A 69,637-nucleotide genomic window follows, 5' to 3' on the forward strand; every position below is an offset into this window, starting at 1 on the left:
CCGCGGTCAAATGCTCACAATTTATCTCTGTCAGACGTTGTCTAAAACACTTCTGCGAACAAGCCTTTCTGACTGACCTGACCCTTGTAGCTTGGGAGAGCATTAACCTCATTCTGACAGTGGAGGATGTCTGGATTAGCCTAGAAATCTAGACGCACCCTAGCGGCAGCAAATGTAATTTGCAGCCAGTGTCAGTCTAGCAACTCCGTTGGCTTGCAAGCTGGAAAAACCAAATTCTGGTCAGGCCAATCACATCGTGTATAGAGTTGGGGGGCAGGCTTAACATAATGACAGCAGAGTGAATTCCCTGCTACTTGAAAACAAAGCAGATGGCTGCTGCTGCTGCTGCTGGTGAACAGTGGTCTTTGGAATCGGCTTTGGCCGTGACTCTGGAAGACTTGGAGTTAAGCACTGAAGTCATTCTTAAAAAAGGAAGTTTTTTTTTGTTCGGAGTTTTGCCGACCGGATACGGCAAAAGTTTAATCTATCAATTAGCGTTGCTCTGGTTGGTTGTAGCGCTATCCTATTGCGTGCAGAGGGAATTTGAAAGACAACCATTGATCCCGCCCCTCGGATTGAGCTCACCCTGCCAATGGTGAGTTCCCAGACCCAATATCTTGATGTGGGTCTGGCTTGTCAGGCTATACCTGGATGTCATTCAAAACTGATTTCCTCTCTGTCCTAAATAAGCATGCACCATTTAAAAAGTTTAGAACCAAGAGTAGATACATTCCCTGGTTCACACCAGAGCTGACCGCCCTCAACCAACATAAAAACATCTTGTGGCGAACAGCATTAGACTCGAGCAACCCCCATAACATGCAAGTCTTTTAGAAGCCAGGAACTGGTACACTCAGGCACTTCGTGAAGCTAAGGCTCGCTACTTCAAACTGAAATTTGGAATCAGAATCAGAATCAGAATCAGAAAAAGCTTTATTGCCAAGTACGTTTACACACACAAGGAATTTGTCCTGGTGCTGTAGGTGCATGTCACATTAAAGCAACACGCACAGACACACCGAGTCGCCATATATGCGGCGCCAAAACAACTCTCTCTTAACTCTCGCAGGGAGAATACAGCATCACATGAGGAGAGGAGAGGGAAAAAAAAAAGCAACTCACAGACTATCCTCATAAAGATAAGAACAGTGTGGGAACAGGAAAAAAACACCTCAGCACATAGGCACACAAACAGTACATTTGCACTGCTGAACATAACATAACATAACATAACATAACATAACATAAATGTACAGTTGCACATTTGGCTGCGAAGGCGTTGGACTGGGGAGAGGGTAGGTTGGGGGAGTTTGGCCTGCTGAGAAACGCACAGCCCGGCAGTCCCACTAGTGACCCAGTCCGCAGAATGTTATAGCGAAAACACAGCACGTTGCCATGGTGACACCCTTGAACAGTCCAGAACCGATACGACAATCAGCAGGCAGTGGGGAAGACGGGGGAGGAACCAAGAGCATCTCGCTTGCAGAGCCCCCACAGGGTGACTGTTTGTTCCAAGATACGGCCTTGGCAAGGCCGTTCAGGATAAGGGAGCCGAAAGATTAAATTTGTTTTGTCTACGCGAATGGCTGCTCTAATTTAAACATTCATTCTATTGTCCAACTACACACTGTTCAACTGGTCAATTTTTCTTTCCAAATCCATGACCTTCCTCATGATGGTATCCAAGCCGCGGGTCATTACCATGTTGGTTTCCATCACGCGATTAATAGTTCCAGTTTGCAAACTGATCGCTTTTCCGACAGCTTCAGTCAGGCCAGGCAGCTTCCTTGGGCTTTGGACAGCTACCAAAGTCTTTCCAATTCTTCGATAAACCAGAGCGAAGCATCCTCCAATCAGCAACATTCCAGTTATCAGGGTTCCAAATAGGTAGATATCCTCAACGTCCTCCACGGAAAGAGCAGAGAGACACACGACACGCCATTTCTCCCAGCCGTCCATCGTATACCCCGCAGCAAACGTCCCGTCAGGACATTCTGGCTCACCCGAACCAGTGCTCCTCCTCGAGAATACAGTGTCAATTGCGTTGAGAGACCAGTTAATCAATTCCATGATTTTTAGGTATTTGTAGAGCCTTGCAGGGAGAGTCTCTAAAAAGTTAACAGCAGACAACACAAGACAAGATAGCAAGCAGGGTAGGCCTGGGAGGGAGAGGGAGAAAAAGCGACCGCCTTCGCTGAGAGCTGCAGCACCAACTTTAAAAAGTTCTTGGACACTGTAAAAACGATGGAGTACAAGAACACCTCCTCCCAGCTGCCCACGGCTCTGAAATTAGGTAATACTATCACTACCGATAAGTCCATGATATTGGAGAATTTCTCAAGCATTTCGCTGAAGCTGGTCATGCTTTCCATCTGGCGGCCGGCCCCCCAGCAAATTACCCCCGCAGCTACACGTCTGCACACCCCACCACGCTTCTCCTTCACCCCAATCCTGACAGCTGATTTGTTGAGGGAGCTGCAAAACATGGACCCATACAAATCAGCTGGGCTAAACAACCTGGACCCCAACTTCCTAAAATTATCTGCAAATATTATTGCTTCCCCCATTACCAACCTGTTTAACCTATCTCTCGCATCTTCAGAAATTCCCGGAGATTGGAAATCTGCAGCAGTCATCTCTCTCTTCAAAGCGGGAGACACCCTCTACCCAAACTGCTATAGACCCATATCCATCTTACCCTGCCTTTCGAAAGTCTTTGACAGCTTGGTCAATAAACAGATTACCAACCATCTCGAATCCCACCGTGTCCTTTCCGCTATGCAATCTGGCTTCCGTGCCAGTCATGGCTGTACCACAGCCACCCTCAAGGTCATAAACGACATCACAGCCGCCATTGACAAAAAGCATTACTGTGCATCTGTCTACATTGATCTGTCCAAGGCCTTTGACTCTGTTAACAATCATATTCTTATTGACAGACTCAACAACCTTGGGTTCTCTCATAACTGCCTCGCGTGGTTCAATAACTATTTTTCTGATAGGGTCCAGTGCGTTAAATCTGAGGGTCTGTTGTCTGGACCTATGGATGTCACTATGGGGGTGCCACAAGGTTCGATTCTCAGGCCGACTCTATTCTCCCTTTACATCAATGATGTGGCTCTTGCTGTTGGGAACTCTCAAGTCCACCTATACGCAGACGACACTATCCTGTATACATCCAGCCCCTCATTGGATACTGTGCTATCAGACCTCCAGGAGAGCTTCAATACCATTCAGTACTCCTTCTGAAACCTCCAATTACTACTAAACTCTGGCAAAACCAAGGTCATGCTTTTCAATTGATCGCTGCCCACCCCTGCCTATCCAATTAGCATTACCACGCTTGATGGGTTGGAATTAGAAAACTTGGCGGTGTACAAATACTTAGGTGTCTGGTTAGACAGTTCCCTCTCCTTCCAGCAACACATAACTCACCTTCAATCTAAAGTTAAGTCTAGGATCGGTTTCCTATTCCACAACAGGCTCAGTGGACATTTTTAAATCCAGATTTAAAACATTTCTTTATTCAAATCATTATGGACATGTTTTAAATCCATAACCTCTGAACCCTTGTTTTATTGTTTATTTTATTATGCACTTTGTTTTATTTCATGTTTTAACTATTTTAACCTGTGGTGTTCCAATTATATTCCTTTTTGTGTTTTTAATTGTGCCTTTCATATGGGCTAAATTGTAAATTTTTGTTGTTCTGAGACTATGGTCCATGGTGATAATTGACTATAAATAACAACAAATTGAATTGAATTGAATAACTGATCTACACCACTAACTAGACCACAATTTGCTGTATATTGACTCTTCACTACATTTCAGCATTTATATAGACTGTCTATTCATGTATATTGTGTTATTACCATATCACTTTTGCATATCCATCGACCTAATTACACCTCACTTTGCACCAGCTTTGTAATGCCTAATTAATCTGTATTTTACTGTATGTAGCCTATTGTATTCTGTATTCCTTCTTGTATTGAATGTAAACTGTATGTTGTCTTGCATGCTTATGCTTTTTTTGGCCAGGTCGCTGTTGCAAATGAGAACTTTTTCTCAACGGCCTACCTGGTTAACCTTGTCCTCAGGTCAAATTTGACCCGTTCTCAAAACTTTTATATCAGAAATATGAGTTTCTTTTTAACCAAATGACTCAAAAAATGAAGTACAATTGCAAGTACTCAAACTAAAAGACCTTGAGAACATTTGGCGACCTTTGGAATATTATCTTACACGATAAGCAGCTTTGGGTTATTGCGGGTAGGGATTTTTTGTTTGTTTTTTTAAAATCAATTTTTTTTAATTTATCCTTATTTCCATTCCTTATTTTTGTTTGTATACTGTAAAAAAGAAGCACTGCAACAACAATTTTGTAACTTGATTTTTGAAATTAAGCTTCATAATAAAAATATTTGAAATGACAATTGCAAGTACTCGATCAGTACTTTCATTGAATTTTGGGTATTCAATTTTATAGCATTTGAAAAAAATTGAAATGGTTTCAAAACCTGACTAAACTTTGACAGCCACACATCTGTGATTCTCCACCAATATACATACGTTCCTCTATTAGTCAAAATCAGTCATCATTTCAAAATCAGGTATAATCTTCTATAAATTAGATTTATTGACCATGAATTCCAAAAATCAAACTATTGGTAATATATATATATATATATATATATATATATATATATATATATATATATATATATATATATATATATATATATATATATATATATATATATAATTGGTAATGAGTTGGCGTTACTGAAAAATAGCATCGAAAACGTGACAAAAAAGTGACAAAAACATTGAAAAAAGTGATGAAAAAGAGTGACAAAAACGTCAGGAAATGTGTCAGAAATATTTTAAAAAACAGTCACAAAAAGTGTTAATTTTTACCCAGAAGGACAACAAGTTCACGGTCGACCAGAAGACAACACAAGGGTTAAATAAAATAAATTTCTGAAAAAAAACATTAAGCTATCTTGCTCTAAAGGAAAAAGATAAACAGTAGAAAATCAATGATGGTTTACATGTTTGTCTAAGCATACAGTTGAATGATGCACAATGATGGCCATTGTGCATTTATGATGTTTTCTAATGTAATGCTTTTGTTTTCTTTTTGTTGTGTTTTTCTTATTTGGGAAATTTAAGTCTATTGTAAATCGTATTCTGAGCCTGCTGAATCAGTATACTTAACATATAAGCAAACATATTGAACATACACAGACAACTAGTCAGGTGAAAGTGTTGAGTAATATGTGGGCAAAGTATCTGTCTGGGGTTTTTGGGAGTTTCAACAGCAGGGATTTTTACAGCCTGGTCGGACAGAATTCCGTGAAATGATCACGAATTGTAGCATTAAGGCATTTAGAGTGACTACGGTAGCGAGCAGTATGTAAGGCCGAAATTCCGCATAAGGAGGTTGGTTGGGGGGGGGGGATGGGTCAAACACAGGACTTTCACCCAGGAGACTGGGGATCGTGTCCCGCATGTCAAGTTTCCTGAAGTGGCTTTCTTCTTTTCCGTCCCGTTCTTCTCGCATGTCACAGAACTGTAAGCCCACCCACGACCTTTTCCTTAACTTAAGGGGCCGTGTTCATTTCACGAAAATTCTTCCGTGGGCCCATCACGGAAGGTTTTGCGATTCCGTGAAACTGCCACAGATTTTGAGTTAAGGGGCCGTGTTCATTTCACGGAATTCTGTGAGATCAGGTTGGATTTTTAGCAAGTCCGAACAGAAGAAACTGTATCCATTGGCGAACACGAATTGGGCAGGTATGAAGTAAAGGCATACGAGTCAATAAACTGTTGTGTTGAGTTCTTCCAACAACACTTACGACTAAAGGCCCTGACACACCAACCAGACGGCCGACCCTCGGCAGAAAAGGCAGTTGGACTGATCAGTCTTCCTGAGTTGGTCAAAAAAGTGAGTTTATTTGTCCATTGTTTATTTCTAAAGAAACACGACAATATATAAAAGGCTCCATTACCTTGTATCTCACAAGACGTTTACACTGCCCTTGATTTGGGCTTTCTTTGACCTCACTTAATCCCAGCACCATTGAACTCTGAACTTTCAAAACCTGTGGACATTCTTTTCATTTTTTGGACTGGACTATACAGATCATACGCAGAGTTTGTGGGGGGGTCAGGGGGAGCACTGCCCCCCTGCTGGCTAAAGCGGGTAATTGCATTGTTTAAAAAATGAGTGGAATAATTACTTCTGGCATGACCAGATATTTTCTAAATATTTTAAATAACACAAAACAACTAATAAAACTGCATAAAAGTTGCGATATTTCAGAATAAAATTCGTAATATTTCAAGAAAAAAGTTGTAATATTTCAGAATAAAAGTTGTGATATTTCAGAATAAAAGTCGTACTATTTCAGAATAAAAGCTGTAATATTTCAAGAAAGAAGATAATATTTAAGAGAATATTTTCGCAGTTTTTGGCACTTTTTTTGCTGCATTTCCCATTCATTCAGCTCAGCCAAAACCGGCTCCGCTGCTGCACCTCAGAGTTATAATGTAATTTAATGTAATATAAAGCCTGAATACATGTTATATAAATATAAAGATTATACAGAACGATTTATCTGATATATAATGATAATGATTGAATGTTTTCTCAACGCAGAGCGAGCTGAGACAGATCAGAGGAAGCAGCTTTATGTTCAGACCTCTCGGGGGGGACAGGATGTTAAACTGTGTCATCACGGATTACTTAAAGGTCAGTCACACGGCGACAGGAAGTGACATCACTCAGCTCACACTGAACAAAGTCAAACATCTTTCTGTTCAAACTATTATTTTTTTAACCTGTCCTGCCCTGCAGCCTGGTGTACAGTATGAGGAGTACTGAATACCTTGTTGTGCCAAACAGGTTTTACTTTAACAAGAAAGTTTTAACTCTCCTTTGCCTGTTTTATTATATATTTAGTTATGTTATGATTTGTCACCGGCGGAACAGGGGGACAGAAATGGGCAGTGGTGTAGTCTACATGATACACAGGTATACGCAGTATATACCCACTAAGAAAGCTCCAGGATTTCCATATACCCACTTAAAAATGCATAGTGACAAGCAATAACATACTTTCCATTATATGTTTAATATATTTTGAATTGCCATCTGTGTTTTCCTTCGCATAGGCTAAATAAAGGTATTTCTACTGTAAATTGTTGCATTAAAGTGTATCTGAATGAAGGAAATTAAGTCTTTGATGCTCAAAATTTCCCTGGGGGAGGACACCCAGACGCCCCACTTCAATATGTCCATTCTGGTCCATATATTTATATAGTACTGTACTGTATATTTATTGCTATATGTTTGTAAATATTGTCATTTTCAATGTACTATGGACCTTCTATTTGTGTCCTGAATGAAGTTATTATTATTATTATTATTATTATTATTATTATTATTATTATTATTATTATTATAGTACAGTATTCCCGCTAAAATACATTATACTACACCACTGGAAATGGGTGGGGAGCACAAACACCACACACACACACACACACACACACACACACACACACACACACACACACACACTTAGGGTCTCCTAAGCCCCTACCCCCACAAGGGAGAATGAATGCGTGTGCATGAGCAGTGATTGACATGCAGTTAGACACCCCCCCCCTGGCCCTGATTGGTGCATCTGAACAGTTAGACACGCCTCCCTGGCCCTGATTGGTGCATCTGAACAGGGAGCTGTGGATTTTTGCAAATCTCACTCCAGGCTGTAGGTGGAGCCAGAGGAGCCGGATTATTTTTTTTATAAATGACCTGCTTCATGTAGTTCTGCTGGAACATAGGGTCAGTTTCAGCAAATATGCCAGAAAGTTAGTTTTATAAGTCTTACCTACTGCACGTTTAAGACCATTACATTTATAATCAATACAGTGCAACATTGTAAGCCATCATATTCCATAGCAGGGAATGTTTTACATAATAAGAATGATGCAAATTAAAAAACAATTTAAAATTAACATTTTCTTTTCTTGAGTTTCACTACAGCTCACACCCAAAGATTTGGTACTGTTGAACCATATCCTCTATGCCCAAACAGGTGATTCTGTGTTCCTGGGTTTGACACTCAGCTTCTGTGGGCCAGTACTCGATCCAGGTTCTCTCTCCAAGCACATACTGATACCTGAGGAAAGCACAGTGAAACATACACATCTGTAACACTGTTACACAACATTAACCCTTATGTCCTTGGGTCATATTTGACCCATTTTCACAAAGTTTCCACATCAGAAATTTGGGTTTCTTTCAACAAAATTGTCAAAAAAATAACGTGGATGGTTCCATACAATGCTTTTCACAAAGAAAGCAAATGATCACTTCACTACTTTCATTGAATTTTGGGTGATTTATTCAATTTTATAGCATTTGAAAAAAAAAAAACGATAAAGGAACGTTGAAAAAAGTCACAAAAATGTCGAAAAAAACAAACAAAACCGCAGGCAAAAAGTGCAGAAAAAATCGACAAAAACTTTGGCAAAAACGTCGGGGAAAGTAAGAAAACGGTTGCAAAAAGTGAAAAAAGACGAGAAACGAGAAAAGCTACAAAAGTGTTGCAAAAGATAACCAAAATCTTTTTTATTTTGACCCAGAAAAACAAAAACTTGCGATCGACAGGAAGACAACACGAGGGTTAAAAGCCTCTTCACCTCTTCCCACAATCACTATCAACAGTGACAACACACACTTGAGTACAAGAAAGGCTTTGATTTACTAATAGAAAATGTTGAAATGCAAACTCCACACACATTCACACAAAGAACAAACTTACGATCGATGGTCATCTCTGTGAATATCTTTGGACGCACCCATGATAAGGTAGGTTTTGCCCATCTCCAGAACTACAGACTCCCTGCAGTAGTGATAACGGAGGAATGTGCGCTGTTCATTCAGAGGACCCACATCAAGAGTTCCTGTAATTCAAGTATAGGAGAACAGAGAAAAGGTAAGGATTAAAAATAGCTAACGGTTCAGTACAAAACATTTGTGTTGTATTCTCATATTCCCAGTGAAATCATGCTTAAAGAAATAGTTGGACATTTGGGGAAATACTTATTTGCCTTCTTGCCGAGAGAGAGATACCTCTAATGAAACCTTATGACTGCGTAGCTTACATGCAACTTAGGTTAGTACAAAGACTGAAAACAGGGGAAAACGGCTAGCCTGGCTCTGCACAAAGAACTAAATCCACCTACCAAAACGGATCTGTCCCATGTGTTGTTTGAATGATATAGAAAATGAGTTCCATTTTGTTTTCTATTGTCCTTTTTATTGTGAACAGCGTGATTTTTTGTTTCGTAGGATAAAGGCAGAGATTGACTTGGTAAATATGGATGATGCTCAACGACTGAGATGGCTGTTCACATATGAAACATATAAATTAGCCAATTACCTAGATAAAGCTTGGGAGAAGAGGAAAAAAGCTCTTTATCGAGATGAATTGTAGATGAGAATTTGTTGTTTGTGTGTGGTGTGTGTGTGTATATGTATATATATGTATGTATATACATGTATGTATGAGTGTGTATATGTATATATTTGTATTCATGTATTCCTCCGAATGATTTGTATATGCGACAGGAAGATGTTTGTTAAATAAGTAATTTTGTGGTGTCTTGTAATCCCATGTGGGATGGGCCAAAATGTTTGGCATGACACAGAAATAAAATATAACTAACTAACTATAAGTTAGCTGGCTGCTAGAGGTAGCTTCATTCTCATCTAACTCTCTGCAAGAAAGCATTTAAGTGCATTTTGAACAATCATTTTCCTGTCTGATTGGAAACACCATTGAGGGCGTTTTCACACCTGAAAGTCTGAACCAAGGTTCATGTTTTATATATATATATATGTATATATATATATATATTATTCCTTAAAATAATATATGTTATGTTATGTTATTCCTTAAAGGAGCTTCCCACAAGGAGAGCCTGCCAGAGCTTCTTGTATTTGGTCCGAAAGTCTGAACCATCCAAAAAATGCTTTCACACTATAAACGAACAAGAGCATGGTTCAGTTTGGTCCAGACCGAGACCACCTCTTTTGATCTGACCAAAATTAGGTCTTTTGATCCGGACCGTGGTCTGAGGCACCTTTCTCACCTGCAATTTCGGTTTGGACCAAACTGAAAAGTCCGAAAGTCCGGACCTAATGAGGTAGGTGTGAAAATGCCCTGAGATTCAATGTGCCCAAACCATTTCAGAAACAAATTGTTATGTCACTATCACCTTTAAGGGACCTTGGAAAAACATCAGTGTCTTGTACATTTCAGGCAGTTCAAAGATAAATACCTTCTTTGAAGACTTCCAGTACCTTCCCTTTGTAAATGTCAGTGGACAAATCTTCTTTAAAACTTTCCAGTTTCACTTTGTACGCTGAGGACAGACAAGTTGTTAGCAGATTGTAAGCTCACTTACTCACACTAACATACAAACATTTGTTATGATAAAAGTGCTTCATGAATACAATCCATTCACACTCTCTTACCAAAATCTATTATGCTGTTCTGTGTACTCTCACAGATCTTATCTTTTCGCTGATCATTGGTGATTTTCTCCTTGTTCTGCATACTGCAGTTCTCTGGAAATACACAATAGGCACAACGTAAATACACAACTGACCAAAAAAGCACATGTGGATTAGAGTGCCAATCGGGCCGCATTTTTCTGTCCGACCCTGACCCGAGTGTGACAGACATTAAGATATTTATAATGGACAGAGCATGTGTGACGTCACCCATTGGTTTGTAGAGATCTGCTATGAGTCGTCGAGTTTACCGTTATGGGCGCAGACATCCTGGTTGCAGATGTGATGATTTTAGACGAGAGGGAGGAGGAGGAGCCCTTACACTCGACATTACGTTACACACTTTCACTGACAATCACATCATAGCCACGCCCTAAAACACCCCCTGCTTTATCGCCGATTTTAAAATCAACAAGATCATAATTCAAAAAATGAACATCATTCTGTGTTGTAGAAATAAACTCATTATGAAAAATGTTTACTGAGGTAATAAATCAAGTGAGAAGTGGATCACTTTCTCATAAACTTCTACAGAAACCGAACTCCTTTTGCAACCGCATGTGTCCCCCCCTGCTGGAATTCAGATAGAATGCAGCTTTAAGGCACTTCTTCGCCGAACTGGATGCATTGTCCATTAATATTTACAGTCAATGGCTAGAATATCCCTTTGGGGGAGGGGGGGCCCATATCATATTGGGGGGTCTGGGTGTTCTCCCCCAGGGAAGTTTTGAGCATCAACGACTTCATTTCCTGTATTCGGATACACTTTTATGCACCAATTTACGGTGAAAATACCTTTATTGAGCCTATGTGAAGAAGAAAAACACAGATGACAATTCAAAATATATCAAAAATATAATGGAAAGTATGTTGTTGCGTGTCATTGGGCATTTTTAAGTTGGTATATGGAAATCCTGGCGATTTCTTAGTGGGTATACTGCATATCACTGCGTATCATGTAGACTACACCACTGGTACAGCCTCTAAAGCCGATAATCGGCCGTCAGACAGTCTGGCGAGGTCGGTAACTCGAGTCTGTTCGGTGTGTTCCGTGCCGTCGTCCGTCCGAGGGGCCGTCAGCCTTCATTTTGGCCGATTTGACATGTATAATCGGCGGGGCGGGCACTGCCAGCAGTCAGACTCAATGACCCATCTGATTGGTGGAGAGCTAACCCGGAAATGGGGAGCGGGATGAGTGTGACTAGAGTCTCTCAAAATCTGATGAAAATCTTTTAAATTGACCTTTGTTGATCTGAAATGAAAACAGATTCAGCAACTGCACGGCCTATTTCTCTCTTAAAATGTTTTCAGAAACACGTTTCGGTGAACTATTTTAGTCCAATATGAGATCATATTCTGAACGAGCCGCCATGACAGTCTGGCTTTGAATTTCCAGAGAAACCAGACCCACGTGACACGTTCGTCCAATCAGCTGCCGGTTTTCATGTTTGGGCGACAATACAGATTAGCGCCATCTGCTGCTATGGAGACGTATTACGTCTCGTCTCTTCGGTGTGTTCTGAGGAACTTTTTGGACCAACTCGGGCTTTACTGCCGACAGTCGGCCGTCTGGTCGGTGTGTCTGGGCCTTTAGAGCCACTAGCATGGCTGTAGACTCTTTATCTTGTTTAATCTTCTCCGGGCCTTAAGTCCCCCAACTTTATTGAGGTACAATAATAAATTAATGCAGTTTACAGACAATGCAGAATAATAAGCCCCACATGATGGATCAATGCTTTATCTCTATGAAGCACCATGTTAGTGTTGGGTTTAGGTGTTTGTTCAATATAACAAATTTATGTTTACAGACAACGGATTAGGTCAGTTTGACATCATCCTGGTTACCTTCTGCACATTTGCATGTTTCACTTGTACAGAGACGCAGTAGCTCTCCAGCTGTCCTCTCTGGATGGTAGAATTTGACACAATGTCTTTCTGCAAATGGGAAAGATAAATTTCAGAAAATACTCTGACATCTATTGGCAGCAATGCACATGGAGGCATCATATGTGTTCAAAGTGTCTCTGAGACTCACGGTTATAGTATTCATAGATAGACACAGCAGCTGGTTGTAAGACTCCCACTTTAAGCTTCTGATAGATCCTAAAAGTGATCTCCTCTGGTCGTGTGTGAGAAACCTGTGGACCAATGAGAGATAGAGAGATGAAAGGAAGAACAAGGCAGAGAGAAATAGTCCAGAGGAAGGAAACAGTGAAGGCTAACCTTATCCAGGTAGATGATGAGTGAGCCTCTTTCTGACAGGACTTTGTTCAACTCATATTTTGGAAATATGCGAGCTCGTCCTTTAGATAACTACACACACACACACACATACACAGACACACACACACACACACACAAACACACACACACACACACACACACACACACACACACACACACACACACACACACACACACACACACACACACACACAGACAGACACACACACACAACACACACACATAGAGACATGCACACAGACACATAGCCACACAGCCACACACACACAAAACACACACACACACAGATAACTTTCTAAACTTTCTAAAACGTTCCTCCCAACCACAAACACTGACTGAACTGTATGTAGATGTCGATACATGACGTGTATTATATACACTACCTGTCAAAAGTTTTAGAACACCCCAATTTTTCCAGGTTTTTATTGAAATTCATGCAGTTCAATGTCTTATTGTACTCTGAAATGAAAGAATAGAACAAATGAACAATTTAAGTTAAAAAAGAAATCATGGAATCAATTTATAAACCAAAATGTATTCTTAATTTTTGACTCATCAAAGTAGCCCCCTTTGGCAGATATAACAGCTGAACACACTCGTGGCATTCTTTCTACAATGGAAATCAAATATTCTTCAGAAAGTTCTTCCCAACTCTGTTGTAGAAGTTCCCATAAATGTGTGACACTTGTAGGTGGCTTTGCTTTCACTTTTCTGTCCAGTTCATCCCAAACCAGCTCAATGGGGTTTAAAGGAACACGCCGACTTATTGGGAATTTAGCTTATTCACCGTAACCCCCAGAGTTAGACAAGTCCATACATACCCTTCTCATCTCCGTGCGTGTTGTAACGCTGTCTGACGGTTCCAGCGGCATCAGGCCAGCACAGAACATGCAGGTGAATGGTTCCAGTAATCCTACTGCTCCCAATAAGTGACAAAATAACGCCAACATGTTTCTATTTACATGTTGTGATTTGTAGAGTCACAGCGTGTACAAAAAACAACGTAACATGAGACACAGCCATCTTCTAACCGTAAACAAACCGGGAACTATATTCTCAGGCGGAAGAATATAGTACTTGGGCGGAATGATCTGCTTTGCAGCAAACCTGTCTGAGAATATAGTTCCCAGTTTGTTTACGGTTAGAAGATGGCTGTGTCTCATGTTACGTTGTTTTTTGTACACGCTGTGACTCTACAAATCACAACATGTAAATAGGAACATGTTGGCGTTATTTTGTCACTTTTGTCACAATTCGGAGCAGTAGGATTAGTGGAACCAGTCACCTGCATGTTCTGTGCTAGGCTAAGCTACCGGTGGAGCTGTCAGACAGCGTTACAGCACGCACGGAGATGAGAAGGGTATGTATGGACTTATCTAACTCTGGGGGATACGGTGAATAAGCTAAAGTCCCAATAAGTCGGCGTGTTCCTTTAAGTCTGGTGACTGTGCTGGCCACTCCATGTTTTTAAGCTTACCATCTTGTTCTTTTTTCCTAAGGTAGTTCTGGCATAGCTTGGACTTATGTTTTGGGTCATTATCTTGATGTAGGATGAACCCCTGACCAACTAGGCGCATACCAGAGGGTACTGCATGGCGCTGCAAAATGCTGTGGTAGCCGTTTTGGTTCAGGGTGCCTTTCACTCTGTACAAATCACCGACCGTGGATCCAGCAAAACAGCCCCAGACCATCATGCTTCCTCTTCCATGTTTGACAGTTGATGTCACACACTGAGGAACCATCCTTTTGCCTACTCGACGGTGTACAAAAATCCTGCGTGATGAACCGAAGAGTTCAATTTTGATTGAATTGACGATGTTTCTTGGCCCAGGCAAGCCTCTTTTTCTTATTCTGACGTCTTAGCAATGGCTTTCTTTCTGCAACTCGACCTATCAAACCTGTAGCTCGAAGTCTTCTCTTTACAGTTGAAACTGAGACTTGCTTATTATGACCAATATTAAGCTGTGCTTAAAGCTGTTGTCCTGTGAGCCACCTATCACGCAAGCTGTTGACTCTCAGAAACTTGTCTTCTGATTCTGTTGTGGCTTTGGGTCTGCCAGACCTCTTCCTGTCAGTTTCCCCCAGTTTCTAAGTACCTTTTGATGGTGAAGAATACTGTACTCACTGACACCTTGATTTTCTTTGCAATTTCTCTGTAGGAAAGACCAAGATTCTTAAGTGTTATGATGGTCTGTCTCTCTTCCTTTTGTTAATTGCCTTTTTCCCGCCATTTTTATAGCAACACACTACGTTCTGCAGTACAATACTGTTCAAATAATGCTCACGAGGGTATGGTACCACAGTGTGTTCCAACAATACTTTTATACAAACAGAGGGGGTTGTAAGTAATCCAGACCAGTTGGAACTCCTGTGAGAATTGGTAGCACCAACTTTCAAAGCTTGATCAACCTCCATTGCTGCAGAACAGCTTTACATTGTTTACCCATTTCTTGTTCCCTGAAAAAGGCCTTTTTGTAAAATACTGAAATGTACATTATTTTTCAGTTTTGGGTAACCTTCCTTTTTTTTAACCTCAGGCAGCTCACCACTTACCTTTGTACCATTTTAAGCTATTCATTGGACTTGAACTGCTAAAATTTCAATAAAAAAAAAAAAAAATTGGGGTGTTCTAAAACTTTTGACCGGTAGTGTATGTATTGTATATATAATGTATTTGTGTGTTCTTACTAAGTCCAGGTCAGCTGTGTTAACAGTGAAGCCAGTTAGTAAGCCAATATCCAGGATTGACATGGATGCATCCCTCTCTTTGTCCTTGTAACTGTACACAGCATGGATGGAATAATTAAATAACAGCATAAAAAAGATGGAGATAAAAAAAGATAAAATCCTTTAAGAATTCAAAATCATGAGAACAACATTTGTTCAGTCATGACTTCTTGATTATACTTACGAAAACTCTATTTTCAGCTTGTATATTTTCTCGTCCTCATCCATTTTCTCTGCAGGAGCAAAATGATGTATATATTAGTGCTGTCAAACGATTAAAATATTTAATCGCGATTAATTGCATTAATGTCATAGTTAACTCGCAATTAAACACAATTAATCGCACATTTCTATCTATTCTAAATGTCCCTTGATTTCTTTTTGTCCCATTATTGTTCACCATCCACTCAAAATGTTACGTTAGCCTACTACTCTTTGGCCGGCTCCAAGCCCAAACCACTAATTAAGTATTTTGTTTATTCGTTTCTCATAAGGTAAGGTACCTTATGTTGTTTGTACCTAAACAACACATAACGATGAATAAAGAAAGAGACAGAAAGACCAAATTACCTGGCAGGAGCTGCACTGACAGGTTAAACTTCTGACAGTCACTTTCCTTTTCTTTAGGCAGAGCGTAATACAGAGACACCATCTGGCAGACAGATACAAGTGCATCTTTATATGTGATGAACTCATAGACATCTGTCTTAAAAATATAATCCAAACAAGATTAAACAAATATTTGGTCTTTTATGAGATTCAAAAAAGAGACACTATAATAATTAACTGAGGATAAAACTCAGAACAATAATAACTTGTACTTACTTTCACCGTTGCTTCTCCTGTACCCGTGGCAATTACCGTCACATTCTGGTTTATATCTTTGATCTGTGGGACACACACGCACACACACACACACACACACACACACACACACACACACACACACACACACACACACAGAGACTCACACACACACAAACGCACACACACACACACACACACACACACACACACAGACTCACACACACACAAACGCACACACACACACACACACACACACACACACACACACACACACACACAGAGACTCACACACACACAAACGCACACACACACACACACACACACAGAGACACACACACACACACACAAACGCACACACACACACACACACACACACACACACACACACACACACACAGACAAATACACACACACACACACACACACACACACACACAGTCAGGGATCAGCAGAAGAAACAGACAGAGAACATCAGGAATGATGATATTAATGAGCCACTATGTGTTTGTTTGTTTGTTTGTTTGTTTGTTTGTTTGTGTGTTTTCTGACTTTAGATGTTCTGGTGGCGTAGTGGTTGTCCCTGTTGAAGTTGAACTTGTCAGGCTGTGACCTGCCCGGCAACAAGATGTCCACATTCAGATCATACTCTGGTTCTTTAGCACTAGTCCAGTACTCCGCTATAGCCTGGTACACCATTATAGTAGCCTAGAGAGAGAGAACAAGTGAAGGATGGGAACAAGATTTAGAAGAAAAATAGGTTATGGGCTAACATAAGCTGCAGGAATAAAGATGGAGAGAGCGGTCTGTGTTACCTGAGTGGATCCATAGTCTCCGTAAACCATCTGCTGCGTGTTGAACCATCTCACAACAGGTCTGGCTTCTTCAAATGCCTTTATTAACAGAAGACAAGTCAATGGTTGAAATTCTCTGTTTGACACGATCAAACAGCAGAGACTTGAAACTTGCCTGATAAAAGCAGTCAATCACAAACTACATGTCCTTGATCTTTCCACATTTGTGTCATTATTGTGTGATTATGCAGAGCAGGATGCTCAAATCAGTCCCTTGTCTTTATAACTATGTCATAATATATATAACCTTTATTTTAGGAAACCACATTGAGATTAAAACCTCTTTTGCAAGTATAAGACCTGGCCATGTAACAAGGTCACATAGAAAGTATCCAACAACAATAAATCAGCAACAATAGGTACCACAATTAATAGTGGGAATGCTGATTCAGCAGCATTCCAACTATTCTGTTCAGCCATTTTTATTATTCCGTACGTTTTTTGGCTCTCCATAACTTCAGCATACATTCAGCTATTAAAATCATTCTACTTTTAAAATGTTCAGCTCCTTCAGGTAATGATGGGACTTCTTCAACTTTTTTTCTACTATTTATACTTTTTAAAATATTAAGCTTTTTAAAACTTTTTTTAACATTGAAGTCAATGAGAGCATGCTTCAAATCCTTAAAATCTTCTTCCGCTCCCAAAATTTTCAGCTTCTTCATACTTTCACCTACAGACGCTACACACACTTTAAAATGTTCACATAATATTCAGCTATCCGGCTATGGCTTTTCAGTTTGATATCTTTTACAGTTTTTGTGAAAAAGCTGTTTAAGTTTAGTGATCATTTCAGGATTTTTTTGTGTTTAAAATGGGTGTGTATTGCGCGAGCTAGAGTGGATGATGTCATAGCCAGAGCACAGAGCCTTAAAAAAATTATCTATAAATTGCTCTCACGCCCACAATATATATTTGTCATACACAATTTATGCATCAAAACGTAGGTATTTTTGTCCAGTCTCAGTTATGTGATACGCCTTTTACTTTTGGCTCGTTGAGCTTCCAAATGACAAGACTTCCATACCTTCCTCCATTCACTGCCCTGTTTAACATTCTTCACATTTCCGAGCGAAATGCAGAGCGAACCACTTTTTTAAATCGCTGATCATTTTTGTTGCAACATATGGTCATGCGATGGAAAGAACCTCAACACTCGTGCTGACGTTTACGGTAAGCGTATTGTGTCACTTCCGGTGTTCCCGTGTTACAGACGCTAGTTTGCTGCTCCAGCAAAAACTTACTCAACTCTGCTTTATTGTTTAAATTAGCGGCTATTTGCCTTGATTGCATTTGAATTACAATTGTTCTACTCAAGCACTTATACTTCGCTTCTCTTACAGCGACTGCCTCGCTGATCTCACAATTGTTAAAACGCTGTTAGCTACTTTAGCTTAGCAATTAGCAATGGCTAATTCCTCTCCCTCTCCTGCTCTCTCTTGCTCTGTGTGTCAAATGTTTAGCTATTCGTCTGCCTCCTTTAGTGATAACGATACATGTAATAAATGTAGTATATTCGCTGCTCTGGAGGCAAGGCTTAGTGAGTTTGAGGCACAGCTCCACACCATGGAATCAGAAATGTATGCTTCCGTAGCTAGCCAGCGCCACGTAGCTGGTGCGGGCCAACATACTGTAGCTTCTGTAGCTTATGCTAGCTGTCCCCCGGCAGGCCCCGAGCAGCAGGGCGAGTGGGTGACTGTTCGAGGGAAGCGTAGTGTTAGATCTAAACCAGGGAGTGCACATGACGACGGTCGCTCTAAACCGGAGCATCTTCGCCTCTCTAACAGTTTCTCCCTACTCAGTGATACACCCGCTGAGAAGCCAATTCTTGTTATTGGGAGCTCTATACTGCGATATGTGAAGCCGGCGGCCCCAGCGGCTGCGGTCATATGCGTCCCCGGGGCCAGAGCGGGCGATACAGAATCCCATCTAAAGCTGCTGGCTAAAAAGAACCGTAAATGCAGTAAGATCATACTTCACGTAGGTGGTAATGATACCCGATTATGTAAATCGGAGATCACTAAAATTAATGTTGACTCACTTTGTGCATATGCAAAGACAATGTCGGACTCAGTAGTTTTCTCTGGACCCCTGCCAAACCTGATCAGTGATGAAATGTACAGCCTCATGTCATCCTTCAACCGCTGTCTGTCGGAATGGTGCCCAGCTAATGATGTGGGCTATGTGAATAACTGGGGGGCGTTCTGGGGAAAGCCTGGTCTGATTAAGAGAGACGGAATTCATCCCACCAGGGACGGAGCCGCTCTCATATCAAAAAATCTGACCAAGTCTATTATCGGTCATAAACCATGACAACCCAAGTTTGATATTAGTAATCAGAGGCGCAGTACTACGCGCTCCTCTGTGCTTCCGTTGGAGCAGTCGCCCATTCATAGTTCCATAACCACAGTGTCTGTCCCCCGACTCAGATCGGTTAAATCAAAGGTAAACAAAAGATGCGCTATACTTAACAACCTAATTGGAATTAAAACAACCACTGCAACGATACAACAAAATAGGAAAATTAGATGTGGACTACTAAATATTAGATCTGTGTCTTCTAAAGCAGTATTGGTAAACGATTTGATATCAGATAATCAAATTGATTTATTTTGTCTTACTGAAACCTGGCTGGGCCATGAAGAATATGTTAGTCTAAATGAAGCCACTCCTCCCACTCATATTAATACTCAAATTCCTTGAGGCTCAGGCCGAGGAGGGGGAGTTGCAACCATATTTGACTCAAACCTGTTAATTAATCCTAAACCTAAATTAAATTATAACTCGTTTGAAAGTCTTGTTCTTAATCTTCAACATCCAAAATGGAAAACATTACAGCCAATTATATTTGTTGTTATTTACCGAGCTCCAGGTCTGTATTCTGAATTTTTATCTGAATTCTCAGAATTTTTATCATGTGTAGTCCTAAAATCAGACAAATTACTTATTGTAGGTGATTTTAATATCCATGTGGACATTGACAATGATAGCCTTAGTACTGCTTTCAACTCATTATTAGATTCAATCGGTTTCAGTCAGAGTGTGCATAAGGCCACTCACTGTTTTAACCACACCCTTGACCTTGTGCTGGCATATGGAATTGAAATTGAGGATTTAATAATATTTCCGCAGAATCCGGTATTATCAGACCATTCTTTAATTACTTTCGAATTCTTACTACCTGACTATACTAAATTAGATAAAAGCTTCTACACTAGATGCCTATCTGACAGTGCTATAGCTAAATTTAAGGAAGATATTCCAACAGCATTTAACTCAATGTCATGCCTTAATATAACAGAGGACCTTTATGTTAACCTTAGTCCCTCCCAAATTGATACATTTGTAGACGGTGCTACGGCCTGCCTACGGACTACTTTAGACTCTGTTGCTCCTATCAAAAAGAAGATGACAAAGCAAAGGAAACTAGCACCTTGGTATAACTCCCAAACTCGCAAATTAAAACAAATCTCGCGAAACCTTGAAAGTAAATGGCGTTCCACCAAACTGAAAGAATCTCGTTTGGATTGGCAAGACAGTCTCAAAACCTATAGGAAGGCCCTCAGAAATGCCAGATCAGTCTATTACTCAACACTAATAGAAGAAAATAAGAACAACCCAAGGTTTCTTTTCAGCACTGTAGCCAGGCTGACAGATAGTCACAGCTCTACTGAGCCATCTATTCCTATAGCTCTGAGTAGTGATGACTTTATGAGCTTCTTTAATGATAAAATTATAACAATTAGAGATAAAAATCCATCACCTTTTGCCCTCAACTTCTAACAGTTCACCTTTAAACGCAGGACTGCTAGAAAGAACGACTAGACCTGACATATACTTAGACTGCTTTTATCCTATAAACCTTCAACAATTAATGCTAAAGGTCTCTTCAGCTAAGCCATCTACCTGTCTCTTAGACCCCATCCCAACGAGGCTACTCAAAGAAGCGTTACCCGTGGTTAACACCACATTACTAGATATGATCAATATGTCTTTATTAACAGGTTATGTACCGCAGTCATTTAAAGTAGCTGTGATAAAACCTCTTCTGAAAAAACCCACCCTCGATCCTGAGGTCCAACTATAGACCTATATCTAACCTTCCCTTTCTCTCCAAGATCCTTGAGAAGGTAGTTGCTAATCAGTTATGTGATTTTCTACATAGCAATAGTTTATTTGAGGAATTTCAATCAGGATTTAGAAAGCATCATAGCACAGAGACGGCACTGGTGAAAATTACTAACGATCTTCTAACTGCTGCTGACAAAGGACTTGTCTCTGTACTTGTCTTATTAAATCTTAGTGCTGCATTTGACACTATTGACCATACCATCCTGTTACAGAGATTGGAACATTTAGTTGGCATTAAAGGAATCGCACTAAGCTGGTTTAAGTCCTATTTCTCTGATCGATCTCAATTTGTTAATGTTAATGATAAATCCTCCAAGTACGCCCAAAGTTAGCCATGGCGTTCAAGAAGGCTCAGTGCTTGGACCAATTCTATTCTCCTTATATATGCTTCCTCTAGGCAATATTATTAGGAAACACTCAATTAACTTTCACTGTTATGCGGATGACACCCAATTATACTTGTCCATCAAACCAGACGAAACCAGTCAGTTAGCTAAACTTCAAGCGTGCATAAAAAATCCTGGATGACCTACAATTTTCTGATGTTAAACTCTAACAAAACTGAAGTTATTGTGCTGGGCCCTAAACACCTCCGAACTTCATTATCTAAAGATATAGCTACCCTAGATGGTATTGCCCTGGCCTCCAGCACTACTGTCAGAAATCTAGGAGTTATTTTTGATCAGGATATATCCTTTAACGCCCATCTAAAACAAACATCAAGAACAGCCTTTTTTCATCTTCGTAACATTGCCAAAATTAGGAATATCCTGTCTCAAAACGATGCTGAAAAACTAGTCCATGCATTCGTTACTTCCAGGCTGGACTATTGTAATTCCCTACTGTCAGGTTGCTCAAATAAGTCCCTTAAGACTCTCCAGCTGATCCAGAATGCTGCAGCGCGTGTTCTGACAAGAACTAAGAGAAGAGATCATATTTCTCCTGTATTAGCTTCTCTGCATTGGCTTCCTGTAAAATCCAGGATTGAATTTAAAATCCTTCTCCTGACCTTCAAAGCTTTAAATGGTCAAGCACCATCTTATCTAGAAGAGCTCTTAGTACCTTATTGTCCCACTAGAGCACTGCGCTCCGGGAATGCAGAGTTACTTGTGGTACCTAGAGTCTCTAAAAGTAGAATAGGAGCCAGAGCCTTCAGCTATCAGGCTCCTCTCCTGTGGAACCAGCTCCCAATCTGAGTTTGGGGGGCAGAAACTTATCGCATTTAAGAATGAACTTAAAACTCTCCTCTTTGATAAAGCTTATAGTTAGGGAGTGAGGAGTTGCAGCGTCCGCCTAGCCCGGCCACCTGCTTCTCTTCATAGTCGTCAGATTAATAATATAACAAAAGTAGAGGGAGGCAGGCCAGTACAGCCCGATCCGGCAGGGGAGAGTTCTAGCCCGACAAGGCTCCTCTCCTTAAACTGCCTGTCTCTCTTAGTTACGCTGTTATAGTTCTAGACTGCCGGGGGACTTCCTTCCTTCCTTCCTTTGACACACTGAGCTGCTCTCTCCTCTCCCTTTCAATTTGTGTGCATCCCGTCCCAGAAATGCTTGTTACTAACCTAGCACTGGGGAGTTTACTCCCCGGAGTCCTTATGTTTTTTCCACCCAGCATATTTCCTTGGAGTATGTTGGCACCAAGATCTTGGTTGCAGCTGTCGCCGTGGTCCTGCTGCACTCCCTGCTAAGCTCTGCGGTGCCCTGCAATGTCATGCTGTGTCCTGCTGAACCCTGCTGCTTCCTGCTATGTCCATCCATGCTCTGCTGTTCCACGCTACATCCTGTAACGCCCTGCAGCGCCCTGATATGACATGAACTACTACGACTACCATTTGTAGTCACTGTTCCATTATTAATGTGACTATTATTGCCACTGTTCATCACATCCCCAACCGGCACCGTCAGACACCACCTACCAAGAGCCTGGGTCTGTCCGAGGTTTCTTCCTAATAGGGAGTTTTTCCTCGCCACTGTCGCACTGCTTGCTCTTGGGGGAATTATTAGAATTGTTGGGGCTTTGTAAATTATAGTGTGTGGTCTAGACCTACTCTATCTGTAAAGTTTCTCGAGATAACTCTTGTTATGATTTGATACTATAAATAAAATTGAATTGAATTGAATTGAAAATTGAATTGATATGCCCTATAACATTTTTAAGTTTATCCACATAAATGTTATACCGATACGTTCACAAAGGCCTTCTGGTGCTCAGGATGATGTCATTTGACTGATAGCAGTTATCCTTTTGGCAGTGTGAGCCTTTATTTGAGATCTTGCTGTCAGTTTCTCTGAATAGCTGCAGTGTGGCACAGGTGACACATACCTTTGACGTGGGAGACCCGGGTTCGAATCCCACTGTGATACATCAATCAATGTGTGCCTTAGCAAGACAGTTAATGACTAGTAGCAATTGGAAGTTGCTCTCTTTGTCTTTTTTCTTTTTCCTCTCCTCTCTTTCCTCTCTTTCTCTCCTTCTCGCTTTCCTCTCTTTCCTCTCCTTCCTCTCGTCTCTCTTTCCTGTCTTTCTCTCCTCTCTCTTCTCTCCTTCTCTCCTCTTTCCTTCTCTTCTCATCTTTCTTCTCTCTTTCTCTCCTCTCCTTCTCTCCTTCTATTTGTATATGTCTGATAATAATACAAAGCATTTCTTCTTTCAGCCTTTTCAGGTAATTCATTTCAACTTTCATCTTTGAAAACAGTATTACAGTTCAGCTTCAAGCTTTTCTAACAATGTAATTTAGCTCTTCACTTAGGTAATCAGTTTAGCTTCCAACTCTAACAATTTTCCAGATTTTTCAGCAGTGCAGTGCATTTGAGCTTTAAAATTTTTCATACAATTTGTTTCATATTTCTGCATTTGTGAGTCATTTTCAGTTAGAAAATATACTATGTTCCACATCTTTTGTCATTCAACTTTTAAAGCCAACAGTACAGTTTAACATAAGCTTTTCACTTTTTAATGAAATTCATACTTATTTAAACGATTTACACTTAATTTACACACAAAAATCTGTCTCTGAATAGCTACATTGTGCCACAGGTGACATATTAACAGCAGGTGTGGTAATTACAGATCAAAGAAAGGCTTTATTAGAGCTGAATGAGCATCTACCATGTATTGAGGGGTCATAACATAGTGGTAATGACACACACTTTTGACGTGTGAGACCCGGGTTCGAATCCCACTGTGATACATCAATCATTGTGTCCCTGAGCAAGACAGTTAACGACTAGTAGCAATTGGAAGTTGCTCTTTCTTTTTTCTCTTTTTCCTCTCCTCTCCTCTCTTTCTCGCCTCTCTTCTCTCCTTCTCTCTTCTCTCTTTTCTCCTCTGTCCTCTCCTTCTCTCTGTCCTCTCTTTCCTCTTGTTCAGCCCCATTCTTTTCACCTAATATATTTCACATCTCATCTCAGCTAGATTGATGCTTTTTCATTCTATGTAGTGTATATGTCTGATAATAATACAAAGCATTTCTTCTTTCAGCCTTTTCAGGTAATTCATTTCAACTTTCATCTTTGACAGTTTTACAGTTCAGCTTCAAGCTTTTCTAACAATGTATTTTAGCTCTTCACTAAGGTAATGCACTTTAGCTTCCAACTCTAACAATTTTCCTGATTTTTCAGCAGGGCAGTGCATTTGAGCTTTAAGATTTTTCATACAATTTGTTTCATATTTCTGCATTTGTGTCATTATCAGTTAGAAAATATACTCAGACCTCACAATGTTCTACGTCTTTTGTCATTATTCAACTTTTAAAGCCAACAGTTCAGTTTAGCATAAGCTTTTAACTTTTTAATGAAATTCATACTTATTAAACCAAAACTTTTTCAACTATTCTCACTACTTCAACTTCTTCTTACGGATTTAAGCTATTCAACCAGTTTAGCTTTAGCAATTCAGCTATTCAGCATTCCCACGCATTTTCTGCAGGAAATGCATTTTCTAGTTTTAAGTTTAAAATCATTTAAAGAGATAAGTGTCTCTAGTTTGAGCTTGACCTGCAGACCGTTTCAGGACCAAGGACCGTAGTCTGTACCAGCCTCTGTACTGATAAGAGGTACTTTGAATTGGAGCCGTCTATAAGTCAACTGAATACTAATTTGGCTGATTTGACACATATAATCGGCAGGGCGGGCACTGCCGGCATTCGGACTCCATGACCCATCTGATTGGTGGAGAGCTAACCAGGAAACGGTGAGCGGGATGAGCGTGACTAGAGTCTCTCAAAATCTGATGAAAATCTTTTAAACTGACCTTTGTTGATCTGAAATGAAGACAGATTTAGCAACTGCACGGCCTATTTCTCTCTTAAAATGTTTTCAGAAACACGTTTCGGTGAACTATTTTAGTACAATATGAGATCGTATTCTGAACGAGCCGCCATGACAGAATTTGAATTTCTAAAGAAACCAGACCCACGTGACGCGTTCGTCCAATCAGCTGCTGGTTTTCATTTTTGGGCGACAAAACTTGTTAGCGCCGCCTGCTGTTATGGAGACGTATTACGTCTCATCGCTTTGGTGTGTGGGGCCCTTAGGGGTCATTTAAGTGTTTTTGCTGTCTTCACTTGACTTGGCCTGATTCCACCAAGTAGTTCATCCAATCAAATCGAAGCATTGAGGGCAATGCTGCTGCCAGTTCTGCCGTTATTTACCATTTTCTTCTTCTTCTAGAAATAGCAAAGTCGGTAGCCTTTCCTCATTAGCTACTGCAGCTACTGAAAAAAGTGAGGTAGCATGGATGAGGACTCAGTTGTATGTTTTCTGTCAGAGTCCTGATTAGACATACTCAAGTGGGACATGCTCACCTTGGCCTTGACCAGAGCGAGAAGAGCGTAAGCTGTGGCCTCCAGTGTGTAAACGCTTCCCTTAGGTGTTGGCCAGTGGGACAACTCTGAGGAAGACATACACAAATATCTTTATATTTCTATGTCCATTGTGGCAGCGCTGCTGAATATCCATAAGTTAAAGCCCGAGCAAGAACAATCTTTGCTGAGTTGTGTTGGGGGCCATGATGTTGTGGCCCTCCTCCCCACGGGGTTCGGGAACAGTTTGATTTTCCAGGTCGCTCCGTTAGTGGTGAAGAAGTTGGCTAAGGCTAACGCTAGCTATGCTAAGGCTAACGCTAGCGATGCTAAGCTGACGTCACGACCAAACGTTAGCGATTGGTTATGGCAGATCCAGAGTGGCTCTGGGCAGATCCAATAGTTTTAAACTTCAACAGAGTACCCACCTTCAAGGAAGTTAACACTTGTCAATGGAGAGTGGCCAGACTCTCTCTACACATGAAATGGACAAGAGTCTGGTAGGACAAGGCTAATGGACCAGAGTCTGGTAGGACCAGACTAGTGTACAAGAGTCTCGTAGGACCAGGCTAGTGTATCAGAGTCAGGTAGGACCAGGCTAGTGTATCAGAGTCTGGTAGGACCAGGCTAGTGTACCAGAGTCTGGTAGGACCAGGCTAGTGTACCAGAGTCTGGTAGGACCAGGCTAGTGTACTAGAGTCTGGTAGGACCAGGCTACTGTACCAGAGTCTGGTAGGACCAGGCTAGTGTATCAGAGTCTCGCAGGACCAGGCTAGTGTACCAGAGTCTGGTAGGACCAGGCTAGTGTACCAAAGTCTCGCAGGACCAGGCTAATTGACCAGAGTCTGGTAGGACTAGGCTAATGTACCAGAGTCTGGTAGGACCAGGCTAGTGTACCAGAGTATGGTAGGACCAGGCTAGGTTTTTCCAGCTCGCAAGCCAACAGAGAGTTGTTAGACTGACCCTAGGGTGTGTCTCGATTTCTAGGCTACTACGCACTACTCAACCACAGGTTTATTTTAAAAATGTTGCTGTATGACGACACCTGTGGATGCAAACTTGTAGAGGATCTCCTTGTTCAGTTTGTTTTCATTGGCCAGGGCATATGACGTCATGGCAACAGCATATGGGTTGGAGAGGTTGGGCAGACGCCTTTCCAGATAGTTCACTGCTTTGTTTATACTGCCTGGCAGACTCTGGACAGAAGGAAAAGAAAGGAAGGAGAGTGTAAGCGTAAAAGGCTGTCAGATGGGTCACATAACAATAGTGCATCTATTTCAAATATCCACTTCTGTTCAGGAATGCCAGAGCATTTTAACATTGGACAATAGCTGAGACTGGATTGAAAGGCAGCAAGATATTTTGATGCCTCGCTTCGACATGTCAACAATCACATAACTGCAAAAATTAGGCCTCAAAAAAGGGGAACTATGCAGTTTTTTTTAGCTAAATTTACCTTAACTGAACAGCTTCAGAGTCATTTATATATATATATATATATATATATATATATATATATATATATATATATATATATATATATATATATATATATATAGGGGGGCTCTATAGAGAAACCTGTAGGGGGGGGGCTCTATGGAGAAACCTGTAGGGGGAGCTCTATAGTGAAACCTGTAGGGGGAGCTCTATAGAGAAACCTGTAGGGGGAGCTCTATAGTGAAACCTGTAGGGGGAGCTCTATAGTGAAACCTGTAGGGGGGGCTCTATAGAGAAACCTGTAGGGGGAGCTCTATAGTGAAACCTGTAGGGGAGCTCTATAGAGAAACCTGTCAGCAAAAAGAGAGAAAACAGAAGAAATGGCCAAAACTGCATAGCACCCCTTTAAGCACCACTCGTGTCAGAGAGGTGTCTGTGTTGTGAAAATGGGATGTCTTTGTTAATCTGCTACAGTATTTAAAAGCAGAGATGTAGACTGTAGAAGAAGGGTCACGTTTTATAATACAACCTTTAATTAGCAAATATGTCTCCATTTTGAAAGTGTCAATTGCTTCAAAAGAATCCTTTTATCAAAATTGACCATTCACTAAACCCCTCGCTCTTGGGAGCTGGGGACCTTTTGATCCAGTATGGGAATGTAGTCGGAGCAACAGTCTTCATGCAAGCAGTTTTTTTAACGGTTATAAAACTAAAGAAACAAAAGAAAAATGTAAGGAATGGACTAAACCATGTCTTTATCTGCTCTAGGGTTGGGTATGGTTTGGGTTTTTTTCGATACCGGTGCTAAAGCGATACTTTGAAAACCGTGCCGGTGCCTAAACGGTGCCTGAACCAATATTTTTTAAGAAAGTAAAAAATAAAAGAAAAAAGCAGGGTACTAACAACAGTCAGCAACATTTAAGAACAGCTTGTTTATTGCTAAGGCCATATGGTCAAAATTAAATTATTTAATAATAATGTAATAACTATAACTTACAACAATGACTTATTTCACCAGTAAATTGCTGTTGAATGACAAAAACAACCACCGGATGGGAAAAGGGTATTTTAAAATAACTTTGAATGCACCGTGAGGCTTACTAGTTTCAAGTGAACGCACCGTCTATGTTGTTGTGTTTTAATCCAGCTGCTAGCTAACGGTAGCTAACGTTACCTGCTGTTGAGTGTATTACGGAGCATCAGAGAGCAGCGCAGAAGGCATATCAGTGGCACCTAAATAAGGCACCAAAATCTGCGTTGCTATTCGGTCCGGTAGATACCGGTCATTAAGGCATCGGTGCCGTATTAGCACCAGGTCTCAGTACCCAACCCTAGCTCTAACTGAGGTGCCCATGAGCAAGGCCCTTAACCCCAACCAATCCAGTTGCTCAGTGGCTCAGCAGATCAGACTGTGGTAGTACTGGGCAGCTTCCAGTATGAATGTGATCAGATCAGACTGTGGTTGTACTGGGCAGCTTCCAGGTATGAATGTGGAACTGTGTGAATGTGACAGGTCGTCGTTGCAAATGAGAATTTGTTCTCAATCGACTTACCTGGATGGATAAAGGTAAAAAACAACAAACAAAAAATCGTTAGCATGTCTGAGAAACATTACATACTGGTAAGTGAATGTTAATTCCAAAGCCAAAGAGCACATCATGACAACTACATTAACGTCAGTGGCTAATAATAATGTTTAAAAAAGACCAAGATGATTAGCACATTAACTTTGTGTCGCTCATCACTAGTGTGGAGTCCGTAAATGAAATGAAAGAGGTGACGGAAAAACAGAAACCATTGTTTGCAGATGAAGTACTCACGTTAACATTTTCAGCACATTGTGTGCGAGACTCCTGCATGGCAATGAGGCAGAAGGCCGTCATGGAGGCATCTGAATCTGCTCCTCTCACATCACCCTACACACACACACACACACACACACACACACACACACACACACGCAAACACACACACACACACACACACACACAGACACACATCCACAAACACACACACACACACACACACACACACATACACATACACACACACACATACACAGACACACATTTTTTCATATTCATATAAAATTATGTAATTGTATTAATCTTGATCAGCTGTTTTTGTAGCACCAAGATTAAGATTAGATGTCAATGACATCAGTATACGCACAATCATCTCTCCATGGATAACCGTTCCAACTTCTCTAAACGAGCCGTGAGGTTGCTGTACGTTGAGAATCAGAAACTTGATGGCTTCACAGATGTGTTCTTCTTTCACTGCCACCAGATTGTTAGCCATGGCAAACACCTTGGCAACATACGCTGTCAGCCTTAGAGAGGAGAGGAGAATGTGGAATAGTTTAGTTTCATGTATATGCAGATGTAATACACCAGTCATTCCCAAACTGTGGTCCATGGACCACTAGTGGTGCGTGAGGGTACTGCAGGTGGTCCGTGGAAAAGCAAAATAAAATATAAAATAATAGTTTTTTAACCTTCATTTTACCAGGAAATTCCCATAGAAATTAAGAATATGTAACTTGTGACTTGCAAAACTCTGAAAATAAATAATCACCTAAAATCACCAAAGGTTTTGAAATTTTGACTATATCCAAGTGTTCTTATTACTGTATAGATTTAATACTCCGTTGCTATGGAAATAAGCCTGTTGTTCAAATGAACCTGATTATGCCCTCGGGTGCTTGAGTGAGTAAATAAATAAAATATGTGGCAGCCGTTGTGTGCAGTAAACTTTCTTTTAACGAGCCTGTTGTACTGATGAGATGACTAGTTACAGTTTGAGTGCTAGTAGGCCTATTAAGAGGTGCGGATTAATTCAGGTAGGACTGTGTGTAGACATATTTTATTATGTGTATTATGAGGAGGTCCACGGAAATTCTTGATTACAAATAGTGGTCCACACACAAAAAGTTTGAAAACCTCTGTAATACACCATTGTCACATAGTCATGATCTTAGTTAGAGGAGGATGTGTGAACAATGATGTATCATGGATGTTTGGATGCCTCACCAGGTGCTGCTCTCTCTATACGCCCAAACAGCAAAGGACCCATCCTTTTTACGGTAGACCAGCTCATTCTGGTAGCCTGGACACAAACAGCACACACAACCAGTTTGAGAAGTCTTGTTACATTTTTTCTCTGTGATTATAGCATATTTGGCATAGGTTTTTGTTTGTGCTGACAATCTTGGTTAAGACATGGTAGTCTAAGGGCCCTATTTTAACGATCTGAAACGCAAGTATCAAACGGCAAACGCAATTAGCTTTGTGGGCGGATCTCGGGCGCTGTTGCTATGATACCGGCGGGATAAATGACTCTTGCGCCCAACACAAATCTAAAATGGGTTGGTCTGAAGTCGCTACATTACTCATAGGTGTGGTTTGGGCGTAACGCAATAAACCAATCAGAGCGTTATCTCACATTCCCTTTAAAAGCAGGCACGCTTGTTCCATGGCAGATTGGTATTATGATGGCGGATTTGCTAGGCGCACGCTCTTAATACATCCATGGACGCACGCTAGGAGCGGTTCACAGCCGAGGAGACAGACGTTTGCTATTGATTTTTCTTTTTGACAAAATGTAAATAAAGAAATGTCACAAAAACATACTTTCCCGATGTTTTGGGCTCACTCTCACTGATTCATGAAGTTATGAATGCATGGTGATATCTTTGCAATGTAGTCTAACATTAGACCGAGATGACCTCACTATAGACGATGCAGCTCTTCTGTCTCTCCTCTCCCATGCTGCTGCTGCTGGGGCATTTGGGTTAAGTGGCATCGGCACATGCAGTTCAACATCACATCTCCTTAAGTCCTCTAATATTTCCTCATAAATGTCATCAACACATCCATGATTCATGGAAATGTTGTGTAAAGCAAGGTCATATTTTTCCTTGTATTTATGTATGGTTTGCAAAAATGGGAACTCCTGCGTCCGTGTAGATGAGAGAAGCAAAGTGTATGCGTGGTGTGCACACTCTACATTATGGCCAAGCATGCGCCCTTAAAATAACATTTGAATAACGCACCACTGACTTTTAGACTAGGTTTTTCCTGGTCTGTGGCGGAATTGGTTTCTGAAACTGCAAAATAGCACTAGGGAACGTTTGCGCCGGAACACGCCTCCTCTTGTTGCTGAACCGCCCCCGCAAGGACAAGTTCATTCCCTATTTTACCGACGTGAGTCTGTGGAGGGAAAAGTCCGCTGTGCGTCAGGTGCAAAAATAGGAATGATACGTGCGTCGGTGTACAAAGTCAATGCGCTGGATGCAAGATAGGGCCCTATGAGTCTATGTGTTGCTTCGAGACTATTAATTCTCAATGTCCCTAGCTTGTATATCTGGGGCAGGGAGGGCATGCATTACTGTCTGACCACACTGCCTTTTCGATACCAAGTCTACCAATCAGAAACTTCCACACGGAGGGGAATCAACCAACTATTACGATTTCTGGTATCTGTGCAAATAAATACATGTTTGAGCCCACCGGTCTTGATGTGTTGGAGGGCTTCATTACGTTTCTGAAAGCCCACAGTTTCCCACTGGTTGGTTTTATCCAAATATGTGGCTGCAATGACTGGTAGGGTCATGCGCGCAATGTTTTGCTCTCCACTGCCACTGGGCTGGACGATCAGAGTACCCATAGAGTCCCCACTAATGGCGTTCTCCACCAGCGCAGAAACTTGTTCTCTCCCTGCACACACACACACACACACACACACACACACACACACACACACTCACACACACACACACACACACACACACACACACACACACACACACATACACACACATATACACACACACACACACACACACAAAACAAAATATTTATTGGGAAGGAACAATTAATGGAAACTAAAATGCAACCAGTAGAGGTGGTCGTATCACTAATAACAACATTAAGAACAATATAGTACCAATTAGCACCTACGCAGAGTTCATTGTACAGGCACTGTATGCCATAACATGCCGAAATTTAACGTAATATCTGACCTGTCACTGAGATCTGTGTGCTAGTAGGTGTGTTTCGGACCAAATCTTTCATAGGAATTTGACTGATGAGAGTTACTTCTTGTTTACCACCTAAAGAGAGAAACAGTGGGCAAGTTGGCAAATGGTTAAAATAGAATATTACATAATTACTACATAATGTGGCTATTTAATGGGTAAACTCACCTACACCTTTAGTAGTGGGGTCTAGAATTATAATCTGAGAAGATTTAATGAGTACGCCTTCAGGCTGGAAAAACAACAGTGAGGACAGACATTAGAAATTACAACTATTGGAGCAATATATATCTGCTGGTGTGCAACAAAATACAATTATAGCTTAAATTTGATTTAAATATTCCTTCGTTGTTGTTCTGTTTCTCTTTCTTATTTACAGTTCATTTTGAAAACACTGATACAGTTTACATTTGTATCAAAGTTAAACCTTATTGGGCCTAAAGGTTAGAGAAGCGAGCGTAGGACCGGGAGGTCGCCAGTTCAATCCCCAGACAGGCAGGATAAAATCTGGGTCAAGCAGCGCTTGTCTCCCAGATCTCCCTTGTCTCCCTCATTACCACCACTGAGGTGCCCTGGAGCAAGGCCCTTAACCTCCAACAGCTCCAGTGGAGCTGCTCAGTGGCCAGCAGATCACACTGTGGTAGTACTGGGCAGCTTCCAGTATGAATGTGATCAGATCAGACTGTGGTTGTACTGGGCAGCTTCCAGTATGAACGTGATCAGATCAGACTGTGGTAGTACTGGGCAGCTTCCAGTATGAACGTGATCAGATCAGACTGTGGTAGTACTGGGCAGCTTCCAGGTATGAATGTGATCAGATCAGACTGTGGTTGTACTGGGCAGCTTCCAGGTATAAATGTGGAACTGTGTGAAAGTGACAGGTCGTCGCTGCAAATGAGAAATTTGCCTGGATAAATAAACGTAAAAAAAAAAAAAAGAAAAAACCTAAGGCAAGAATCTGGCGATACGATATGTACCACGATACATGGGTCACGATTCAATATACTGCAATATATTTTAGAGGCAACAGGAGCATCGCTGCACATGAGGCTAGTTAACACTTCACCTGACAGCAGGTAACTCTAGCCTACCGTTAGTTAGCAGCTGGAGTAAACAGTTAAAATGCTGACAGCTAAACAGTGTAAAGTGTGACTGTATTTCACTGTAGAGGATCCAACAGCGGGACGTTAACAGTCTGCAGCTGCCGTTGTTGAAAAAACAACACAGACGGTGCATTCACTTGAAACTAGTAGCCTCACGGTGCATTCAAAGTTATTGTAAAATACCCTTTTCCCATCTGGTGGTTGTCTTTGTCGTTCAACGGCAATTTCCTGGTGAAATACGTTATTGTTGTAAGTTATAGTTATTACATTATTATTAAATAATTTAATTTTGACCATATGACCTTAGCAATAAACAAGCCGCTCCTTAATGTCGCCGACTGTTGTTTAGTACCCTTCTTTTTTCTTTTATTTTTTTAACTATATTAAAAAGTACCAGTTCAGGCACCGTTTTAAAAGTTTCATTTTAGCACCGGTATCGGAAAAAACAAAAACCATACCCAATCCTACTTACCACCACCAGCAGCTTCTTTATAATTCCATCACTGAGCGAAGAATCTTTAACAGCTGCTTTGATCTCAATGTTAAATGTTCCTTCTTTCATGGGAATAATGATGAAGGGTACAGCTCGTGTAGTTTGGGCCCCCATTTTGACCTCCTGGTGATACCTTCTACGTTTAGAGGCTGAACTGCACACATGCTCCTCTTCAGTCAGATCCACACGCACCTTGAAAATGAGACAAAGACTGAAGTATGTGTAGTGCATAATAAGGATCATAATCATCAGTTTTATTTAGCGCTTGAAGAAGTATTCAGATCCTTCACTTAAGAAAAAGTACTAATACCACACTGTAAAAAAATATTCTGTTACAAGTAAAAGCCCTGCTTTGAAAACGTTACTCAAGTAAAAGTATGTAAGTATCATCAGGAAAATGTACTTAAAGTATAACAGTGAACGAACAAACCCGACATTTTTAAATAGTTTAGCCAGCGGTGTGTTTTTTTGCTGCCTCCAGCTTCTTTAGAAACTAAACGTCTTCTGGCAAACATCCACATGCTGAGAGTCAAAAACACCGCCGCTGAGCCGAGCCGAGCCGAGCTGGTACAAGCAGTGGGTAAGCACCATAAGACAACCGTTCACCACTGTGTATACGCGGTGTGCAGGGCCGTACGATTCAATCTGTTAGTAAGTAAGTAAGTAAAGTTTATTTCTATAGCCCATTTAAGAACAGCTTGCGATGACCAAAGTGCTGTACATAGCGCATTAGCCACAGGGTCATAAAATAAAATAAAATACACGACATCAAAAGACAAACACTTAATTACAAACATAGCAGGATAAGACAATTAAGATGCCGGGAAGGCCGATGTAAAAAGGTGAGTTTTGAGCCTGGCTTTGAATATCACAATTGAAGGGGCACTTCTGATGTCAGGTGGCAGTCGGTTCCACAGCTGAGGGCCAGCAACAGAAAAGGCTCTGTCATCTTTTTGGTTAAGCCGGGACCGTGGGACATGGAGGAGGCCTTGGCTGGTGGATCTGAGGGACCTGGGAGCTACGTGGGGATAAATGATATCTGCTATGTAGCAGGGGGCCAGGGCGTGAAGAGATTTAAAAACCATCAACAGTATTTTAAATTGTATCCTAGACTGGACTGGAAGCCAGTGCAAGGAGGCTACGACAGGTTTAATGTGTTCACGCTTTTTTGTGTTCGTGAGCAGCCTAGCTGCTGCATTTTGAACCATCTGAAGCCGTGCCACCAGAGTCAGAGGGAGGCCAAAGTAGAGAGAGTTACAATAGTCTAGGCAGGAGGTTATGAAGGCATGGATGACTTTTTCCAGATCATTGTATGACAGAACAGACTTGAGTTTGGAAATTATTCTTAATTGATAAAAACTGGTCTTTACAACAAATGATATTTGCTTCTCCAGGTTAAGATGGGAGTGGAAAATAACACCCAAGTTACGTGCATGGGATTTAACATAGGGGGCAAGGGGACCAAGGTCAGCAGGGATGGCAGTTTTGGATTTTGAGGGGCCAAAGACAATAACTTCGTTAACAACGTTTTGTTATCATTTAACTGAAGAAAATTGTTAAATTGTTGTTGAACCAATTCGTCAATTTACCTGACGTGTCTGAGACACAGGCTACAGTGCACCTCAACTCCACCACGCACCTTGTGCCACAAGTGTATGGCGCCCTGGATGGGGCACCTTCCCCCATCCGATGGATACCGAGGCTAGTTAGGTGAGTTACATGTTCGCTACGTCACAACTTATTCAGCAAAGCTGTTTCCATCTCCCCTTTTGCGCATTAACTATTTTTCGAAAAAGGCATCAACCAAACCACCTCAAGTGAGCGTAAAAACGTTTTTTTGCGAATTTGAGGACGTTTTTTGGAATTTTTTTCATATATATATATAGTAGTCACTAAGGTCATCCACCAAGAGAGTTAATCCTAAGGATTAATTGTGCCCCATGTTTAACATTAAAGGGGTGATAGAATGATTATATAGGGTATTTCACACTGTTCCTTAAGGTCTCCTAATGGGGTATGTAACATTGGTTGGGCTGAAAATGGTCTGGTTGATATTTTATTGGCCCTTATGCATCCCTGTGTTTTGGCCCTATTTGTAACAAGAGCTTTTCTTCCAAATATGTTATGCTCATGAATATTTAGATGAGCTGCGCGCTGATTGGTTGAGCGAATCCCCATACACACACATTAGAGAAGCGACAGAATCTCATATTCCAGACACTGCAATGTTTCATTACCAAATTCACTTCTGAGACTTTTTTATGCAAGAAATCAACTATATAAAGCTCAAATGTGGGCCGTTTTACGAAAATTGATGGCTAATTGCAAATTTGGTAAGACGTGTCGGACTTTAGGAGCTCCACACAGTCTGACGAGAAAGCGGCAGCCTGCTGGGCTCTGTACCCAGGGCAAAGTCACCCTTGAGCGTGAGGGGTCTTGTTTGGAGCAGCAGCTAGCTAGCTATGTGTCCCATCAATACAATGGGAAATGATTGCGGCTAGCTAGCTACACTTTCGGCATAACTATAGTATATTTACAGTTTGAATTTTGTCACAGCATGTATATTACAAGTTCCCCAAGGTCTTACAAAGCTTAGCTAATACTTGTCCGATTTCGGATTTCAATTTAAGGCATTTTTATGAACATGAGGGGTCTTGTTAGGAGCAGCAGCTAGTTAGCTATGTGTCCCATTCAATACAATGGGAAACGATTGCGGCTAGCTAGCTACACTTTCGGCATAACTATAGTATATTTACAGTTTGAATTTCGTCACGCCACTTACATAACATCTACCCCAAGGTCTTAAAAAGCTAACAATGGTGTCCGATTTCAAATTAAGGCATTTTTTGTGAACGTCGGGGGTCTTGTTAGGAGGAGCAGCTAGCTAGCTATGTGTCCCATTCAATACAATGGGAAACGATTGCCGCTAGCTAGCTACACTTTCGCATAAGTATAGTATATTTACAGTTTGAATTTCGTCACGGCATGTATATTACAGGTTCCCCAAGGTCTTACAAAGCTTAACTAACACTTGTCCGATTTCGGATTTCAATTTAATGCATTTTTGTGAATTTCAAAGGTCTCGTTTGGTGGAGGCTAGCCAGCTCTCATTGATGGACTCCAGCTCACCGCAGGCTCTATCAATGGGACTCGCGGACAAGAGGCGTTTATTTCCCCAATCGTTTGTTTAAATAACTCAACACACATATCCATTATAAGATTAACTGGAACCTGCGGTAAGAGATTGCAGGTGTAACAAGCTCACTGACCGCGCTCTCACTCACACACACCGGCCATTTAGCAGGAAGAGGGGAGCTGCAGGCCCTGGAGCTCTGTCAGGGCAGCGGCGTTTGGTAGTCCAGTCACCCAGAAAGGGTGAGTTTGCGCAGGTATTGAGCACCGCGGGCTAACGGCCGTGACGGAGCTCAATTGAGCTCACAGCAGGCCGGGGTCTGTGACGGAGGACAGGCAGGGCGGCGATGTAGCAACCCAGGCAGCACTGGCCGCTGAACTCCGACACACAGTCGGACAGAATTTGCGATTAGCCATCAATTTTCGTAAAACGGCCCATATTTGAGCTTTACATAGTCGATTTCTCGCATAAAAAAGTTTCAGAAGTGAATTTTGTAATGGAATAGCAGAGATCTGCGCGACCTAGATTCAGAAGACTACCTGATCTCAGGTCAGTTGTGTAGCCTATGTAAATGTTGAGGCGTGACCGTTCTCTTAATACATCCATGGGCGTGACAAAGGTACAGGTCCTGAGATGCTTACGTCAACTTGTAGCTTTGTTGAGATTCACCCGTTTTCAGCGGCAGTTTCAAAATATGAGATATTCATAATAAAGGGGTGTCAATGGGATTTTTAACTTCTATGTATGTCCTATTTACCCTCCAAACTGTTGTTATTCAACTATGACAAGGTAAAATCGGTTTTGCATTCTATCACCCCTTTAAAACATGTTTTATTAAATCATGCCAACACTTTTATTCTATGCAAAAAAGGCATGTATAAAGGCTTAAGGCCGCCCTACATATTATCATAGGCCCAGTTTATTAAGCAACTTCATTTTATACAATATATGTAGTAGGGGGTCCCTGCTCCACTTCTCTTTCAGTTAAGGGTTTTTTGGCTTAAAAACGTTGAAGACCCCTGTTCTAGAGGATTCCAGCACCGGGACGTAACAGTCTGTAGCTGCCGACGTCGGAAAAACTTGAAACTCTTGAAACTCGCCTCGCCAGCCTCGTGGTGCATTCAAAGTTATTGTAAAATACCCTTTTTCCATCTGGTGCTTATTTTTGTCATTTACCAGCAATTTACTGGTGAAATAAGTAATTGTTATAAGTTATTGTTATTACATTATTAATAAAATATGTAATTTTGACCATATGGCCTCAGCAATAATAATATAATATAATAATAATAATCTTTAATGTTGCCAACTGTCGTTTTGTGCTTGTTTTTTTATATTTTATATTATATACATTATAAATTTATTATATATATTTCAGTTCAGGCACCGCTTTAAAAGTATCATTTTAGCACCGGTATCCGAAAAAACCCAAACAATACTACTCCTAATAAAATATCAAAGTCTCATTGGCTCTGACCTGAGACACCAGAGTAGAGTAACACTGACTTACAGTGATAGGATCGGGGGTGTAGTTGTGGAGGATTGCCTTAATTTCCAGCTGCTCTCCACGGACAGCAGAGTACGGCAGCCTGAGATCAATGAAGAATGCCTTCCAGACAATGACCTCTAACGGCTCGCCAACACAGATTCCTATAAAATGAGAGGGATAAAAAAAAAATTATCTGGGTTTTTTCACAGCCAAATGCACTAACCTGCACTCCTGGCTGGACCGGCTATCAAAACAAAGAACAGAGAAGTTTGGATTACAACACACAAAGGGAGTATGACGTGATTCATAGCTCAGGCAATTTCATCTCTATATCTTTACATACAGTAGATAATATTTGTTTGCTGCCATATTAATGTTTTGAATGTCAAGTACAGAACCGTTAAGCCTCCTGTTGTCGGCAGGTAAAAATTGACCCATTTTCAATAAGTTTCTATATCACAAATTTGGGATTTTTTTAGCCAAATTGTTAAAAAAAAAAAATATATATATATATATATATATATATATATATATATATATATATATATACCTGAATGGTTCTATACAACGAGTAAAGTAAATTATCAGTTCAATACTTCCATTGAATTTGGGTGATGTATTCAATTTTATGACATTTGAAAAAAAAAATGATACAAGAACGTTGAAAAAAACGTCAAAAACATCAGAAGAAGTGCCAAAAAAAATTGGATAAAAGTGAAAAAAAACGGTGAAAAAAGTGCCAAAAACATCGTGGGATAAGCAACAAAAGTGTTCAAAAAAGACAACCAAAACGTTGAGCAAAAAGTTTTAGTTTTAAATTTTGAACCAGAAAAACAACACACTTGCTGGTAGACGGGAAGACAACACAAGAGTTAAAGGTCCTATGACATGGTGGTCTTTGGATGCTTTTATAGACCTTAGTGGTCCCATAATACTGTATCTGAAGTCTCTTTTATATAGACCTTAGTGAAAAAAAAAAAAAACGCTGAAAAAAGTGCCAAAAACATCGGGGGGGAAAGTGACAAAAGTGTTCGAAAAAAATAAATTTTAAATTTTGACCCAGAAAAACAACACACTTGCTGGTTGACGGAAGACAACACAAGGGTTAAGGACAGCAGCACAACTAAAGTACAAGACAGCTTTTAGTCGCTGACTCCTCACCGTGAGTTCTTGACAGACTAATGCCAGTGAACTGCCAGGTTGTGATTGAGTCTTTCAAAGGAACATTTCTCGTCAGTGATGTGGTGTTACTGAAACAAAGAAAAATGTTAACAGTAAAAGTAAAAAAAAATGCTTTAAATCCTAGTGGTGTCATAATGAATCAGTGTATTGTTTGTGTCTATATTCAACACAGTCTCACTCTCTACTCGTCAAATGTCTGACGCATGGTCAAGTACCCCTGGCGTTAAGTTCCAACGAAAGTGCACCTTTTACGTTATTTTTCGACATAGGGGCCCGTCAGATAGACATTCATGTTAATCCCTCACCGTTGGATATAGACGAAAGAAAAAACACGCCCCCTTAACTCGAAATCTGTGACAGTTTTATTAGTGGTATTTTTAGCCCATTTTCAACATTATTCACCAGATCTTAACATGGTTTATATGTATTTCTTTTAATGTTATTATTTCGGTCTATTTCGGCCAGGGAAGCTGGATTGCTTTGTTGTTTCTTTATATTTTTAAAACTATAACGCTACATCTATCAACATATATTTAGATCTTATCATGGTATTCATTTCTTTATTTTAATAATATTATTTCGATCTTATTACCGGTGAAATATTACAGTATGCTGTAAAACAGAACATTACAATATGATCCGAGCTAGACGTATTCAAAGCCGATATCCCACAATGCAGGCATTCATTCACAGAATCGGACAGCGATCAGAGGGTCTTTAACGCCAATATCGCTTCAATGTACATATATATAATCAGTGGAACACGTTGCTCAGTTTTGTTCCAGTAAGTTATTTACCGCAATAACGTTTAAAGTCCTACTGGTGTCATAATGAATGAGTGTATTGTTTTGTGTCTATATTCCAGTTGACTCACCAGTTTGGTGTATGTTGAGGACAAGCAGGCAGTTTCACATCTGACCACAGCCAACTTTCAGGGAACATGGTGCGAGAAACAATTTCATTGCTGTCCATGTAACTGTCATCCTCCTCACCTAAAGTAAAGTGTCATTAAACATGTTACAGTTTTGACTGTCTTCTAACTATCAGTATGACTGAATAACCACCCAGGGCTCCCTCCCATCCCTTGTCCCTGTGTCTTACTGCTAGCCAGTATGAAGCTATCCTCCTTCCTCTCAGCTCGCTGGGTTTCCATCTCCTTGCAGCAGCGCAGGAAGGCTGCGGCACAGGCTGCATCATCATTGATGTACTCCGCTCGCATCTCACAGGTGTATGAGAGGGGGGTGTTCCTCATGCCATCCAAACAACACTCACGTTGGAGTTGGTCTTGATATTGACTCACTGGGAAGAAAGAGGGTTGTGGAGGAATGACAGTGGAAGAAGACATAGAGTAAAAGAAAAATGGTGAACTGGAAAGCATTACAAAGACAACCACAATTATGTCTAACTCCAAACATTGTGGAGAGCCTGAAGTCTGTGACAGAAGATGAATGAAGATGTGGTTATTGGGTAGTTTAGAGCTGTGGTTGTTACCTAAGCTGGTTGTGACGTCCATTATAGTAGCGGCTCGTTTCCTCCTGGTGGGGGCCGGACATTTTAATTCTGGAAATGCATCACAGACAAGATCTTTAACAGAACCCAACAAGGTTGAAACTAGACTTGATTTTTGCATGGCATAGTTGTATATAAAACTCCTACAATCAGTCAGGTCCTTTATCTGGTCAAACCAAGCGGAATCCTCCGGTGCTGAAAAATTAAGCCAATGCAGAAGTGCCAAAAACGGCAGTTCATCGAGAGGCCACTTGAGGCTGGCTCCAAAGGGGAGTCAATCCCATTAAACCCCCATGTTACAATGCATGCACAACTTTACAGCATAATTTAACATTTTAGGGCTGATTCTCTTTTATAACTGACCCCTTTGTACTATGTTCAGGCTTAAAGTTCTGCATAGGGCATTCTGCTTTGAGTGACAGGTGGGCTGCCCACTTTGAGCTTCTTTTTGGCTCTTCAGAAACTTATTGGTGACATCACGTTGACTATGTTCATATTTTATACAGTCTATGGGTTAGACACATGGATGGTGTGGGGGTGAGGAAATGGATCTACAAGTGCACTTTTTATTTGTTGAAATGTTAAAACATTATATAAATGCCTTAAAGGGTCGGCTCAATCAAAAACACATTATTTGAGTTACCCCTTGTGTAGTCTCGCATTGCCAGACCTTCCTCCACAGCTCTGTGGAGGTAGGTCTGACTAGTCCACACAGCATTCCGGGATGGGAGAAAAAACGTGCTCTGGTTTATTGGCATTTCTTTAAACCAATCACAATCATCTTGGGCGGCGCTAAGCACCAGACTCAATGACAGAACTGCTGCAAAATAGCCTCGGGAAGGAACTTGCTTTGTTGGAACGTATACGTTCAAAAGTTGTTTTAGTCGTGCAACAGAAAAGATTGGACGGTTTTTTTCCTTTAGGCTTCGCCATCTAAGAGCTGTTGCTATTGGGTTTATCCGTCACGCATGCGCAGTCGTGAAGATTTAATAATAATAACTTGGATTTATATAGCACCTTTCCAGGTACCCAAGATTGCTTAACAAATAGGGGGGGGGGGGGGGGTAGGGGTCAAAAGACTTAATGAAAAGAAATGTTTTGAGGTGCTTTTTGAACATGGGCAGGGATGGGGCAGAGCAGACATGGAGTTGTAGACTGTTCCAGAGTGTGGGAGTGTGGGAGCATTGGCATAGAAAGCCCTGTCCCCAAAAGTCTGCAACCTGGTGTGGGTGGTATCCAGCAGGTCCTTGTTAGAGGACTGCAGGGAACGTGACTGAGTGTAGGGGTAGAGGAGATCTGTGAGGTATTGTGGTGAGAGTCCATGGAGAGATTTGTAGGTGAGCAGGAGGATCTTGTAGGTGATGCGTGACTTGACTGGCAACCAGTAGAGCTGTTTGAGGATTGGAGTTATATGCTGCCAGGGCTTGGTGTGGGTTAGAACCCTGGCAGCCGAGTTCTGGACATACTGGAGTCTACTAAGGGCCTTGGTGGGCAGTCCAGACAGGACACCATTGCAGTAGTCCAGACAGGAGGTGATGAAGGCATGGATGAGTGTCTCAGTTACTGAATGTGTGAGTCTTGAAATGTTTCTGAGGTGGTAGAAGGCGGACTTAGTGATGTTTTTGATGTGGGACCGGAAGGAGAGAGTGGAGTCCAGTTTGAAGCCCAGGTTGCGCACCTCAGGAGATGTGGAAATGGAGCAGCCATCCCCAACCAGGGCCAGGTCTCCAATTTTCCTGAGCAGTGGTGCAGGGCCACCACCATGAGTTCTGTCTTATTACTGTTGAGTTTTAGTAGGTTTGTGGTCATCCATGATTTGAGTTCCTGCAGGCAGTTGACAAGTTCGGTGGGTGAAGCTGGGAGGTGGGGTTTGTGCTGATATAAAGTTGAGTGTCATCAGCGTAGCAGTGGAAGTTGAGACCATGTTTACGGATAATATGACCTAGGGGTAGCAGAAGAGAACAGCAGAGGACCAAGCACAGAGCCCTGGGGGCACGCCATGGTTGGCAGGTGCAGGATCAGAGTTGGAGTCATTTAGGGTGATGAATTGTTTCCGGTCAGGGAGGTAGGACCGGAACCAGGACAGTGCTGTGCCACTGAGGCTGATGAGCTCAGAGAGGCGGTGGAGAAGGATGGTATGGGAAGCTGTAGCAAAAGCTGCAAAAAGGTCAAGGAGGATGAGGATGGTGATGAGCCCATTGTCGCCAGTAAACAGGAGGTCATTAGTGAATTTGATGAGGGTGGTCTCAGTGCTATGGTGGGTTCTGAAACCAGATTGGAGGGGTTCGAAGAGCTCATGGTGGGACATGTGATGTTGAAGCTGGGCAGCCACTGCTCTTTCCAGGATTTTGCTGAGGAAAGGGAGGTTGGAGATTGGACGATAGTTGTTGGGGTCGTCTGGGTCTAAGCCTGGCTTTTTGAGAGTGGGGCTGACTGCCGCCATTTTAAAGCTGGATGGTACCACACCAGAGGCAAGAGATGTATTTATGATGTTTTCCACTGGATGGCAGAGGATGGGAAGACAGGCCTTGACCAGGGTGGTGGGCATTGGGTCAAGACTGCTGGTTGAAGTCTTGGCAGAGGTGACCAGTTTTTTTACTTGGTCGGCATCCTGTGGAAAGAAGGCGGATAAGCAGCACTGAGGTGAGCGAGCAGCTGAGTGGTGAGAATCCTGTTGGGGCAGTGTGGGGCAGGGGGATAGCCCAGGAGACTGGTGCCGGTGGATAGTGTCCACTTTCGGCTGGTAGAAATCCAGGAACCTGGAGCAGAGGTCAGTTGCATCTGAGGGTTTAGCGGCATCAGGAGGGTGAAGTAGACGGTTGAGAAGAGCAACTTGGGGTGTTTTTGTTGATTACCGATGAGTGTGGAGTAATACCTTGTTTTTGCTAGAGAAAGGGCATCTTTGTAGTTCGTGACGTGTTCTTTAAATGCTTAAAAATGGACAGTGAGACCGGATCTTCTTCTATATCGTCTTCTATATCGAGACTTTACGCCCTTCTGCCCTGCAGCTGCGAGACCAGAGATCTGCTCCCCGGCTCAAGCTCCACCGTAATGCCCTCCTCACAGAATGACTAGCGGCCTTATTCATCCAGCGTGTTATGCTTTCCAGCGCTGGTGTGTGGAGAAAGGCTCGGAGACCAGATTCCAGATTCTATGAGTATAGGCGTAGCCCTCTAAGATCCAGGCCACCTGCTCCACCAACATTGGCTGAAGAAAAATGCTGATGTTGGGAGCAGATCTCTGGTCTCACAACTGTAATACAGTAACTGCAGACATAAGAGAGGCCCGTGCAGGGCACAAGGGCGTGAAAGAAATCTTTATGACTGCGCATGCACGAGGGATAAACCCAACAGCTCTTAGAAGGCTATGCCTATACTCATAGAATCTGGAGTTAGAATACGTAACTATCGATAGTCTAGCTAGCTGTCTGGATTTAACCTGCAGAAATCTGAGGAGCATAACCACAATCCTCATAAATCCACCGGAGGTTAGAACGGCAACACAAAGAAAGAGGAAGGTGAGAGCTAACCGCCGAAAATTAGGGACATCCGGCGGAATTTCCGGCGGCACCTAAACAAATCCCGGAAATTAAATGTTGTTGATATGGACTATCACAAGTGGTATTTGTCAGACGGTTTCGGTTTTATGTGCCCAAAGTTTAAGATATCTGTTACTGAGATTCTGGCTAGACAGCAACGAGTGATTTCACAAAAATGTCTCCGAAAGATCTGCATGTCCAGATTAGAGCTGTAATCGGGCCTTAAAAGTTTGGCCCGACAAGGCCCGAGCCTGACAGAATTCGGCCCGAGCCCGACAAGTACATTTTGATTGACAGATTTTTAAAAGCCCAAACCCGTTTACAGCCCGACTGTACAAAAGGCCGTCTATCAGCAGTGATTAGGCTAGAGTGCATGTCGGAAAATAGCGCGGACACGCTCTTCACGCCGCGAGCGGGCACACGCACCACTTGGCGGAAAAGGGAGAGAAAGAAAAAAGAGACTGCGCCACACGCACACAGCTCTTTTGTCTTCCGTCAAGAATGAGTCATTTATACATTTTTTAACATAATTATGACTAATGGAGGCTATAGGCCACGGAGGCTATAGGCCACATGGAAGTTGGAACAAAGAAATAACATAAGTCCTCCAGAAGCCAGCCTCTGTTTCACCTCCTCAAAATCCATTTTCACGCTAATCAAAATGCTTCACCTGACCGCTCGTTTACTGCGCAACTCGGAGCGCAAGCCCGAGCCCGGCCCGAGCGCGTGTAACATGATAGAACCCGACGGGACCCGACGGGTTCGGGCAAAGATCTTCAGCTCTAGTCCAGATACCAAAAAAAGGGGAATAAGATGCTTACTCCTAAAAAAAAAAAGCACTTGACGTATGGCCATGAATAAAGGTCTATGTGCCTGCTTCTCTTAATTAGACTAGATATTTCATTGGTACAACATTAAGGCCTAAAGAGGGGTATGTTCAGGAAAGGGGAAATTAAAGTATTGTCACCTAGTCTGTAGGGAGTTCCAGAAGCTGTTTTAGACTCAAACAACAGCCCAGCATCGTAGAACACACCCATACCATCCTTCCCTCCACCTGCTGTGCAGCCTGTGTCGTACTTCTCTACGATATCCCACACCTGAGTAGGGTGGAGGTCATTCACGCACACAAATACAAACAAACAAGGCTTACAGGATGTAAGTTAAACAGAAATACTGATTTCCAAATTCCTATATCAGTTTTCTTTTTAACTACCCAATGTTAACTACCCAAAATAACATGGATGCTCTTTGGCAAGTACAAACCTGTACTTTCATTAATTTTGGGGTGTTTTGTATTCAATTTTAAAGTATTTGAAAAAAAAAAGTTGTTTCAAAATAGTTTTGAGTAAAAGTATATATATATATATATATATATATATATATATATATATATATATATATATATATATATACATATTCCAGTCTGTGATTAGCCATCAATACATTCCTTTAATTTTTCTAACTAAAAAAATAGGTATAATTTCCTATAAATTAGGTTTATTGACCATATATTCCAAAAATACGTGTAAAACTAAAGTTAATAAGTTAGTGTTATGTAGTGTTCAAAACAAAAAAAGTGACAAATATTGAAAAAAGTGGCAAGTGTTGAAAAAAGGGACAAAAAACGTAAGAAAAAGTTAAAAACATCGATAAAAAGTGTCAACAAAAGTGTTAATTTTCAATTTTGATGGGAAGACAACACAAGGGTTAAATGAAAAGCCCTCTCAAATATTTTGTTTTAAAGTGATGGTTGGGAGTAATTTCACCCTAGGCTGCTTTGCACCTTCACCTCGAGCCAAACAACCTCCCATAAGCTTTTTTCCCTTGTTATAACGTTGGTCGAGTTAGCGTTACATTTAACCCTTTTATATTTTTCTTTTGTTTACACAGTAAAATAATTAAAAATCTTAAAATCAAGTTCATAAAGTAACTTTCTTTGCATTCATTTGATTCCCAATCAAGATCCACTGGTAAGAATTGCTGTCGATTGTTAATATGTACTTAAAAACTGTTCTGAAATGCAAAATAATAGAATTTTAATCATGTGATAAAACATGCGATTATACGACTGCGACTAATGCGACTATAGAAATTCAGCGATTAATCGCGATTAAAAAAATTAATCGTTTGACAGCCCTAATATATATATAATATTTATAAAATAAAGAAATTACCTTTTTCTGGGTGAGACGGTGCTTGTTGTTCAGGACGTAGACGCCTTTGTCAACTGCCACCAGTCCCACTACGGCCCCAGGGTCTCCAGTGACCTTCAGACTAAACAACCTGCGAGGCTCATAGAATGGAGCGGATGTCAATGGTTCCAGTCTCAGCTAAATGTGAAAAGGGAGGTCAATAAATGGGACATACAGTTTTGTATTGTGTTAAATGTGCTGTAGGTAGGATTGTGAAGATCCAGGACTTAGCCAAACAATTTCAACAACTTCCCCTTTCTACTAAAGCCCAAAACGGTCTCCTAAGCCCCTCCCCCCACAAGGGAGAATGAATGCGTGTGCATGAGCAGTGATTGACACACAGTTAGACACCCCCCCTGGCCCTGATTGGTCCATCTGAACAGGGAGCTGTGGATTTTTGCAAATCACACTACAGGCTGTAGGTGGTGCCAGAGGAGCCAGATTTTTTTTTTAATGACCTGCTTCATGTAGTTCTACTGGAACATAGGGTCAGTTCCAGCAAATATGACAGAAAGGTAGTTTTATAAGTCTTACCTACTGCACCTTTAAGCAGTTACATAAATGAAAAAAAACTTTGTCCGAGAAATGTCAAATAACTCGATCAATTTGTGTGTGGGTGTCTTGTTTCCTTAAAGTCAGCTACATCTGTGTTGTGTGTCTCACCGAGCCCATGCAGGAGTCCTTTACATCCACCCAAACAGAGTCTGATACCACTTCATTGCCATTTGTGTGGTAGTAGGCTACGATGCGGAACGATGGCAGCATGTTTTTGGTAATGGGAACATTCAGGGAAATCAGAACTTGACCTGTGCTCCTGTAACGTCCATTTTTCACCAGCTGACCTCTGCTCTGGATCTAGGGACACATATTTGAATATTAGTTCTTATTCGACATGTATATGCACACATGCAGGTGTAAAACATCTCTCACCAGGTATGTGATGTCATTGTTTTGTTGTTCCTGCCTGCTGAGGAAGAGGTTGAATCTCAGGTTGTCTCCTAATTTCAGCTCAGGTGTATCCACACCTGCAAATGTGGCATGTGATGAGTGTTAGACACTGAACATATGTTATAATATTTTTTTCCCAATCTGATGTTATTATGTCCCTTACCTATGTGGATGTATTTTTTGCTTGGAGAAGTATATGGGAGAGCTACCATGGTGGCTGATGCTTGCCTGTCATTTGAAATACGATTATCCTTGGTCCTTGCCTGCAATTAATGACACACACAGGTAAGCATTCACTATACAAACAGTTGAATAATGAATTCCTGTAAAGTCCAGAGTCTATTCTATCCTGTCCTAACTTATCGCGGCTTTGCCTGGCATAGCGTAGCCTAGCAATATAAAAATGATAAATATAATGTGGGATAAACATAATAATGGTAATATGAAGTTCACTATTCCAATACTGTACAGTTAATTTTCAAGCATTTACAGCATATAATATAAATATAGATACAGATATTATACAATAAGGGCACTAAGAATCTGCATGTATCCACAGGTGAAAGCTTTCCTTGCTCTTCAAGTGAATATCAAAATTGTTGATTAATGTAGGTTTAAGCTTCCATTTGCAAACCACATTTATAGACTTACGGTGATTGTCAGTCTTTGTTCCATTGCCACTGTATTGACGGAAAGCTTTGCCATGCCATTGGCTGTGGTAATGCTAGCCACCCGGCCGGGGTCGACCACCACGGTAACACCCTCTGCCGGAGTGCCGTCAGGATTCACAACTTCAACCTTTCATCAGAAACACAAACAGCTGAACAATCGGAAAAACATGTAACTGTCTTATGAAAACATCTTATTACGTAATGGCCCTGACACACCAACCCAATAATCGTCCATCGGACAGTCTGGCGAGGTCTTTGACTCGAGTCTGTTCAGTGTGTTGCGTGCCGTTGTCCGTCCGAGGGGCCGTCGTCCTTCATTTTGGCCGACCTGACTTGCTTGACAGCAAGTCAGGTCGGAGGGTGGGCAGTCGGACTCAATGACCAATCTGATTGGTAGAGTGCTAACCCGGAAATAACGAGCGGGATGAGTGACGAACGCCTCTCAAAATCTGATGAAAATCTTTTAAACTGACCTTTGTCGATCTGAAATGAAGACAGATTCAGCAACTGCACGGCCTATTTCTCTCTTAAAATGTTTTCAGAAACACGTTTCAGTAAACTATTTTCTTAAAATACGAGATCGTATTCCGAACAAGCCGCCATTACTATCAGCCGGAAAAGAAAGACCCACGTGACGCGTTGTCATTTCTGTCATTTCATTTTTTGTATTACGTCTCGCGCATGTGCAGAACGTACACTCAAGTCGGTGTCTCTTCGGTGTGTTCGGAGGCACTTTTTGGACCTTGAGACCATACTTTTGCTGGTAATTTATATAAATCAAAATAAGTACTTTACCGTAACATTGAAGGACATTCCTGGTTTGAAAAATTTGGGCGTTTTCTTAAAGGTGATAGTATAAGGTGATGTAACAATCTGGATATTTCTCAACTCCGCTTCCACCATTTCACCACCTGTGAATGAATGCAGAAACACAAAAATTTAGCGTCAGCGTCAGTTCTGGCAGGCCAAGTAGTCAAGACGTTGCTAACCGCTATTGGCCAACAACACGGTCGCATCAGCTGATCTGCAGCAGCTGATCTGTCTGCTGGTCAACTCCACTCGCTGCTAAATGGCTACTTAAAGCTGCTTTAGTTTGCTCCTAACTGCTCGCTGCTTTAGTTTGCTCCAAATGCTTCCTGCTCGCATCTATGCAAGCAGGATACCCAGGGCTCGGTTTACACCTATCGCCATTTCTAGCAACTGGGGGACCATAGGCAGGCTGGGGGAACTCATATTAATGTTAAAAAACCTCATGAAGTGAAATTTTCATGCCATGGGACCTTTAAACTGTGTGAGCGTCCCCTAATGTTGGTGCTGCTGTCCCCTGACTCTCTGCTCTTTAATGGTGCTCATTAAGGTCAGGGGACTCCTCTGAACAGAGCCATTCTGCCAAATTTAATTCGTAATTTAAACAATAACATTTCTTAAAGCATTTTTATTGTCTGCGTTGTTCTTGACTTAATGGACCTGACAGAACTGATTTTAACATCTGTTTACTTTCTTCTAGATTAACTGATACAGAACAACGTATGTTGATATCTCTTCTTTTTGGGAAATTATTATTATTATTATTATTATTATTAATAATAATAATAATAGTAATACTGATAGTTAATTTGACCCACACATGATCAAACATAGTGAACAAGCACAAACAAACAGTCTCTTTCTTACCGCTGTCCTTCAGCACACTGACAGCTACATACATGGAGCTCCCCACCAGTTTAGAGATGTCTGGGTAAGTCTGTGTGATGTGCTCTCTGTTCAGTGTCACCTCTCCAACACCATTCTCTATCTAATGTGACATAATAGAAAAATTCATTTTGAAATACAGTGATACAGTCATCTAACAGTTAGCGGTACTAAAGTGTAAATTCTTACCGTATGTCAGCCTGGCATTATTATCAACATCCTAAATAAATAATATCTGAAGATAGAAATTAGGGGTGTGCAAAAAATTCTATTCACATTAGTATCGTTATTCAAACTCTACCGATTCAAAATTGATTCATAGAATCCCAAAAATCGATTCATATTTTTAAATTTTTTTAAAAAAATTGTAAAATTTTTCTTCTTTACATTTTCAGCACTTATTTCTACGTCCCAAATTTTTGTTATATAAAACAAAAATTGAAAACGGGTCAATTTGACCCTAAGTCAACACAAGGGTTAATCAAGAATCATTTTTGAATCGAAAATCGAATTGTAATTAAATCTTGAGCCTAAAGATTGATATTGAATATATTGACATTTTCTGAATCGTGCACCCCTAATAGGAATGTAACACTGTAACTGAAATAACTGCAGAAGTCAGGCAATCACATCAGTCCCACAAGACACATCAGTATGTGATCACCTGCACTCTCTGAAGAGAAGCTGGAAAGCTCTTCTTATGACCGTCTTGCATAACCCCAAACACCACGTAGGCCGTCCCAGCCACCTTTTGACCAAACAGATACCTAAATCCACAAGAGAGGGACATGTTTGAAGGCCACAATTAAAAATGGGAACAACAGAAAAACATTTTTTTTATACCTTTATTTATCCAGGTCAGTCGATTGAGAACAATTTCTCATTTGCAACGATGATCTGTCACATTCACACAGTTCCACATTCATACCTGGAAGCTGCCCAGTACAACCACAGTCTAATCTGCTGGCCACTGAGCAGCTCCACTGGAGCAGTTGGGGTTAATGGAACGCGCCGACTTATTAGGACTTTGTCTTATTCCCCGTATCCCCCAGAGTTAGATAAGTCCATACATACACTTCTCACCTCCGTGCGTGTTGTAACTCTGTCTGATGGCCCCACCGGCAGCCTAGCTTAGCACAGATCCTGGAGGTAACCGGCTCCATCTAGCCTACTGCTCCCAATAAGTGACAAAATAACGCCAACATGTTCCTATTTACATGTTGTGATTTGTATAGTCACAGCGTGTACAAATAACAAGGTGAAACATGACACACAGCCATCTTCTAACCGTATACATACTGGGAACTATACTCTCAGAAAGGCAAAGCTGCTCGGGGCTTCTCAGGTGCTGCGAGCAAATCGCTCCACCCAAGTAGCAGAAGTAGCCGTGCTTCGCTTTTCTGAGAATATAGTTCCCAGATTATATACGGTTAGAAGATGGCTGTGTCTCATGTGACCTTGTTATTTGTACACGCTGTGACTATACAGATGTTGGCGTTATTTTGTCACTTATTCGGAGCAGAAGGCTAGATGGAGCCAGTTACCTCCAGCATCTGTGCTAGGCTTAGCTACCAGTGGGGCCGTCAGACAAAGTTAGGACACGCACTGAGAAGAGAGGGGTATGTATGGACTTATCTAACTCTGGGGGATACAGGGAATAAGCTAAAGTCCCAATAAATCTGGATTTGCTCAAGGGCACCTCAGTGGTGGTAATAAGGGAGGGACAAGTGCTGTCCTTTCACTTTCCCCACACAGATTTTATCCTGCTGGGGATTGAACAGGCGACCTCCTCATTACAAGCTCAATTCTTTAGCCTTTAGGCCACTACTGCCCTTAAGTTAATTGATTTAAAGAGCAACACAGCTTCTGAATAATGCCTAATAAACCTTCACATACCTAGCTTTGATGTCGACGGTGAACTCTTGACTGTCCACGTAGAAGAAGGAACTTAAAGACACCAGTTTAACTTCAAAACTGGGCAGCACTGAAAAATTGGAAACATGTTAGTGTGTGTTCAATCATGTAAAAAAACATGTGAATATTGTAGGTTTATATAAGTTTTAAATAAAGGTGCAGGTCATGGGGGTCACCATATTCTTTGACCTCGAACTCTGCAGAATAGCTCTGCTGTGGGTTGCTCTGGAACTTCGCCACCACTTTCCACACTCCGGAACTACACACACACACACACACACACACACACACACACATACACACACACAGACACAGACACAGACACACACACACATATCACTTATTCTTTTAATATCAATATTATACAAAATAAAAGAAATTGATTTCTGTTGATAGTATCTACAGAAACACTGAACACTGAAGTTCAGAATAAAAGTTTAAAGTATTGGCTCGAGTTATGTATGTACTGAGGATTTAGTGAGTCTTTCCACACGTCCAACACTGTATGACTTAGATTATTTTGGTCAAGTAGCTGTCCAAACACCAAATTACCATCAGCATGGGAAATTAATTGTAGAAAACACAACATATACATGTTCAAATTTACATAATCTTAAATTATTTAAGGTATTACTGTAATGTTTGAATTGAATTAAAGGCATACTATGCAGTTTCTAATTAATCACAAAAGTATGCCTTTTGGCAGAAAAAGCAGTGTTACCAGTATTTTTTTCTGTGACATTGTATGATTTACAGCTGGGAGATGTTCTCCTGCTGCTGACAACAGCAATCACAATCGCTAATCATTAGCCAGCAGCTAAAACCTGCTAACGTTAGCCGCTAATGTTAGCTTGCTGGCTTACCAATACAGATTTAATCAAGAAAAACGTGTTTATCTACTTAAAAAGTCAACGGTCGCAGCGCTGCTTTGAAGTGAATTAGGCAATGATTAGGGTTAGGTTTGGGTTAAAACGCAGCGCCCAGGATGGGTGCTGCGAGGGGCACGGGCACAAGGGGACCACTGGTGTGAATAAAACACTTAAAGAACTCCTTAAAAAAATGGTTTCGGTTATATAAAAAAAAAAGCTGTTTAAAAGACGGCCAGATGTTAAAAGGAGGTTAAAAGAACCACTGGACAGGATGGACAGCGGGAGATTTAAAACTTTAAATAAAAGGTCACCTCCACAACTACCCTGGTGTCTCTCCTAGAGACATAACAAAAGAAATGCATAAAATAAATACTATATATATATATATATATATATATATATATATATATATATATATATGTATTTCTTTTGTTATGTCTCTAGGAGAGACACCATATATATATATATATATATATATATATATATATATATATATATATATATATATATATATATATATATATATATAAATAAATAGCCCGGCGTCCCAATGCAAAATGAATTCTATAGTAGCCATTGGGGACAAAAAACACCATCGAGTGAAAAACTTAATTATGTTAGGGAAACTGCAGCTATTTTATTAGCATGACATGAATAAACGTTACTAAACGTAATGTGAATAACCTTGAATGGGTAAACTCATCCGTGAACAGATGCATTCTAATCGACGATACTGTTTAGCAATAAAAACTCCCATAATTCCATGCAATCCACTGTTTTGGTTGAGAGACCCCTAGCAGCAGAAAGTTACATAGTGTACGTTTAATTCAAACAAGATAAAATACTAACCTGACAATATCAGCGAGTTGGTAAACTCCAGAGTGGATCCCTGATTTCAAAGAGACTGGATCCAATTGTAAAATTATGTCCTCAGGGGTCTAAAAATAAACAGTATTGAACAACCATAAACAGAGAGCCGTGCTAGTTTATGAATTGATTTAGTAAATATATGCGATATTTAAAGGTGCACTATGAGTTCCTGCATGGTCACTTTTGTTGACGTTCCAAGTAAATTTCAAACAAAATCGCCCCTCCCCCCATGTTTCTGTAACTGTCATGACTAACTGACTAAAGGCGCTGACACACAGAGCCGATAATCGGCCGTTGGATAGTCTGGCGAGGTCGGTGACTCGAGTCTGTTCAGTGTGTTCCGCACTGTCGTCTGTCCGAGGGGCCGTTGGCCTTCATTTTGGCTGATTTGACATGTATAATCGGCGGGGCGGGCACTGCCGGCAGTCAGACTCAAATGACCCATCTGATTGGTGGAGAGCTAACCCGGAAACGAGGAGCGGGATGAGCGTGACTAGAGTCTCTCAAAATCTGATGAAAATCTTTTAAACTGACCTTTGTTGATCTGAAATGAAGACAGATTCAGCAACTGCACGGCCTATTTCTCTCTTCAAATGTTTTCAGAAACACGTTCCGGTGAACTATTTTAGGACAATATGAGATCGTATTCTGAACGAGCCGCCATGACAGTCTGGCTTTGAATTTCTGGAGAAACCAGAACCGCGTGACGCATTCGTCCAATCAGCTGCCGGTTTTCATTTTTGGGCGACAATACAGATTAGCGTTGCCTGCTGTTATGGAGACGTATTACATCTTGTCGCGTCGGTGTGTTTCAAGGCACTTTTTGGACCAACTCGGGGAGACTGATCAGTCCAACTGGTCAGTGTATCTGCAGCTTAACTGTCACTAACCCCCATCCCCTCCCCCAACTATCTTGTCAGTGATTGGCTGGAACATGGTTTGTTATATTTTGGTGCACAGTCTGTGCCTCTAGTGTTTGGGTGTGTTCAGGGGGAAGGCAGCTAGCGGATCAAGGAGAGATGCCTACGATTTGAGACAAAAATTAAATCACGCTGAAACCTTGCTGGAACTCATAGTGCACCTTTAATATATGCCTTTTTTCTACAATCCATGACCCTGGTCAATGTCTATATTGACTCTTTTTCTGGTTCTTTTTCTATCTTTCATATTGAAGAGAGAGACTGTGTTCAATGTGCAACTCGGCCACTAGATTTATTTTTTACAGTAATAGCAGGATAGGTTTTACTAAAAACATAATAAAGACACAAGGTTAACTGTGTTTTTGTTATTTGGTTATTAGTATGAACATTATCTGCTGTTAAGCATTTGTAATATCACCTCATTAAGAGGTTTCATGCTCTCAGTTACAGCAGACTATATAACATTACATTACAAACTGTGTTAATGAAAGATAAAATACAATACCACAATCTCGATGGCAATAGTAGCATCAGTTTGAGTTTGGGGCTCCTTCTCTACGGGCTCCATACTGGGTGTCACTGCAAACATCCTGTAATAAACTGACAGAGAAAGAAAGAGGTTGATTTTGCTGCTGAAGGTTGGAGGAAGGTGTCTCAAATTTGTGTCAAAAATGTCAAAAGAGGAATTCGTTGTACTGTAATTTACAGTACAACCATTTAATTAAAAAAAACACAGAAGTGTGTTTCTTAACAGTTATGCAGCTCAGTATTGAACTCACCTCTGCTGTTGGGGGTGTAGAGGGTCTTGTCAGTCTGGATGAAGATGTACCCGGACTGGAAGGACACTAAGACGACTTTCTCCAGCAGGTGGTCAGGGAACTGAGCTTGCAGGTACACATACTGCTTCATGGTAGGATCCTTACTGAAGCTGTCAGCAGGGATCTTAAACCAGTATGATGAGCAGTATGTGCATCAGGATGTACATTTCTGGATTCATTTCTAGATTATTTCTGGTCGTGTTAGTAATTGAAGTCAAGTTACAGTAACATGCATATAGAGCGTGACAGTATTTCATTTACCGTTATTTGTCCGAGCTCCTGGAAGTTTCTTTCACTGGTAAGGGTCACAGATGTGAATGCCAGCGTTGTGCTTTTGTTTGGATGGTTCATCACGTTGATGACGACCGGGATGTTTTCCCCGGTGCAGTCTTGACACTCCACAAAGATGTTTTCTGCTGTTCCTACCCGCAACAAGTTAGGGGCAGACATCACCTTCCTGCAGAACAGCGGTGAGAGAGAGAAAGATATTGATGTGAATATACTGCAATCAATGTGCTGACAAACATTAACAACCACCTTTATATATCCAGGTAAGTCGATTGAGAACAATTTCTCATTTGCAACGATGATCTGTCACATTCACACAGTTCCACATTCATACCTTGAAGCTGCCCAGGACAAGTGCTGCTCTTTCACTTTCCCCTCCCAGATTTTATTATGTCGGTCTGGGGATTGAACCAACGACAAGCTCGCTTCTTTAACCTCTAGGCCACCACTTCCCTCGCAGTCCTTGTATGGTAAACCCTTGTCACAGATATTGGCCTTACTAAGTGTGACTTTTTACTGTGCTAAATGACAGGAATATTTTAGTATTCCACAAGAACAAAAAAAAAATTGTAGAAAAGTCTAAACCTTTAAAGGGGTGGTTCAGAATTTTAGACATAGGACCTCATTTCCAAGTTAGCCAGGGTGTTATTTATCAGTGGAGACAGTTTAACATCCAGTCCTTCTAGTTGCAGAGTTCACTGGTGCTAGGCTAGCACAAGTCAACAGTATCTGCTAGCCTGCCATTAAAAACAGTCTTACCCACTCCACAGTACACCTGAGGCAAATAAATTTTAACGCCAGAATATCGATGTAAATGTCTGTGTTGATAGAATAATGTTAGTAATAAAACTACCCTTGCATCGCATTGCAATAGTTATACTTTGTTCCCTGTAGTTGGTAGAATAGGTTACAGCAGCGGCAGAGTGATATTACCTAGGCTACTGAGAAACCCAGTCATGACAATCACATGAGTTTATTTACCTGCTGCTGCAATTTGCATGTAAACTGTCCGAACTTACATGACTTTTCTTTCAGCAATTACCTAAAGTTAGCGGTTAGCCCAGCCAGGTATCTACCAAGAGTGTAGCTATACCGTTAGCTAACGTTGTCACTCTCCACAATGCATTGAACTGTAATGTTATCTCCAATAACGTCAGTCTCAATATATCAGTAGCAGCTAGGCTAACATCATTAAAGGGGCTAGCTTTATTAGCTAGAGTAGCCTACCAAAAGTTATTACCTGTTCATCAGTAGATGTTGGTGAATCTGGAAAGACGGATGCAACCGCATTCGTTGGCAGTGACTTGTGATCCTTTAGATTGTGGGGTTTTTCAAAGATGTCTGGTCTAAAATGATCACTACACATTCATCACTTGAGTAGAGTCTCCGCCGGTGTCTTGATGTCCAAGCCAGCAGCAAGAAGCCACAGTTGGTTCCTTTCTGGATCTCCCAATGGAAATTTGTGGAAACTTTGTGGTGCCCATCAGTGTGTGAGACTGCTTTTAATGGCAGGCTAGCAGTTACTGTTGACTTGCACTAGCCTAGCACCAGCGAACTCTGCAGCTGGAAGGACTGGATGAAAAGTGTTGAAAACGGTCTCCACTGATAAATAACACCCTGGCTAACTTGGAAATTAGGTCCTATGTCCAAAATTCTGAACCACCCCTTTAACATAATTTTGTGCAACGTAAATGTGCCCCTTACTTATGCCTCTTGGCCCCTCAGGTTTATGTTGGGACCCACGCCCCAGGTTGAGAACCACTGTCTTAGAGTCTGTGAGTTAAAGTTTCAATTCAACGAAATTACTGAAGAAAACAAACCTATTTGCTTAGATTACGATCAAAAGCTCCAGCATGGACTTCACACACAATGAGTGATCTATTGATTACCTTGATGAAGAGCCAGTACTGGAACAACAAAACATTTCATCATGCCTCTAGACCAGGGGTGTCAATTTCACTGGAAAATGAGAATCACATCAAGGGCCAGACATGTCAAGTTTATTGACATGCTTTTATTTAATGGAAAAAGTCAAAAATATCTTTGACTGTATTACTGTGTGTCTGATATAGCCTTCTCACTTACAGTTTGGTCCACATAACGCCAAAAAAATAAGTCAGCAAAAAAGTTCCCTAGCTATCATCGAATTTAGCAAATCAGCCGACTCACAACAAACTGTTTCACAGCCTGAATATAAAAAAACTCTCTTGTTGTGTGGGAATTTCTGACTCTCAAAATCTGCAAATCTGCCAAATTCTGCTTTGAGTGTCGCGGAAATGCAGTTTGAAAAGAGTTTCCTGTCTTTTTGGTTTGGCGCACAACTAGGCGGGCCAAAACATATTGTGAACCTAAACTGATGTGCAGGCCGGATCGAAATTTGCGAGGGGCCTGATTTGGCCCGTGGGCCTCGAGTTTGACACATGTGCTCTAGACTTTTGCTCTGTCTGGCTTAATGCATCGTTGCGCAAACTTTGAACAAGAATGAGGCCAACTCATTGGCATCATTTCAAAGACCACATTACCTTGACTTGTGTGACACAAACTGCAAACTGGACTCAACTTCTTATTATGTAAGACACAAGTTAAACTAATATTTCCATTCATACACTTTTTTAATTGAATATACATGCAGTGGACCCTAGATATTTGTGTTGCTCCTATTGCAGTTTAACCAATAATAATTTGATCAGGAAGATGAACGAACAAACAAAAATATATTTTAGCGTGTGAATTAACTAAAGCACATGGGGGGTGTAAAGGTAATGCAGGTCTACTTACAATGGAGCTCCATCAGCCAGAGAAGTCAGAGAGACAAAGGCCAGAGAGGCCAGCAGCCACAGAGTCCTACTCATCCTTCAGCCTGATCCTGATCCACTGTCGCTCTGCAGCACCCTCATTTTATCCCCTACCCCCCCCCCCCCCCCACCTCCTCCACTTCGCCTCACTACTGTCTCGCCCGCCCTCCTCCCAAAGTGTTTCCTTACACATATAACACAAGCACACACCAACACATGATTTCCCAGCAGCAGTTGAGAAACTGTTGAAACTAATCACCCCCATCTAACTGCAGAATTTTTATAGTTAGGAGATTTAAACCTGGATATGGTCAACCCCCCAGCCACTCTACTTGCTAAGCTTGATGCCCTCAACATCACACAAATTATAAATTAACCTACGAGATACAACAATCAAATCAGTAAGCAAGGGCACCCGCATAGATATTGTCCTGACCAACCTGCCCTCTAAATACACCCCAGCTGTCTTTGACCAGGATCTCAGTGATCATTGCCTGATTGCATGCATCAGCGGTCAAACGCTCACAACTTATCTCTGTCACGTTGTCTATAACACTTCTGCAAACAAGCCTTTCTGTCCAATCTGAACCTTGTAGCCTGTGAGAGCATTAACCTTATTCCAACATTGGAGGACGCATGGATGTCATTCAAAATTGATTTCCTCTCTGTCCTAATAAGCATGCCCCATTTAAAAAGTTAAAAGACCACGAGTAGATATAGCCCCTGGTTCACACCAGAGCTGACCTTCCTCAACCAACATAAAAATATCCTGTGGCGAACCGCATCAGCCTCAAGCAACCCCCATAACATGCAGGTCTTTAATGAAGCCAGGAACCGGCACACTCAGGCAGTTTGGGAAGCTAAGGCCCGTTACTTCAAACTGAAATTTGGCTCTTGGGACACTGTAAGAACGATGGAAAACAAGAACACCTCCTTCCAGCTTCCCACGGCTCTGAAATTAGGTAATAATAATATCACCACCGATAAGTTTACGATATTAGAGAACTTCAATAAGCATTTCACTGAAGCCGGTCATGCTTTCCATCTGGCGGCCGGTTCCCCAGTAAACTGCTCTACATCCCCCGCAGTTACACCCCCACACCCCCCACCATGCTTCTCCTTCACCCCAATGGGGTGAGTGCCACCGGTCTATAGTCATTCAGACTGCTGGGGGAGGGTTTTTTTGGGACCGGGATGATGGTGGATGTTTTCAGGCAGGATGAAATGACCTGTGCAAGTCAGGGCTGATTTTAAAGTTCTTCTTTTGACTTTTAAAGCTCTAAAAGGACTTGCGCCTGCCTACCTAAGTGAGCTACTTACACCATATATCCCAGCACGCCCCCTTCGTTCTATGGATGCTGGTCTCCTGAACATCCCAAACATAAAAAAAGATCAGCTGGTCACCGGGCCTTTGCCTTTCGTGCACCCTCCCTCTGGAATGGTCTTCCATCCAACGTTAGGGAGGCAGGCTCAGTGGACATTTTTAAATCCAGACTTTAAAAAATTCTTTATTCAAATCATTATGGACATGTTTTAAATCCATAACCCCTGAACCCTTGTTTTATTGTTTATTTTATTATGCACTATCCTTCGTTGTTTTATTTCATGTTTTAACAATTTTAATCTGTGGTGTTCCAATTATATTCCTTTTTGTGTTGTTGATTTTATATTTTATTTTGCCTTTTATATGGGCTAAATTGTAAATTGTAATTTGTACATTTTTGTTGTAAAGTGTTCTGAGACCATGGTCCATGGTGATAATTCACTATAAATAATAAATTGAATTGAATTTCTGATCTACATCACTATCTAGACCACAATTTGCAACTGTATATTGACTCTTTACTACATCTCAGCAGTGTTATAGACTATATATATATATATATATATATATATATATATATATATATATATATATATATATATAATATTAGTCAAAATCATTCATCATTTCAAAATTAGGTATAATTTCCTATAAATGAGATTTATTGACCATGAATTCCAAAAATGCGTGTCAAAATTTTGGTAATAAGTTGGTGTTAGTGAGAAATAGCATCGAAAACATGGCAAAAAAGTGACAAAAACATTGGAAAAGTGACAAAAAATAGTGACCAAAACGTCAGAAAATGTGTCAAAAATATATTTTTTTTAAACGGTCAAAAAAGGTGTTAATTTTCACCCAGAAGGACAACAAGTGCACAGTCGACCAGAAGACAACACAAGGGTTAAATAAAGGTTAAATAAAATAAAAATAAATTTCTGAAAAAAACATGAAGCTATCTCTGCTCTAAAGGAATAAGATAAACAGTAGAAAACCAATGATGGTTTACATGTTTGTCTAAGCATACAGTTCAATGACTAGTTTATCACAAAAATGATGGCCATTGTGCATTTATGATGTTTTCTAATGTAACGTTTCTTTTTGTTGTGTTTTTCTTATTTGAGGGTCTATTGTAAATCTTATTCTGAGCCTGCTGAATCAGTATACTTAACACATAAGCAAACATATGGGAGTTTCAACAGCAGGGATTTTTAACAAGTCTGAAAAGAAGAAACTGTATCTATTGGCTAACAAGAATTGGGCAGGTAAGAAGTAAAGGCAGACGAGTCAACAAACTGTTGGGTTGAGTTCTTCCAATAACACTTATGACTATTACTGCAAGTACATTTTATGGCTTTTATTGATTATTATTGCATTCACCATCATTGTTTTCAGGTTGGTAACTCTTGTGCTGTAGATAACATCACATCTCTCTTTCCTCGCAGGAATGTAAACTTCTAACTTTAAACCATTTTTACATCTAGCTTCACTAAGCATATTGCAAAATCAGCCGTCAGACCTTTCAACTTTACCTTCTATGACCTCCCTATTTTTCTTTACAAAATAACCTTCCTAGCCTACTATTCTTCACTTGTACAAACAATTATATTTGTCTTAGGTAACAAATCAGGCAAGCATTTTCTCAAATATATATAAATATTTTTTTTTACAGTTAAGTCTTTTTGGTTTGATAATTTCTCATCACTGATATAGTCTCGCATTGACCCATCTCCACAGTACTGATATTATGTTTTATACAGTCTATGATTATAACCAACAAAAGCTGCACTACTATTAATGGCCATAAGATGGCAGCGACTGCCTCTATATAAAAAACAGCAACAATTAAATGAAAGGGGCAAAGCCTGCCTGGATATCAGGCTTTATTATAGACTGTAAAAATAAAAACTTTATCCCGGAAATGTACTTCTATTTATCCAGGACCTTTGTAGCTTCTAACTGAATCTCTGTGGTCTGAAGTTTAGTTTCTCTCCTGTGTCGCTGTGTGTACTTTCGAATTTCTGCTTGTTTTACTGTTTCATGATCTTGAGCAATGTTAAGTTACTGCTGATATAGACCCCACATTTCCTGTTTTTGCTGCTTAATAATAAGATTTAAACAAAAAATGAACAGGGGCTTTTATTGTGAAGAATTTATAGGAAATGAAATGTGTTTCCACCATTTTACAGAGGCTCCTTTGACCACTCACTCAGGCTCGCCAGCTTCTATATAGCAAACCAATTAGGTTTTAAAATACCATAACGGCCAAAATACACAGAGTTAACATTGAGCAGAAAATTAAGAGATAAGTATGGTTGGAGTTTATGTAAAGGAACAAATAACAATGATGAATAGTACATGTAATGAAGTAAAAAACATATATATATATATATATATATATATATATATATATATTTTTTTTTTTTTTTTTTACTTCATTACATGTACTATTCATCATTGTTATTTGTTCCTTTACATAAACTATACTATATATATATATATATATATATATATATATATATATATATATATATATATATATATATATATATATATATATATATATATATAATCACAATGCACAAACTGTAGCAACCAGTTTCATTTTTAAATGTGGCCAGCAAAAGTTTTGCTAAATTATTTATTCCCAAGTTGCTTACCAATATCACCCCAACCATTCACAAAATGTGCATCTGTCTTGGCGGCTGTACGTGTACAAAATACCATGTCTTGACAATTACATTTTCAGTATGGAACAAGGGTTCCCATCTCTACTCATTATCATTCTCTAGTGTCATGGAGCCGCTAGCCACAGCAATATGTAGCAATTAGCCTATAGAAAGAATAATTCCCGGGGTTAAATAACATAAGGTTTTGTTATATGCAGATGACGGGATGAGTCCTTACCCCAAGTGAAGGAGTTCAAGTACCTTGGGGTTTTGTTCGTGAGTTAGGGGACAATGGCGCGGGAGATTGGTCGAAGAATTGGCACGGCGGGGCGGTATTACATTCAATTTATTGCACCGTTGTGACAAAAAGAGAGCTGAGCCAGAAGGCAAAGCTGGTGGCTGGCGTCTCCCTTAGAGATAGGGTGAGAAGCTCAGTCATCCGTGAGGAGCTCGGAGTAGAGCCGCTGCTCCTTCGCGTCGAAAGGAGCCAGTTGAGGTGGTTCAGTCATCTGGTAAGGATGCCCCCTGGGCGCCTCCCTAGGGAGGTGTTCCAGGCACGTCCAGCTGGGAGGAGGCCTCGGGGAAGACCCAGGACTAGATGGAGGGACGTCGAGCTGGGAGGAGGCCTCAGGGAAGACCCAGGACTAGGTGGAGGGACGTCCAGCTGGGAGGAGGCCTCGGGGAAGACCCAGGACTAGGTGGAGGGACATCCAGCTGGGAGGAGGCCTCGGGGAAGACCCAGGACTAGGTGGAGGGACGTCCAGCTGGGAGGAGGCCTCGGGGAAGACCCAGGAGTAGGTGGAGGGATGTCCAGCTAGGAGGAGGTCTCAGGGAAGACCCAGGTCTAGGTGGAGGGACGTCCAGTTGGGAGGAGGTCTCAGGGAAGACCCAGGACTAGGTGGAGGGATTATATCTCCAACCTGGCCTGGGAACGCCTCGGGATCCCCCAGTCGGAGCTGGTTAATGTGGCTCGGGAAAGGGAAGTTTGGGGTCCCCTGCTGGAGCTGCTGCCCCCGCGACCCGACCCCGGATAAGCGGACGAAGATGGATGGATGGATGGATGGATATATGCAGATGACATGCTTCTTTATATACCAAACCTATGTCATGTCTGCCAAAGACCAAAAAAACATGGAAAGCAATTCTATAATTTGTTCATTTCATTTAGGCAATATTGCTGTACAGGGATACATTTTGTGAGAAGCTGCATGTGTATATATACTGAATCACAACCAATTTTAAATTTGTTACATTTTAAATTGAACTGTCTATGCATCACTCCACTGAGCTCAACGTTGTCAATTCCAATCAATTATTTATTAAATGTAAAGCTTAATATACAGTAATCAACATAACAGTAATCAGTGTCTATTTGTCAACCACAGACAATGAGATTAAAAATCAATACATTGTAATACAGTGCAACATTGTCTCCCCCTGCTGGAATTCAGATATAATGCAGGTTTAAGGAGTCTCCCCCTGCAGGAATTCAGATAGAAAGCAGGTTTAAGGAGTCTCCCCCTGCAGGAATTCAGATAGAAAGCAGGTTTAAGGAGTCTCCCCCTACAGGAATTCAGATAGAAAGCAGGTTTAAGGAGTCTCCCCCTGCAGGAATTCAGATAGAAAGCAGGTTTAAGGAGTCTCCCCCTGCAGGAATTCAGATAGAAAGCAGGTTTAAGGAGTCTCCCCCTGCTGGAGTTCAGATATAATGCAGGTTTAAGGAGTCTCCCCCTGCAGGAATTCAGATAGAATGCAGCTTTAAGACACTTCCGCATTTGCAGCACTTTGCCGAACCGGATGCTTTGTTCATTAATTTTTACAGTCAATAGTTAGGATTAGAAAATGGGGGGTGGCCTCTTGCTCACCCGGTAAGAGCGTAAGTCCTTTGAATCCGACCTGCTGCCCTTTGCTGCGTGTCATCCCCCATCTCTCTCCCCCTTTCATGTCTATCCACTATCTCAATACCCTCTTTCCGACCAAGTAGTTATAGGAACGTAGTTATAGGAACAGTCCACTTCTAAGCAGATCTACTAACTACTCTTTCCCAAAACCGGTTTTGCCATTTGCACTATTCACACTGGCCAAGTGGCCATAGGAACTGACCTTTTGTTATTATAATCAGAGCCATCTAACCACCACGATGCAGGAAAGGGAAAAGACCCTGCCCTGAAGCAGAAGCTGAAAGAGTTACAGGAACTGTGGTCAGAGGAACTTAAAGGTCCCCAAATTGGTCCAGTCGGAACACAAGGAAAAAAGGGTTCTGCAAGAATCCCTCCCAGGGGCGGAGCTAGACTCTCAGTACAGTGGGGGGCGGAGCTTCATCATGGGGCCCTCTGCTACCAAGTCATTTTAAAATTAAAACCGTTAAATAAAAACTGTAAAATATCTGATGAATGCATGTTATAATGTGTCACTAGTTGAGCCAAGTCAGCCTATATGTCAAATAAAACACAAAGAAAAGACACGTTTTGACAAATTTATATTGACGACCAAAGAAAGCAGTTTGCCAGTCAAGTAAAAATGTTTCAGCACCACGGACAGAGACAGCTGATGGACAGAGACAGCTGATGGACAGAGACAGCTGATGGACAGAGACAGCTGATGGACAGAGACAGCTGATGGACAGAGACAGCTGATGCTGAACACGCCAAGAGCTCTCAATCACTGCCACACTATATAACTGACATGGCACTATTATATAGTAAGATATATGTGTTTTGTCTCTCTCTCTGTGTGTGTGTGTGTGTGTGTGTGTGTGTGTGTGTGTGTGTGTGTGTGTGTGTGTGTGTGTGTCTCGGTGTGTCTCTGTGTGTCTGTGTGTGTCTCTGTGTGTGTGTGTGTGTGTGTGTGTGTGTGTATGTGTGTGTCTCTGTGTGTCTGTGTGTGTCTGTGTGTGTGTGTGTGTGTGTGTGTGTGTGTATGTGTGTGTCTCTGTGTGTGTGTGTGTGTGTGTGTGTGTGTGTCTACGACTGCAGCACCTGAATTGGGAGATCTCTCTAACATTTAACTTCTACACCGACAAATTTTATGACTTTATTGATTCTTTAAGAAGCCTGTTGATTGGACAAATTTGTATTGACGAACAAAGAAAACAGTTTGCCAGTCAAGTAAAAATGTTTCAGCACCACGGACAGAGACAGCTGATGGACAGCGACAGCTGATGGACAGCGATGGTGCTGAACACACCAAGAGCTCTCAATCAGTGCCACACTATATAACTGACATGGCACTATTATATAGTAAGATATATGTGTTTGATAAGAAGAGCTGGACTATCATAACGTGAGATCATATACAGTCATTAGCTTCTGTCAGCTAATAATCTGCAACGTGTCACTTGGCGAGGGCCCCGTTCTCGTCAAGTGACGCAAGATCTGCGCCATTTGAGGGGCCTCTAATTGGCACGGGGCCCTGGGGCGACCGCACCCAAGCAACCACGCTATCTCCGCTACTGATCCCTCCGGTCAGAAAGCGGCTTATGTAATAAAGGGAAAAGCCTATTTCTTTTAATTCGTTTTTTGACGCGTTTGACGCTCGCCAGATATTAAAAATACATCAAGATAATTAGAAACATGACTCAATTTCAATGAATGCCCAGTGTGTCAGTCTCAGTTTTGTTGAACGCTGTAAAGCCTACACGTCAGGCTTTATTTGTGCGTGTAAGTGAAAATGTACGTGTTTTGTGTATGTCACAACAACGTTACATCCAGCCCTTTGCCTAGTAGACTTGCTAGCATGCTGGATAACAGCTAAACATACCTCTCTGTCCTCTGCCTGATGTGAGCGTTTCAGCGCCCTGTCTCTGGGGCAGATAGCATCGGTGTTAGTGTCTTGCCATTGGTCTATCAGTCTGCCCTGTACTGTAGCCTGAAAAATCGATAATTGACGGAATGGCCTCAGGTTTCAGTCTGTTGGACTTAACCCTCACCAGTGACCCTGTTGTATCAAAAGTACAGCTCTCTAAATAGTCTGTCACTAAAAAATGCTCGTTACAGACTCGAAATCTAGGGGCTGTCGGAGGGCTAGCCAGTTTTAAGGCAGCTAGCCATGAGTTGAGGACTGGTTTCCTTGTCAAAGGTAGCTTGTGGAAATGTATCGTAACCCCAGCTGCCTTAGCCCTATACAGTTCATTACTGCAGCCAGGGGCAATGCAGTATGAACCCCCCCTAGACCTGTTGGTTTCCGTTTCCTCAGCCATGTCCGTTAGCCTCAGCCTGTTTACATCCCATGGCTGCTTACCATGCCAGTGACGTAGCCGATTGTGGAATTCCAACATGGCGACGCCCGTGTAACAACAACAACACTTTCAATGTACCGTTTTATCCCTTTTAACAAATTCAGCCATTTTAATCATTGTACCAATGAGAAGAAATAAAATACATCTGTTATATCACCTTTACTGAAATTCCAGTTCAGTTCATCTTTAAGGAGTCTCCCCCTGCTGGAATTCAGATAGAAAGATACAAAGCAGGTTTAAGGAGTCTCCCCCTGTTGGAATTCAGATAGAAAGCAGCTTTAAGGCAGCTTCCGCATTTACAGTATTTCGCCGAACAGGATGCTTTGTCCATTAATTTTTACAGTCAATAGTTAGGATTAGAAAATGGGGGGTGGCCTCTAGCTCACCCGGTAAGAGCGTTCGCCCCATGTAGGCTGAGTCCTTTGCAGCGGTCCGGGTTTGAATCCGACCTGACCTAACTTCTCTCCCCCAAATCCGGTTTTTCCATTTGCATTCACACTGGCCAAGTGGCCATAGGAACTGACCTTTTGTTATTATAATCAGAGCCATCAAACCACCACGATGCAGGAAAGGGAAAAGACACTGCCCTGAAGCAGGAGCTTAAAGAGTTGCAGGAACTGTGGTCAGAGGAACTTAAAGGTCCCCAAATTGGTCCAGTCGGAACACAAGGAAAAAAGGGTTCTGCAAGAATCCCTCCCAGGGGCGGAGCTAGACTCTCAGTACAGTGGGGGGCGGAGCTTCATCATGGGGCCCTCTGCTACCAAGTCGTTTTAAAATTAAAACCGTTAAATAAAAACTGTAAAATATCTGATGAATGCATGTTATAATGTGTCACTAGTTGAGCCAAGTCAGCCTATATGTCAAATAAAACACAAAGAAAAGACAAATGTTTAGACAAATTTGTATTGACAAACAAAGAAAGCAGTTTGCCAGTCAAGTAAAAATGTTTCAGCACCACGGACAGAGACAGCTGATGGACAGAGACAGCTGATGGACAGAGACAGCTGATGGACAGAGACATCTGATGGACAAAGATGGTGCTGAACACACCAAGAGCTCTCAATCAGTGCCACACTATATAACTGACATGGCTCTATTATATAGTAAGATATATGTGTTTTGTCTCTGTGTGTGTGTGTGTGTGTGTGTGTGTGTGTGTGTGTGTGTGTTTGTGAGTGTCTCGGTGTGTCTGTGTGTGTGTGTCTGTGTGTGTGTGTGTGTGTGTGTGTGTGTGTGTGTGTGTGTGTGTGTGTGTTTGTGTGTGTGTGTCTCGGTGTGTCTGTGTGTGTGTGTGTGTGTGTGTGTGTGTGTGTGTGTGTGTGTGTGTGTGTGTGTGTGTGTGTGTGTGTGTGTGTGTCTGTGTGTGTGTGTGTGTGTGTGTGTGTGTGTGTGTGTGTGTGTGTGTGTGTGTGTGTGTGTGTGTGTGTGTGTGTGTCTACGACTGCAGCCCCTTGAATTGGGAGATCTCTCTAACATTGAACTTCTACACCGACATATTTTATGACTTTATTGATTCTTTAAGAAGCCTGTTGATTGGCCGTCTCCAGGTACGTTTACTCCTAGGTCTGGTAGTCATGGTGATGTGCAGGGTGGTCTGTGTAACCATCGCTGTAGGCGTAGTTCTGCTCTCCGTAGTCCAGCTCGTCATTCGTTTCATTGACCGCGTCTCTTTTCCTGGCGGCCGTCTTCCTGCCGACAGCACCGTACAGCTGCACGGCAAGGACGAGCTGCAGCCCCTGGAGACACACGTGGGACGGGATGGAATTACATGACACATCATACCATATCAACACCATATCATACCATATCATCACCATATCATACCATATCAACACCATATCATACCATATCAACACCATATCATACCATATCATCACCATATCATACCATATCAACACCATATCATACCATATCATCACCATATCATACCATATCAACACCATATCATACCATATCAACACCATATCATACCATATCAACACCATATCATCACCATATCAACACCATATCATACCATAACACATCGGGGGGGGAAGGAATTAAATGAGCACGTTAGCTTTCTCGCCTCACATGGGATTGTCCTCGGATTGTGGTTGCACCCGTGATAATAATGCTTACAACTTTATTTATGAAGCATTTTTCAAAAAAAATTACAAAGTACTTAACAAGACAATAATAACACACAAACACACACACACACACACACTGGTTTGTGGCACTATCTTTGTGGGGAACCGTCATTGACATAATGTATTCCCTAGCCCCTTACCCTCACCTTAACCATCACCACTAAATGCCTAACCTTAACCCTTACCCACAAAGCTGTCGGGACCCCACAAATATACTGGACTACTC

General features: G+C 41.3%; 2 protein-coding genes across 3 annotated transcripts in view; both read right to left on the reverse strand.

The window, feature by feature from the left end:
- Positions 1-8,021: 8,021 nt before the first annotated feature.
- Positions 8,022-59,136, reverse strand: LOC116062589 (complement C3-like). Its single transcript, XM_031317276.1, has 43 exons — positions 59,039-59,136; positions 56,234-56,429; positions 55,934-56,096; positions 55,660-55,754; positions 54,214-54,302; positions 52,672-52,754; positions 52,478-52,565; positions 51,246-51,348; positions 50,564-50,684; positions 49,685-49,800; positions 48,870-49,016; positions 48,382-48,481; positions 48,201-48,295; positions 47,934-48,125; positions 47,253-47,408; positions 46,046-46,175; positions 41,523-41,591; positions 41,133-41,330; positions 40,906-41,023; positions 40,011-40,099; positions 38,871-39,010; positions 34,207-34,419; positions 32,800-32,863; positions 32,617-32,706; positions 32,105-32,311; positions 30,626-30,701; positions 29,766-29,925; positions 29,414-29,509; positions 27,202-27,352; positions 26,160-26,245; positions 17,185-17,262; positions 16,922-17,077; positions 16,391-16,453; positions 16,136-16,217; positions 15,750-15,798; positions 15,527-15,617; positions 12,818-12,907; positions 12,630-12,732; positions 12,440-12,529; positions 10,556-10,648; positions 10,360-10,443; positions 8,838-8,979; positions 8,022-8,192 (listed from the first exon to the last, which is right to left on the reverse strand). The coding sequence occupies exons 1-43, from the start codon at positions 59,110-59,112 to the stop codon at positions 8,051-8,053; spliced, it is 4,968 nt and encodes a 1,655-aa protein (XP_031173136.1). The 5' UTR covers positions 59,113-59,136; the 3' UTR covers positions 8,022-8,050.
- A 9,637-nt stretch (positions 59,137-68,773) lies between these two features.
- si:ch73-139j3.4 (CD82 antigen) overlaps positions 68,774-69,637 on the reverse strand; it is a 23,583-nt gene continuing 22,719 nt past the window's right edge. For both annotated transcript variants that reach the window (XM_031317278.1, XM_031317279.1), the window contains one exon: positions 68,774-69,018. In XM_031317278.1, the coding sequence (XP_031173138.1) occupies positions 68,842-69,018 (177 nt within the window). In that variant the 3' untranslated portion in view covers positions 68,774-68,841. The remainder of the gene's footprint in view (positions 69,019-69,637) is intronic.

The sequence above is a fragment of the Sander lucioperca genome, chromosome 10 (genome assembly GCF_008315115.2).
Source record: "Sander lucioperca isolate FBNREF2018 chromosome 10, SLUC_FBN_1.2, whole genome shotgun sequence".
Lineage (NCBI taxonomy): Eukaryota > Metazoa > Chordata > Actinopteri > Perciformes > Percidae > Sander > Sander lucioperca.

Excerpts from the sequence above, each read along its gene's own strand:
- LOC116062589 (XM_031317276.1), bottom strand. The coding sequence starts at position 59,112 with ATGAGTAGGACTCTGTGGCTGCTGGCCTCTCTGGCCTTTGTCTCTCTG. Across the intron at positions 55,755-55,933 it reads CTACACCCCCAACAGCAGAG|TTTATTACAGGATGTTTGCA; the intron begins GTGAGTTCAATA and ends TTTCTCTGTCAG. Across the intron at positions 8,193-8,837 it reads CACAGAGATGACCATCGATC|GTATCAGTATGTGCTTGGAG; the intron begins GTAAGTTTGTTC and ends TGCTTTCCTCAG.